The following is a 72,089-nucleotide window of genomic DNA, read 5'->3' on the forward strand; positions in this document are numbered from 1 at the left end:
AGTTAGTCATGATTTGATTAAAAATGAGAGAGATACGAGTATTTTACCAAAATGAATAGTTTTTTTGACCAATTGAGAGTAAAATGTTGATGTCTTTTGATGTGTAAATAATTTTTGATCAAAACTACTTGGATTGGAAAGTGCATTGAACAAGCTTTTTAATGATTCAAACCACGCTCAAATCGGAGTTCGGGAGTGTCCGGGGTAAATCCGAAAAGTTCAACCTGTTATGGAGCTTTACTGCGCCTAGGCGCAAGTTTATGCGCCCGAGGCGCACTTCAATGCGCCCGGGCGCATGCACAACAGGTCGAACTTTGCGAGCTTGCCCCAGACACTTCTGAACTCTGATTTGCGCGTAATTTGAATCATTAGAAAGCTTGTTCAATTTACTTTCTAACCCACCTAGTTTGGGTCCAATAATATTTGTATATTAAATGAAGTGAATATTTTTCCTCAGTGGTTCAAAAAATAATTTATAGACTCCGATTCGTTTATAGACAATGCATGATTTAAGATCTCACGTAGGCTACTCGCTAACAACCTGTTTATAATCATTAAGAAAAGCCCAAAATACATGGCTGATTGTATTTCAAATCCATGTAGAAAGATTGCAGATGAAGATACGGAACGTACACTTCCACATAGTTGAGGTTGAATAATCATCGCAATAGGTTCTTTCTGTGAGTCACAAAACCTTAAGTCGCAATTATCTACATAGAAAATTCTTCACTCGAAACTCTCTTTGTGGAATAAAGTGCTAGCTTTGATTTATGCACAGCAACTGCAGACTATGAATACTTAACCAGATGAGGATGTTATGCGTGACCTCCAATCCTCAATGGCGCGACGCAATGTGTGATTTTGGATAAGCACTTTATGCTGGAGCCTAAGCTTTGTTACCGGCGAAAGACTATGTCGATCAAGCCATGCTTTGATTGCTCTGTGCTCGTATGTAAAACCATCAGCGGCAATGTATGGATCCTCCATTACTTCCTGAATTAGCCATGGATATTACACAGAGAAGATTAGACAATGATCAGATGGAGCAAACATTAGGCTGTGTTTCGATCGGTTAAAATAGGTAACTAGTTTAGTATCTAGAACTAGGAGAGTGTAACTGAGCGTGCGTAGGAGATGCTCATATGGAGTTTCAAGTTTTCACCTTAAGTATCGGGCAGAAGTATTCGTTAGGTGCATGAATACTATTGCTCTGTACCCTTGGAGTAGCATTTGCCATATTAGCAAGTTTCTTCAAAAGCGGCAACACTTCAGTTTCAAGATCTGGCCTATCTCTGCATCTTAGTCTGGAGCATTTCAGGGCCATCTGAGCCAAAACCTCTGCTTCAGCAAGTGGCCAATCCGGTATAGACTTGTCCAGTATATCAAGGAGCGAACCATTGGAAAGAGCATTTTCAAATTTCAACAAAAGCCCATTTGGATGCTGTGCAGCCAGCAATTGGAGGACAATGATTCCAAAAGCATATAGATCAGATTTAGGTCGGACGGTTCCCGTTCTTTGATACTCTGGATCCACATAGTAAAGAGTACCAAATATAGTGGAGTCCCCATATTCTGTAATACTGTCAGGGCCAACATCTGAAACGAGTTTAGCCAATCCCACGTCACCAATTTTGCTAACATAATTTCTGTCTAGAAATATATTCCCTGGTTTTAGATCTCGATGAATTATAGGGTTCGGTTTTGAGTTGTGTAAGAATGCAAGTCCACAAGCTACTTCAAAAGCTATCCGGAATCGAACAAACCAAGGAAGAGGATCCCTGCTGCTTTGGTGGGAAGGAATATCTTCTAGGCTTCCATTCTCCATATATTCGTACGCTAAGCAACCAGTCTCTGGACAAGCTCCAAGCAGTAAAACAATGTGTGGGTGGCGTAACTGGCTAAGAACTTCAACCTGAAAATAATTGACAGATGACAGCAAAAACCATTGCCACCACAGTCGGAACAACTTAAGTGGTTAGGAAATATTTAGCACGGGATAAGTGAAAAAAGTAAACTACCCACAGGATAAGCTAAAGTAAATTCACAAACATCGACATTTTCATGTTTTAAATAAGTAAATTCAGCTAGGACAAGATAAATCTACATTGTGTGGCAAAGGGTGTTTACACAAGCGTGCACAACTGAATCTTTGTTGAATGTTTTGAGTCAATGGGTATCTGCACATTATAAATAGTAGGCATCTGTACACAATTAAAACTTCTCTATTCATATGTTCTAAAACGACTGGGAAGTTAATCAAATGATCATGGTAATAGAGAAAAAAAGAAGCCTCAAGCAGGCATGAGAACTTGAATGAAAAACAGAAGAAGGAAATCAAGTAACAGAAAAACCTGTGACAGAAATTTCTTTTTCTTCTCCGATGCATAAGAATGCAGAACTTTGACAGCTACCGGGGTTTGATTGAGGTCGCATCTGTAAACGTTCCAAAATGATCCTTCACCAATCATCTTAGTCTCAGAAAAGGAATCAGTGGCCATCTCGATTTCGTCCCTTGTGTACGTTTTGTACCTTCTCTCATTCGACAAGTGTGGATCCATAATTTTCTTTTTCTCCATTGATTCCTTGAGATCTTTCATTTCTGCTATGTGCCTTTCATAAGCCTCTTTAGGGAACAGATTTCTTGCCGTCTCAATCTCCTTCATGGCTTCCGAATGCATGCTTTTCTCTTCTGCAGCGATTTTCTTATAAACTTCTTCTCTTTTCAAGGCAGCATTTACTTGTCTTGCTTCTTCAAGGGATTTAGAAGAAAGAAAGGGAACCTGTGCTATGAAGCATCAATAATAGTGGTCTAGTGTACAATATAGAACACGAGAGATTCGTATGCTACATACATGGAGAAGAGACATTCACTCTATGTACAAGGATGTAATCTACTTTCGGATTCAAAGTTTTATCGGACTTGAAAAAAGTAGGAGTAACTATTTTCGAAATCCTAGTAGAATAAGTCAGGCGTATATCAGCAAGGCCAAACTGTATAATGCATCGACATCTAGAACCACATTAAGTACTAATACATCAAATGCTAACCTCATCTTGCCCGTGGACAAGGTCCTCAAGAGCTTGATTGTACATGCCAACAGTGTTCGTAAATTCTAGACCCAGTTGTTCTACATTAGGTTGCACATCCGACTGCAGAAAAATATGCATCCCAAATGTTAGCACAGACTAGTCACCGTCACATAGCAATGTTTACAAAGCAAGCAATCAATATTATTATTGTACCACACAACATACGTAGTAGCAGACGTAAAAACTGGAACAACTCACCTGCTTTGTTTCAGTAGAAGCCACAGAAGAACATTCATTCATTGCCTCAATTGCTATAGAATTCAAGTGATCACTAGGTTCTGACACAAATGAGGCTATGTCATTATCTTCCCAATCCACCAAGGAAGAATAATGGTCGCCATATATCTTATAGTTGGGAAGAGAACTGCTGCCTCTCTGGTCGAAGGACCCGTGTCTAGAGACGTTCTCTAAAAATAGAGGCACAAAAAATATTTACGATAAGGAAAAAGAAACATCTAAGTACATTTGGAGGCTATCAACATTGAAGGGTAAGTGTTTTCAACATACCATGAATTGACAAGGGGGTGGCAGGAGGGTTGAGGAGCTTGTGTATGGGCACAACGTAAATTTTGCAAGATTCAGGAGCATTTTTTTGGACTGCTAATGTCACGGAAGAATCTTTTACCTTCCTGCCATTAAATAAAACAGAAACACAGTGACATGAATTTCAACAGATGAAAGAATCACATGTAAGTCGTAAAAGGTTCACGTAATTAACGGCTAACAGATCAAAATTATTTGAGTGCATGATTCCACTTCAAACAAATGGCCAAAGCATTTGCACGTATAGGACCACGTGATAGGTACAATGGTAAGAGTAATATAAATCCTCCTGAATTCTAGCAATAAAACCTTGTTGTAGAATGCTCCAGGTAAAGACCAAAAATCATATGAACTTGAGGTCGAGAATATCCAACTAGAAAAATGCCGTCAGAAAATCGCCAACTAGGAGGAGGGGAAAGAGTCTGAAATGAACAACTTATTCAGTACTTTTGACATACCTCGTGATAAAACTGGAAGTACAAGAGCCCAACACTAAACTACTAACACCGAAGTCAGTAACATATTTAAGAAGTGCTGATGCAGGATTGTCACCTTCCAGTACCAAAGTTTCAATCTAGAAAAGCAGTATTCGAGATTATACTTCAAGGAAAACTCAGTTTGAGCAGACCATAGCCAAAAGGAAAAAAAATCTTACCCCTTTTCTTTTGCATAGTTTCGTAAATGGTAAAAATATATCCTGAAAAGCAAGTTTTGCGTCCTGCTTATACGTTTCCACCTCATGGGCATCCAGTTGCTCTATAGGGATAGTGTCTCCAGCTGCAGAATATGGCTCGCATGAGGTCAAGATAAGTACATGAAATCAACACAGTTAGCAGTGCTACAAAATGAGAGACCAATTGTTCCCTTGTTGGCATAAAGTTATTTGGTTTAAACACCATGTCCCAAGATGGGGCTATAATTCAGCGGATGGGTATTTTAGGCAGGTTGGCTACAAGGGACAGATTTCAAATTTGGAGGGTTGCTGATTCTGATAGTTGTGTTTTGTGTGATAAAGGATTTGAATCTCATGGGCAGCCTTTCTTCCAATGCATTCTCCTCTCATAATGTTTGGTATTTGATGAAGAACGGCATTGAGCGACACTGTTTCTCTTATGCAACTATTGTATACTATCTGTGGTAGGAAGGGAATGGGATTTTCCAGCATAAGAGTTTTGATGCAAGCCCAGTCATAAGGGCAGTGGCTTCAAGCATTAGACCATATGTTAGCATTCGGAGGAAATTGAGGAAATCAGATGGCAATAGGTTACTATGTCTAGATTGGAATATTTCCTATATAGTATTTGAGGTATCTTCTTAATCCTTGTTGTTTGGTAGTAGCAAGCCTTGTAGGTTAATGATATGGGTTATATTTTCCGGACACGGGGACTGTGTTGTGTAGTGTGTTGCGCACCATCTGGACCGTCTGTCTCAGTAATCAATGGTCCGGATTAAAATGAAACTTTTCCGGGGAAGAGTTAAATTCTTTCCCGGAAAAGTTTTTTAAAATATGGACCATCCAATACTTTTGGACGGTTGAGATAGCACAACACTATGTTGCGCACTAGGTAGTGCGCAGCAAGCCCCCCCGGTCCATATTTTCCTGGGATTAAGTTCTTGATGCACACTTGATTGCTTGTGTGTACGTGGATCAGCATGAAAGACAAATGACAAAGTAGGAATAAGATTATGGTGGACTCTCTCTCTCTCTCAAACTCTAACCACCATCAATATCCTTCTTCTCATTTTCCCTCCCCCCTAGGGTTCACACCTTTAGAAGGTGGTGGGAGGGGAAAGCCTTTACATTTTTTCTTTGATTGGTTTTTTTTCTTCTCTTCAGATTAACGATTTGTTGTTTGATCTATGAGAATTTTGTCTCTCATTTTCTCGAGATTACGAATATTTGTTTACAGATAGGGTTCTTTCAGAGATGATGTTGCTTCACAGTAATATCTGTGTCAATAGTGCTCTTATCCTACATCATGTTTTTGGCGGGGCAACTCGTTAAGGTTTGTTAGATCTATAGTTTTTTGAAAGTTCATTGGTGCGTCCATACTTGGTTAAAATCCATTTGATCGTCTGGGTATTTGTTGTTTTTATCTTTAGCTAGCACTTTCTCTCTTTTGAGACTGTTGATTATAGGTATAAACATACAGTAGATCGTGAGTGCCGCCTTTGTTTGCGTCAGGCGAGTCGGGGTGAACGACATCCTTGTGCTTTTCTTGTTTTACAATAATTAGATGATTAGTTTAGCTTTGTCAAAAATATTTGTAATGAACTCCATTATGTAAGTGCCGCTGGGCAATTATTTTCTCAATTTTTGACAAAAAAGAGAGAGAATATTTTGAAGTCCTCCAAATCTTCACATATTGGGAAAGATTTGATTTGCTTTTATCTTTTAACATGAAATTTCATTTTCAATGCCACTTGTTTTGGCATGTTCTAGAATTCTCTAGGAATCACTTAAGCCTAAGTTGTTTGGCTGAGAGAGAGTGAGAGTACATAAGTCAAATGGCTTATTTTTTCTGTACTTATTCAAATTTTTTTCGCATTTGTTAGTTTTTCGTCAACTTTTTGTGGATTATTGCTTCATCATGACAAGAGAAATCTAAAAAATACAAAATTATTATTGAAACCCAAATTATTTTGAAGAAAGACAAAAAAAATTGGCTTATTTTTGTTTTTATTCAAAAAATTTAGGTTAGATCGTAATTTTTTACTTTTTAGATTCCTCTCGTCAAGAAGAATCAATAATTTACAAAAAGTTGATGAAAAACTAACAAATGCAAAAAAAAAATTGAATAAAGACAAAAAAATAAGTCATTTGACTTATTTAGCCGAACAACTTAAGTACTATTGTTATGTACTTATTTTTGGTAATGATTTTACTTGGTTAGCAGGTACTACCTTTTATTTATTTGTTTCCTAATATGCTTGGGTCCTAATAGCCTATTGTTATCCCAGTAGATCCATTCTTTAACTCTACATGTGTGAGTCTTAAGAGTGCTTGACCATGATCCGCATCGGTCAATTATTACCCTCAAAACTAGTAATGAGGCCGAAAAACCTCTTCACTCATATAGCCTATTGGTCTTAATTTGGAGGCTTTGACAATTCCCTTATTGGAAATTGGGGAAATGCAAAACGTTTACGCTCAAAGTTTTTTTTTTTTTTTGTCAAAAGTGAGAAGATTGTATTGATAAACGCCCAGCGGCACATACAAAACGGAGAACATTACAAAGAACTTGGACAAAGCCAAACTAATCGTCTAACAAATAAAAACGAGTAAATCACAAGGCAATCGATATCTTTCATCCTAACCCAGGTATGACCTGACGGGAAAACGACACTTTTAAATTGCCTAATATCTAATTAGGAGTCTCAACTGAGAAAAAATGCAAAATTAAGGATAAAGATACCAAATATCTAGACGATTAGATGCACTCCAATCAAGAATGAACGCACCAATGAACTCCCAAGAACTAAAGATCTGCTAAGCCGCCACAAGTTGCCCTGCCAAAGACATCGTGTAGGAATAGAACGTTGAAGCACAGATATCGTTGGAAAGCAACCTCGATTGAGAGAACCCAATCTGCAGACAAATTTCGCTCAAAGACGGAACTAACAACTCCCGTAAAACGAGAGACAAAACTCTCATAAAATAAGAGACAAAACTCACATAGATCAGACGACAAGTTGTTGATTTGGAGAGACGGAAGAAAAAAGGGAAAAACAAAGCAAGTGAGTCGGAATAGTACCATGGCCTTCCCCTCCTACCGCCACACACGGGTATGAAACCCACGGGAGGAGGGAAAGGGAGAAAGGAGTTGCGATGGCTAGGGTTGATAGAGAGAACGAGAGAGATAGGGTCGGCGGATATGAATAACTTTTAATTTCTCTTCCATTACGTTTATGTGTGTGTGAGAGAGATCATTACTTTCCACACAAAACATTCATAATTCACTGAATTCAGCATCACGAAAATCCATTTGATTACCCTCAAAGTTCGGAAGTTTTGTTCTCCATTCGAATGATGTGCATTTTAAATGATTTTGGGATTTTGTTTTCAATTTCAGCGAAAATACAAGGGGTTTGACTATAGGCTGCTTGTAAAACTAGAGTGAGGGGTATAAGATCCAAAAAGCCGAGCTCATTTGTGTTGGCGCGCAATTTTATTGACAAAGCACACATTTTCCTGTATCCCATCAGCAAATCTAGAGGCTGCTTGTAAAACTAGAGTGAGGGGTACTGTAAGATCCAAAAAACCGAGTTCATTTGTGTAGGCGATTTTATTGACAAATCGCACATTTTTCCTGTATCCCATCAGGAAATTATATACCTATATGAACTAGGGCTTTTCAGAAGGTGAATTAGAGGTCAAAGATAAGTATAAACATAATTGTACGTAGGTCTGGGAAAGAGTTGCATTTAGATATCCTTACTCCCACAAATGGAGAGGTTGTTTTTGAATCCTTTGATCAAGTCGCGTTTTGATTTTTTTGAATGGCAAAAGTCAATATTGTTAGAATAGTCAGATTAACACATTAAAAGAGGAGTTGAACTCGTAACCTCTTTTTTCTTGACACCTAAATGCATGTCTCTTGGCGTAACCAAGTCACGTTGGGACAACTTTGCCGTCACATCCGGACCGCCATCATTCTGTCACTATAAGCTTGGCAATGCTTTAATGCCAATGATGTCAAAGAACTTCTACTATCAAATATGTAATTCTACCGTAATGAAGTTTCTAATCCTCAATGTCGAAATACATATGTAAGCTAGAAAATGTAAATATCAGCAAAAAGGGTTTTACTAGGAACACAGAAAAAGAAAAGAAGGAAAAATTGATTCATTATTTGGTTTTCGAAAAAAAAGGCAAGAAAATAGCAAATTCAAGTATTGAACTCCTTTTTAATTTATTATTTTCTCTCTTTTCTTCTCTCACTTTCTTCAAGTTCCGAATAATGTTGCATTTTCTGCCCTTGAAGTACACAACAGTGGCAGATGAATGAATTGCACCCAGCAGTGGTCCGAATCACACGTATTTCTGCGTTAATAACAAAAAATATAGTCCATAGTTATATTGTTACTTTCTAGTTCTAGTTCTGAAAAGGAGATGAGATTGTGAGTACATACGTTACCTCCATTCGTATTGTACTCACAACACAACCAAAAGATGGTTGATAATTTGAAATTGTAGGGAGTTTTTTCACATGTATACATGTATTGAAACTTTATGATTTTCACATGTACATATATTGGAACTTTATGATTTTATTTTTCACTCAATAGAATTGCATGGGCTGATTCTATACGACTTTTTCAAATTAAACTCCAAAATTAGTATAATCAGTGGAAGTATTCAAAGTTGAACAGAGCCCGGGCACCCCAACGCCTCCAGTATTTGGAGTTGTACAGGATCCGGGCACCCCAACACCCCCTTCTCTATGCCCGACTATACATACATACACGTTCTCTTCAAGGGAAAAAACAGTACACACACGTCAACCTTCATACACACTTAACACTTTTATATAGTAGTAACAGAAAAGAGGAAAGAAATTACATGGAGTAGGAATTGAAGTACTGATGCGAGGCACGACGTGAATCAGGATGAAACGGTTGGCGTCAGGCATGAGATTTTCCACCGCCCACTGGACAGCCCAACGGCTTCCGCTCTCTCCGAGGCTGCCGCCGCCGCCTTTGATGGCCACCGCCACTGTCATCGTCATCGCCGGCCGGCAAGGTACGGTAGCTGTTAGCTAGCACTCAGGTTGACGTTGAGGTACGCATAAAGTGTGCCTTGTTCCCCAAACTCAAGACAGCTTGAGTTTACACGAAAAAAGCAACATATACTCCTCCGAGAAAGCGTGACTTACAAAGCCGTGGGAATATAATAAGGAGAGAGAAAGGGAGTGTTGTTTGACTTGTTTACATTTTGAAGCTCACCTGTGATCAAGTTTTATTCTTTCTGAATCTTTACAATCAAATAAAATAAAAATATGGTTTCCATCATCCTTGCGGAAGGTCAAAAAAATTTTAATTTTAATTTTAATTTTAATTGCGGACTTTAAAAAAAATCTAAATTTAGTTAGTTGTTAAGCTAAGTTCCGCTAAGGATGTTTTGGGCTTTTTTCGTTTTGTCATTTTTTTTGTGTTTGTTCGTCTTATGACAAATTTTTTACCTCTATTAATTCATCTCGACGAGAGGAATCAGAAAAAGGGTAAATTTTTTGTCGCCAAACCAAAAAACCAGAATTTTTTTAATAAAGACTGAACGAAAAAACCCCAAAAAACCCCCAAAAATTCAGACTGGGTAACTATGAAAATAATGTAGAAAAACTCTAGCAGCATTAATGAAAGTATATTCTTTTTTGACTGTGTCAAATATAGAATAAAAAACTACAAAAAAATGCTTATTGGCATTAATGAACTTGACTCGAGCCCCCAAAATAATAATGAGTAATAAAATACGAATAGTGATTTTGGCCCTCCATTTTTAGTCAATGGCACTTCAATTTTCATTTTGTAATCTTACATGATCAACACACAAGTGTGGAGTGCCAATGATTAAAACAGGAGTGCCAAAATAAAATTTCATAAAATATTATAGTATGTCGTATAATACGAGACCTATAATAAGGTGGTAAATAAAGAATAGAGTCCTGTTGGCCCAATGACATCAAAGATGAATCTATACAATATAGTGCCTGTTTGCGAAAATTTTTTAGAGTATATTATGAGATTCTGACTTCTAAAAAATCTACATTGTGGTGCTTGCTACACATTTTAGAAGCAACTTTTAAAAATCAATAGCTCTTTTACATTTCTTTTTAAGGCCCAAGGTTGATATTTTAGAAACTATGATTTTTAATTTTTTTAAATGATTCTAAGAAGCTATGATTAGTGGAAAGACAAAATATCTACTAATTATCCTTAGGTCAAGGACAAAATAGACCAATTCACAGCAAAAAAATTATTTTGCATATTTTACAGCAAACATTACTCTTTGAGCTTTTGTAACATTTATCTGTGATCCAGAGCCGCAGGAAACACTCTTATAGTTTCTCTAGAATCTAAAAATTTAAAATTTGATGCAGGATCAACAATATAAATCTAAAATCTAAAATCTAAGAGAAAAATCTAGTGAAGGAAGAATATAATCTCAACTTAATTTTCGAACTAAATATAGGGTTAAGTTTAGTTAGTTGCTAGTAAAATTCCGACCGGGTAATAGTGGAATTTTATTTAGAAAAAATTAGTAGCATTAATCAAAATATATTCCGTGGGACCCACAGCGATGAAATGAGACTTCAAGAAAAAGTTAAGTTCAATTAATTTGTTAGTTGAATTTTGATCGCATGAATATAAATACTATTAAAAAAAGAAAAAGCTTACTAGCATTAATAAACTGGGTTGCGCGGCCGCTGGGATCCGCATGAAACAAAAGTGGAGATATAGTTTCCATGTAATTTGCGGACTTAAGAAAAAATCAATTTAGTTTAATTGTTAGTAGAATTTGGGCGTCGTGTATATAAAACTATATTTGATAAGTAACTATTAAAATAAAGTAGATCCTATGAAACTGACACCAATTAATAATAGGCGCTGCTATTCGCAGTCCTTTATTTTCTTCCATAGTCCATTACATTTTGGTAAATGGTTGTTGAAAATCATACATAACATTTCGGTAAATAGCTGTTGAAAACAAGATTATATTTCGGTAACTACATGTTGAAAATATGTTTAACTTTCGGTAAACAACTGACGAACATACATTTTCGGTAAATAGCTGTTGAAAAAAAATTATATTTCGGTAATTGGATGTTGAAAATATATCTCAATTTCGGTAACTAATTATCGAGTATAATTGAAAATTTTTAGCGGGCTATGGAAGAAAATAAAAAGCTGCGAATAGCAGTGCCCTTAATAATGCAATCTTTTACATACATCATCTTCTGCAGACTTCAAAAAAGTTCAATTTTATTTAGGGGAATTTGCACTTACACTGCCTGTACTTTTCTTGATTTGCAGAGACACCCTTGTCTTCTATTTTTAGCCACTTACCTTCGCATGGATGCCGCTAACGGAGGTAATGAATTTGGTTGCGGTTTCTTAAAAAAAGAACTTTTAGAAAAGGAATGTAATTTCAAACTAAAAAATCATGTGTGTACGCAAATAATTTTTCTACCAATATGTATCTTATTTGATAGTAGATCTCATTGAAATATTTTAAATGGTGCAAAAAAAATTGAAATATTACTTTTCATCTTCGTGATATTTGAGTTTAAAATTACATTCTTTTTAAAAAAGAAGGTTTAGAAATAAAGCAGAACAGGGCTGAAAACACTTTAAAACCCTTTCAGTACTATACCCCAACAACCCAGGTTATTGCGAATCCTACATCTCTCTCTACACTTCACAAAACCCTATCTTTCACTCTCTCTCTTCCGATCTCGAAAAAAAATGGAGGTCTCTCTCTCACAATCATCAGCCCTTTGCCAACTTCCTCTTTGTCAAATTCTCCATCCCTGCTACCCCTTTGTTCGTCAAATCCAAGACAATGCCAAAGGAAGGGAATATTCGAAGCCTCAAATTGCCTACCATGATTCTCATCCCGAGCCAGCTCCTCGGAATCCGTATCCGATTCGATTCCAATGATCCCTACTCGAATTTGCACTAGAATTAGCTAAAGAATCACCTAATTCAGAACGACAACAACACTACTTATTCCATTTAGGGACCCAATTCCCTTCCCTAACCCTAGCACCTCATCCCCTAAGATTCACGTCGTCGTCGTCAATCATGGAGTAAGTGAAAAAGGTCACAGGAGCGACGCCACCAAACCCAACACGAGACCCTAACGCTAGACCCTAACGCTTTGGTAGCTCAGTTTGATTTGGAGTTGGCTCAGTTAGATGTTAAAACTGCATTCCTACATGGTGATTTGGAGGAAGAGATTTATATGTCTCAACCTGATGGTTTTCGTGTTGCTGGTAAGGAGAAGTTGGTTTGTCGATTACATAAGTCTCTCTACGGGTTAAAACAGTCGCCGCGTCAGTGGTATAAACGTTTTGATAGCTTCATGTTGAGTCAGAAATACACTCGGAGCCAATTTGATCATTGTGCATATTTCAGAAAGCTTGCGGATAAGTCCTTTATTTATTTGCTTTTATATGTCGATGATATGCTGATTGCATGTAAAAGTCAGGTGGAGATAGACAGGTTGAAGATTCAGCTGAGTCGGGAATTCGAGATGAAGGATCTCGGGGAGGCACGTAAGATTTTGGGGATGGAGATTACTCGGGATAGGGTGAAGGGCACCATTCACCTAACTCAGCAGCAATATTTGAAGAAGGTGTTTGAGCGGTTCGGTGTAGGTGGTAGCTCAAAACCAGTGAGCGTACCACTGGCTCCACATTTTAAGCTTAGTGCTTCGGTATCTCTCACTACAGATGAGGAACGAAAATACATGGCGACCGTTCCTTATGCAAGCTTGGTTGGAAGTCTGATGTACGCCATGGTCTGCACGAGGCCTGATTTGGCACAGGCCGTCAGTATGGTTAGTCGTTACATGCATGATCCTGGTAAGGTGCATTGGCAAGCGGCTAAGTGGATTTTGCGGTATGTTCTGGGGACCGTGAATTTGGGTTTGAAGTTCGAAAGGTGCACATCAGTTTGTGATCTGGTTTCTGATTTTGTGGACTCAGATTATGCGGGTGATTTGGATAAGCGTCGTTCAACAACTGGGTATGTGTTTACCATGGCTGGTGGGCCTGTGAGTTGGCGATGTACTTTGCAGTCGACGGTTGCACTGTCCACTACCGAGGCCGAATATATGGCTGTGACTGAAGCCATAAAGGAGGCGATCTGGTTGCATGGGTTGATGGCTGATTTGGGTGTTGGGCAAGATCACGTCGTTGTTCATTGTGACAGTCAGAGTGCAATTCATCTTGCGAAGAATCAGGTGCATCATGCTCGGACCAAACATATTGATGGCCGCTTTCACTTTGTTCGTGAGATCATTGATGAAGGGGATATTCTGTTGGAGAAGATTGGTACTGCGGACAATCCGGCTGATATGATGACTAAGGTTGTCACTGGGGTCAAGTTCCAGCGTTGTGTGGACTTGATCCATATGCAGCAAATCTGAGCACCTTCGGTTGCATGCGCCGTTGGGCGCTCTGATGGCAGTCAGAGCACGATTCGTTTGGGTATTCTGGGTATCTGGTTTTCTGGTTACTGCATGTCTGGTTTTCTGGTTCGTAGTCCAATATCTTGCCAAGGTGGAGATTTGTAGTTTTTGGCTCGTTTTGGACTTCTCAACCTCCGTGGTCCAGACCAAGGCCTTGGTGGTCCGAACCAGTGCGTATTCTACGTTTTTGGAGCTTGCTGATTTTTTGGTCCGGCCCAGCACACACTTGGTCCGGACCAGGACAAATTAGTATATAAGCATATTTTAGGGTTTTTTGCTTATGGTATTGCATTCACAGCAGCTTTTCTGTGAGAGGCAGAGGGAGGAACTCTGAGAGATCTCATCTGTAGCTCTTTGGGCATCCGATTACTTCCGTATAGTGAAACCCTTGATCGTCTGACTGCTCGTGGAGTAGGTATTCATTACCGAACCACGTATATCTCTGTGTTCTCTGTGATTGCTCTTTCTCTCTTTCTCTCTCTTCTGTGGTTTGTTCAATTACAAAGCAATTAATCATGTCCGTTTATGAGTTTGTTAACGCTTCCGCACAACACGAAGGATCAAATCAATCAACCAATCGCCCCATATCATCTTCTGGCCCATATAAGTGTCGCCGTATCATCATCTTCAATTTTAATAGGGGAAATGACAGCCAAAGACGTGTTTTGATAATTAATACCCTTCAAAGACATTTTCAGCATTTGGCGAGTATTAATTATCAAAACACGTCCTGGGCCGTCATTTTCTCATTTTGATATGGGCGAGCGGGAACTGTATAGTCGTAAAGCCGTAATGGTAGTCTTCTTTGACTAAATACGTATTGTAGTCGGATACGATTTTTGATATAGAAGTAGGATCGATCATCATCTTTTGAATGTGTTTTTGCGTTGTATAATTGAAATATTTGCTTACCAAACGCCATCACAGACATAATCCCGTTCCATTGTTGTCATTCTCGGAGCTCATGATATGTACCATATATACACATACGTCAGTTAGAAAAAGATGGGTTTTGATTCTTTTGGAAACCATAAATCATGGGGATTGGAGATTATCCGGACAATTAATTTTATAAGTAATTTTCCTTTCGCAAAACAACAAACCCCGGAATACGCCCTCCCCCTTTCATAGTTATATTTTTAACGGTGTTTCTATTGTCAGCCCAGTGGGTTGACAATAAGCACACAAGAGAATAAGCAAAACACATATTTCTATATATTTTTTTGGGAAAATAACGGCCCAGGACGTGTTTTGATAATTAATATCCGCCAAGGACATGCTGAGAACATTTGAGTACATTTGTTAATGCTGAAAATGTCCTTGGAGGGTATTATTTATCAAATACGTCCTTAGCCGTCATTTTCCCTATTTTTTTTACACTTTTTAATATACATTCACACTTCTTATTGTCAGCCCAGTGGACTGATTTTAGATTTTTCCTATTTTTAATAATCTACCATGGAACGGGATTATGTCTGTGATGATGTTTGGTAAGTATAAATAATTTAATTACACCAACCAAACGCAAAAATACATTCAAAAGATGACGATCGATCCTACTTTTATATTAAAATTGTAACCGACTATACTACGTATTTAGCATAATTATTTTCTTGGAGCCGGTTATTCGCTGAATATGGAGCATTTTTTCCCGTACGTCCATTGGATCTTAGAAGGCCTCAAGTAATGCCCTTCTCCAACACGCTTTTATGAAAGCGACCATCGATATATACACAGATTCCCACAGGCTAGAGGTGCAAACGAGCCGAGTCGAACCGAATATTGACATGTTTGAGCTTGGCTTGATTAGAATTCGTATGGTTCGAGCTCGGCTCGAGTTCGAATTGAGCCAAAAAATCTGGGCTCGAGCTTGGCTCGCCAAGCATTTACAAAGCTCGAGCTCGGCTCGTTAGTATTCGGTCTGGAATAAATGAGCCGGCTTGGCTCGAGCTCGAATTCGTCAACAACCAACCAAACTTTTGTGTATTTTTTCCATTTCTGTGCCGAGCCGAGCTGAACCTAGATATTTTAAGCCGAGACGAACCTGCTTGCGAACTTGTTTGAGCTGAGCCCTGCTAGGTTCGAGCTCGGCTCGTTTATCAAACAAGCCGCAAAATCGAGCTCGAACTCGCTCATTCATCCTTCGAACTAAGTCGAACTGAGCTGAACTTGCGGACTGCTCAGCTCATTTACTGCCTTACCTTAAGCTCTAGTATTTTCTCTATTGGTCAATTATGTGAATTCGGCCTCACGATCACCTTTTCTTCTTCTAGTTGCCAAGCACAGGATCTTCGGACTGGACAGACTCTTGGGATAGGCCATAAAGTTGGACGACTGTATGAGTTCATCAATCTTCGCATCCCATGATCCCATCCCAGGTGCCCTGAAGTGCTCTGACCATTGTTCCAGCTCCTCCCACTTGTTCTTTGAGTAATTTCCAATGTTCTGTTACCTCAAATCCCTCGACTTCTCTTGGTCTTTGGTATTTCCAGTTAGGTTATACTTCTTTTGGTGGACCGTGTATTTTAATTTCGAGTGGTCATTTAGGATTTGCTGGATGAACATGTTGATTGTCTTTCGTGTCAACTCGCTAAACAAGCAACACTCCCTTTTACCTAAAGGGATTCTCTTCCGCTCTATTTGATTTAGTTCACTGTGATACATCGGGAGCGTGTCACAACACTACAGAGGGAGGATCCAAATACTCCGTTATTTTTGCATACGATTATTCCTGTTTTACATGGCTATATATTGTGCATAATCATCAGAGTTATCAGAGGTTTCTTTTTGTCTTTCCTAAGAAAAAAGTTTTTTTTTCCCCCTTTTGAAGAGGTTTCGATAGATATAAGATAATTCCAATGGCTATAATCTTATCATTAAGTACGATCGAACGGTTATAGATGCATCTATGTTTGTATGTGTAGACAATTTGGTGAAAAACTGCTCTGTTTTATAATATAGACTATCGCAAGATTATTGTGACCGATATATAATCCGAGTTTCACCCAAAAAATCTGCCATTGGTAAACTTACCCGACTCTTTAGCCATTTCCCTGACTAATTGGACACAAGATTATTTACTGGAGAAAAATTGCTAGCAAAATACAGAGCAAATCGACACCTCAAACCCCATTTGTAGTGGGCCAAATCAAAGAAGGCTTTGGTCCAACGGGGAAGGGACTTAGCCTCAACCCATATAGACCGAACCGGGTCACGATAACTGGTATGGGCTTCGAGGCCTGGAAATCATGAGCTTGAACCTAAGGAACAACAGTTGTAAAGCCGGGCGGCTGAACCAGACCGGCACAGGATCGACCTATGGGGATAGCAGCCAGCCTGGTTCCATGTGGGTAAAGTCCCAAACAAGGCTACGATCTTATTTGTAGACAATGCATGATGTAACATCTCACGCCAACTACAGGTCTAATAACTTATTTAAATTTCAAAACATGTCCAAAATGCATAATCTCAAATTACTAGTAGTATCTTAGTATATGGCAAATTATGTTTCCAAGACTAATCATGTACATGTCGATAGGGGACGGAGCGTTATACGTGTAGAAAAATCGTTGATGAAGATACGCAACACACACTTCTGTATAGCTGAGGTTAAATAATCGTACCAACAGGTTCTTCCTCTCAGCTAGAAAACCTTACATCGCATTTGTCTACATAGAAATTCTTCACTTGAAACATGCTTTGTGAAATAAAATGCTAGCTTCGAGTTATACACATCAACTACTGATACTTAACCAGATGAGGATGCTGCTTGTGACCTCCAATCCTCTATGGCAGAACGTAATGTATGGTTTTGAATGAGCACTTTATGCTTCAGCCTAACCTTTGTCACCGGCGAAGAACTGTGTTTCTTAAGCCATGCTTTGATTTCTCTGCGCTCGTATGTAAAACCATCCGCGGCAATGTATGGATCCTCCATTACTACCTGAATTAACCATGGATGATCAAAATATATAAACATATAGATGGATATATTCACTAAACATGAAGTTCATGTAGTCCCCACCCCTCGCTTCCCCCTTCTCCCTTCCCTCACTCTGTCCTCTCTCTTCTTTGATGCAGAAGCATGGTGTTAATGCTTAGTTGACAACTACTTGAAGCCTACGTGAAAACCAAGGGTTATGTTAATTATTTCAAAGTGTCTATTTAGTTTCTAGTAACAAGTCCTTTAGGGGGTGCTCCAGTGAAAGCCGGCCCTAAGCAGGATCCAAACACGTTCAATCTGGATGTGAAAGTGAAGTTGAACCTCTCGACAAGTTGAACCTCTCTGCTAACTCAGGAGTTAGCAATGTATAAGGATGGCTATCCCACGTTTCCAGACACTTCGTACTTCCACTCACGTCGGGGCCCCAAGACGAATCAAAGAAGAGTGGGGAACCTCTCAAAGTGTCTGTCAAGTTTCTAAGTCAAAGTATTCAATTATGTGTTGGTATTAGCCACAGCCTAGTAATTGTAGTTTTTTTTTTTTTGAAAGGCCTAGTAATTGTAGTTTGATAGTTTTGTTTTGGCTATCTAGTAAGTTGTGTCTTTGTTTCAATAGTACTATAGGTATGGGAGGTGCCAATTTTAACCCATATTATTTAACCCATCCAAATCTGTCCACTTATAACCCAACCCAACCCGCCCGTATTATATTATGAGTTGATATGGTTGAACCCATATCAACCCATATTTAGGGGGGTTTAGATGGGTTGAAAATAAGTTTAATATGGGTTAAAATTAAAAGACTCATTCCCTCCACAAGAGTGAACTAGCTTGTGTTTAGCTAGAAAAACAGTTTCGATCTCGGCTCCTGTTATTGTAGATAACCAAATCACTTTCCCGTCTCCATTATTCCTCCTCGTAAAAAAGAAAATCTCTCTCTCAATGACTTCTTACAGAATTCTTCCCATCATTTGTTTCTAATGCAATTTCACATGGAACAGCTGTTCATTCAATTTCAACAATCACTTTCCAATTCAATGAAAGTCATTCTACAAAATAGAACAATTGCACACTCACTTTGCAATTCAATGAATGTCATTCTTTAAATCACCGTTTCTGCTAACGATCAAAATTCAATTTTTTTTTGAATAAAGACAAACATAAGTCAATAAATCAATTTTTTTGTCTTAATTAAAAAAAAAAGGTTTGGATCATAATTTTTTACTTTTTCGATTTCTCTCGTCGAGTCGAACCAATAATCCAAAAAAAATTGACATGAAACTAACTAAAGTTCAAAAGGCAAACCTTTACAAACCACGTAAGTAGAGTGGAGTGCAATTGGTATCACTCTTATAATCTATGCACATGACCAGGGTTTCAACCCGTTTACTATTTGACCTATATTACAAAAAATTATGAGTTTTACCCAAATATTTTTGAATACATCCAAGATAAAGCCAAAAAGCCGGTTGTTGGGATTTATCTTGAATATTACAAAAAAATTAGGGTAAAAGTAAAAAAAATAAATTACTTTTTCGATTCTCTCATTGAGACGAACTAATAGGGATAAAAATTTTGTCGAAAAACAAACAAATACAAAAAAATTTGAATAGAGACAAAAAAAAAAGTCACTTGACTTTTTAATCCAAACCTAAGTGGTGGCTTCGGCAAACGCAACGAAGACTGAAACTATACAATTGGTGCAATCATCGCCTTCTAGACAATTCTCTAATTCGGCCTCTGACTCCTTGTCAAAGTTACGTTACTGTTTGGAAATGGAAAAAAAAAGTAAAAACTTGATTGTTTTAAATTTTTTTAGCCTCTAATTGCTTCATTTTTATTCAAAAAAAATTTGAGTTTTAATCATAAAATTTTACTTTTTTGAATCCCCTTATTGAGACAAATCAGTGGGGGGTGGGGAAGAAGAGCTAGAGGGGAAGGGGGGGAAAAAAAAAAAAACGGGTCGGGTGGGTTTGGGTGGCTTGACCCATATTTGACCCAATCCGTTTCAATCTGTTTACTTTTTACCCATATTCGACCCGCCCATATTTGACCCAAGACCCGTTTCAACCCGCCCAAACCCGCCCGTTTGCCACCTCTAATAGGTACTATTAGAAAGATATTGTCCCAAAATGTTCACTAGTTATTATAGTCTTGAGGATTCCATTTTGTGATCCTTATATATTTGATCTACTGCAATGAGAAGGGAAGTTGAGTTGATTATTGAATTATTTGCAAGTGTGTATTGTTTGGACTTTGGAGTAAGTGATTCCTTCTATAATCAAATGTGTGGAATGGTTACGTTAAGTGGAATCTGCGATTAGTAGAGTTGAGGGGCATTCGCTGCCTTCGGTCGAGTGGCATTCTGAGACTATCCTAACCTATGGGCTATGGCTTGCGTCATTTTTGCTCCTAACAAGCTCTCTAGAGATTGGAGCCTCCTAGCTTGCACACGTTATAAGCTCTCAGGAGCCACTTTAGGAGCTAGGTTGGAGCTGCATTGGATTAAAATGTAGTGCAACTTTGCTATCTACTTTAGTATCTAACACTAGGAGAGCGTAATTGAGAGTGCATTGGAGATGCTCGAGTTTCAACTGTTCACCTGAAGTATTGGGCAGAAGTAGTGGTTAGGTGGATGAATACTATTCCTTTGTACTCTTGAAGTGTCATCTGCCATATCAGCAAGTCTCTTCAAAAGCGGCAACACTTCGTTTTCAAGATCCGGCCTATCTCTGCATCGAAGTCTGGAGCATTTCAGGGCCATGTGAGCCAGCTCCTCCACTTCGGCAGGTGGCCAATCCAATATAGATTTGTCGAGTATATCAGAGAGCAAACCATTAGAAAGAGCAGCTTCAAATTTCAACAAAAGCCCATCTGGATGTTGAGCGGCCAACAATTGGAGGACAATGATTCCAAAAGCATATAGATCAGATTTAGGTCGGACAGTTCCGGTTCTGTGATACTCTGGATCCACATAGTAAAGAGAACCAAATATTATAGAGTCACTATATGCTGTGATATTGTCAGGCGCAACATTTGAAACAAGTTTAGCCAATCCCACATCACCAATTTTGCTCACATAATTTCTGTCCAGAAATATATTTCCTGGTTTTAGATCTCGATGGATAATGGGATCTGGTTTTGTGTTGTGCAAAAATGCAAGTCCACAAGCTACTTCAAATGCTATCCGAAATCGAACAAACCAAGGAAGAGGATGCTTGCTGCTTTTTTCAGAAAGGAAATCTTCTAGGCTTCCGTTTTCCATATATTCAAATACCAAGCAACCAATCTCTGGACAAGCTCCAAGCAGTAAAACAATGTGGGGGTGGCGTAGCTTGCAAAGTACTTCAATCTGAAAAACCATTGCCACTAGTCAGAATAACTAGAGTGGTAAAGAGATATTTAGTACGGGATAAGCGAAAAAGTAAACAATCTAAATGTTAAGTTTAAGAAAGTTCACGAATATTGGAATATTTATGTTTTACGTAAGTATGTTCAGCAAGGACAAGAATCAACATTCTGTGGCCAACGATGTTACATAAGCGTGCACAACCAAATAGTTAATAGGATCTGCACATTATAAAAAGTAAACACTGTTAATGAAAACGAGATTGATTTTCACACTCCCTTTTTACAATTCATACCCCTTTTTTTTGTCTTTACCCACATGAATTTACTATCTTGCCTTTTTTCAACACTTTTTCCCACATCCAAGAGCAACGGATATGTAAGCAGGCATGGGAACTTGAATGAAAACAGAAGAAAAGTATGGAGAAAACCTCTGTCAGAAATTCCTTTTTCTTCTCCGATGCATCAGAACAATGCAGAACTTTGACAGCTACCGGGGTTTTATCGAGAAAGCATCGGTAAACTTTGCCGTATGATCCTTCACCAATCAGCCTGGCCTCAGAGAAGGAATCAGTAGCTTTCTCTATTTCATCCCTTGTGTACCTTTTGTACCTTCTGTCATTTGACAAGAGTGCATCCATGATTTTCTTTTTCTCCAAAGATTCTTGGGCAGCTTTCCTTTCTGCTATTTTCTTTTCATAAGCCTCTTTAGCAAGCAACTTGCTTGCCTCCTCAATCTCCTTCATGGCTTCCAAATGCTTCCTTTTCTCATCTGCCGCAATTTTCTTGTAAACTTCTTCTCTTCGCAAGGCGGCATTTACTTGTCTTTCTTCTTCAAGGCATTCGGAAGAAAGAAAGTGAACCTGTGCAACGGAGAATAATAGTGGTCTAGTGTAATATAGAACACGAGACGACCTATGTTTTATCGGTTGTCTCGTTGTTCAAGGTTAATATAGTGTTCATATACTACCTACATGAGGAGATAGTCATATTCTTCCTAGATAAAGGAGAGACATTCACTATATTGAAGTCTACATGAGGAAAGGATAATATAACAAATCGCTAACCTCATTTTGGGCGTGGACAAAGTCCTCAAAAGCTCGATTGTACAGGCCAACAGTGTTCATTAATTCTTTACGCAGTTGTTCTACCTCAGCATGCGTTTCCGTCTATAGAAAAATATGCATCCCAAATGTTAGTATATATACACTGGTCACCGTCACATAGCAATGTGTACAAAGCAAGTAACTAATACTGTGTACCACAGAACATATGTAACAGCAGACGGGAAAACTGAAACAATCACCTCAGCCATAGAAGGACATTCATCTTCTTGCTCAACTCCTAGGATAGTATTTCCCGAGTTTCGATGATTTCTTTCTTGGAGTGAACTGATGTGGTTGGGATACCTTTTTTCTGCCGTAGCTTTAGAATTCAAGTAACTAAGATCTGACGAAGAAGTCACTGTGTCATTAACTTCGTGATCCACTGTGGAAGAATAACGGCCACTATTTAATTCTAGACCCAGTTCTTCTGCGTCAGCCTGCAAATCCGACTGCCAAAATTATGCATCCCAAATGTTAGCACAGACTAGTCAACCGTCACGTAGCAATGTGTAAAATGCAACTAATGAACATAATTGTACCACACAACTTATGTAAAAGCAGGCAGAAAAATCGAAAGAATTCACCTGCTTTGTTTCTGTTGAAGCCACAGAACGACATTCATTTACTGAGTCAATTTCTAGGATACTATTTCCCAAGCTTTGATGATTTATTTCTGGGGGTGAACCAGAATGGTTGGGATGCGTCAGTTGTCCGATTGCCATAGAATTCAAGTGACTAAGATCTGATTCAGAGGACACCGCCGAGAAAGCATAAATGCTACTACCTAAATCAGAGTTGCGAAGAGAACTTCTCTCTCTGTGGGTGGAGCTCCCGCCTCTAGAGCTGCTCTCTGAAAGATGTAGGCAGAAAAAAAAAAATGTTATGGCAAGGCAAAAGAAACACTTAAGTGACATGGAGGTTAAGTGTTTTCAACATACCACCAGTTGACAAGGACGAGCCAGGATTGTTGAGGAGCTTGCCTTTTGACACAACATAAATTTTGCAAGTTTCAGGAGCATTTTTTAGGACTGCCCGCGGCACAGTAGAATCTTTTATCTTCCTGATTGTTTAGATTAAACAAGAAGATAGCACCATGAAGTTCAACAGATGATAAAGAACCACCTTGCGTAAGTCGTAAAAGGTTCACGTAAAGCTAACATACCGAAATTATGGGAGTGTAAGATGCCACATCGATCAAACGAATGGCCAAACGATTTGCATTTATTAATAGGGGTGTCAAATGGGCCGGTTTGGGTCAAATTGGGTAAGTTGTAAGTGTGTTAAATCTTCAATGGGTCATCGACCCATTTAGACTCATTAATTATGAGTTCAATTACCCATACACAACCCGACCCATTTATTTAAAATCAAACCCGACTCGCCCATCAACCCAAATACATACTATGTACTAAAATTTAAAATAACTAAAATACCAATGTATACTAAAATGATGATATTACCCCTATAAATCTAAATGATTAAAATACCCTGTACAATTACTGTACTTTCCTTCCACAAAATGACCAAAAAAGTATTTTGGTGCATTTTTCCATTTTCTGGTTCTTTCAACTACTTGTTGACAGACAATTTTTCTTTTCTTTTTTTCTTCTTTTTTGTTTATCTTAGATAAAAATATAAAATTCAGATATACCAATAGTATTTTTATAAAGCACACGAAAAAAATTTCATTCTTATTTTCACTGGACATTAGAAAGTGTCCAAATTCCTATCTTTAAATGTGAACCCTATGTGTGCAGAAACTTCATGGATTGTGATTTTGATCCATTAAGTTAAAAAAAAAAAAAACAGGGGGAGATCCAAGAGTGGTCAAATATTGTATCCAGCTGAAAAAAAATACCAAAGAATTCGCAGTGGTTAGCAAAATCGTGATACTCTTCGGATAACAAAGCACATAATTTTGTTGATATTCTCTTCCTCGCAAACGACTTCGTCGAGGTCCCCTCCCCGGAAAAAAATCTAGTAACCGGACTAGTGTGTTGAGAAAATAGGTGAAAAGATCGTGTCGGAGTCCCTTCCGATCTTCTTACTTGAGTGAATTGTCTCGAGCGAGAGAAGTCGTAAAAGCGTAATTTTTTTTATCGAAACTAATATGTGCTGAGCATAATTTACTTGAGTGTACATATATTACCACAGCCAAAGACAACTCTCACTCTCCTCTTTCTATGTGCTAAGCTTTTGCATGGCTTATTTGGTCGTTTTAGTTGACCCAATTAATATCCAATTAATAAATGAATTAGAAGGGTTGGACCCATTCTGATCCAACTAATAAATATGTTAGGTTGGGTCTTTTTTTAGTGGATGAGTTTGAGTTGATTAATGGGTTTGGGTTTAATTTGCCACTCCTACATTTATACCACCATGCGATAGATACAATAGTAAGGATAGTTTAAAAACCCCTGAATTCTAGCAATAAAAACTTAACAGTAGTATCCTCCAGGAAAAGAACCAGATCATATGAAATGAACAACTCATTCAATACTTTTGACTAAAGGTGGCAAACAGGCGGGTTTGGACAGGTTTAAACGGGTTGCGAGTCAAATATGGGTCAAAAAATAAACGGGTTTAAACGGGTCGGATTGAATATGGGTCAAGCCAAACCCGACCCGACCCGTTTTCCTTAAAAAAAAACCTAATTCCCTTGTATCGAAATTCAGACTTGCTAAACAAAAATACCACATCCATGAACCTTTCAGAATCAATAAGAAAAAAAAACCCTAAGTCATGCCTTAAAAAAAATCCTAAGAGATATCTGCAATCAATTCCGAATCTTCTGCATCATAATCTACTTCCCAAAAGTATGAATCCACTTCTGAGTTCAAGAATAACAGTTCCTTGAGCAGATCTTCTTGCTGATGTTATTACTGATTCTTGCTCTGAGGAATGAAGTTCTACCTCTCGGTCGAAGGAATGGCGGATTGAAGACTTCTCATCGCCTAGTTACAGGAAGACTACGGCTTGATCCCATTTATCGAGCTAGCTCTTTGCCTGTAGCTCTTTGCCTGTAATCTTATGTATGAGTTTACATATGTCAATTGGGGGAAATTCCAATCTTTTACTGAACATGCCGTTTTCTTGGGTTTTGGAGAGAGAGAGAGAGAGAGAGAGACTCAATTTGGCACTCAACAGCCATGAGTCTATAAATTCCAGAAAATGACGGGAATTGGGAGAAGCTGAGAAACCGTGGTTTGGAAATTGGAGTACACGTGAAGCACTTGGGTTGGGTCTTTTAACTCTTAACCCATATTGAACCCATTTCTAACCCACCTAAACCCATGTAAATATGGGTTGAAATGCGTTCAACCCATATTAACCCATTATACAATATAGGCGGATTGGGTTGGGTTAAAAATGGGCGGATATGGACAGATTAAAAAATATTGGTTGAGATTGCCACCTCTACTTTTGACATACCTCGGGATGAAATTGGTAGTGCGAATGCCCAACACTAAACTGCTTATGCCAGAGGCAGAAACATATTGAAGAAGAGCTGATGCAGTATTGTCGCATTCCAGCACCGCAGTTTCAATCTAGAAAAAGCAGCATTCGAGGTTACACTTCAAGGAAAACTCAAATTTCAGCAGAGCATAGCCGAAAGGAAGAAAAAGCCTTAACCTTTTTTCTTCTGCATAGTTTCTTAAATGGTACAAATATCTCCTGACAAGCACGTTTTTGGTCCTGCATATACATGTTCACCGTATGGGCATCCACTTGCTCGATGGGGATAGCGTCTCCGGCTGCATAATATGGCGATGCCCACACGAGGTCATGATCAGTAAATGAAAGTAACATAGTTGGCAGTGCTGAAAATTGAGATACAAATCGTTGCCTTGTTTTGCACAAAGTTGTTTGGTTTAAACATGACTCAAGATGGGCTATAAATTCAGTAGATGAGCATTTTAGGCAGGCTGTCTACAAGGGACAGATTACACAGGTGGGGGTTACTTTTGACCTCCTTTCTCCCGGCCCTGAGTACACTCCTATGCCGTTAGGCCAAAGACCTCTTGACGGACAACCTTACCATCACGTCCAGAAGGCCCTCATTCTGTAACTACAAGCTTCGCAGTCCTTTAATGCCAAGGATGTCAAATAACTTCTATCAAATACAGATGTTCATTCTACTGTAATGAAGTTTCTAAACCTCAATGTCGAAATACATACGTAAGCTAGAAAATGTAAATGTGACTGAAAAGGGGTTTATTTGAAACTGTAGTAGGCCGAACCTGACGACTCGAATCCACGTTCGGGAAAAACGAACTAAGGTTGGAAGCAAAAGGGGTGGCCGTACTCAATCATGAGTTCGGTTGCGACCAAGATTTAATTGTGGGCGATGATGTGCTCACCTGACTATCAGCTCTTGGAGGGAACCTTCGGGCTCAGCCACCTTGAAGACGGGCTGCTCATCGAGCCACTCTTCCTGCAATTCACTTGCTTTCAAGCTCGGCCTGAGGGCGAGGCTCGGCCAATCGTGACGCCACGTGCTCCCCACATGCTGAAGCGGTTACGCCAAAGGATAATGATGAGAGCACATGGAGGTGCCAGCTCGCGTCAAAACAGTTACCAGATCTTATCGGTGACGTCACAATGACAGTAGCTGACCCGTACAAGGCACATGCCCGTACTTGGAGAGCAAGTCCAGCGGACTCTATAAATATCAAAGGATCACAACCCTAAAAGGTACACACACATCCCTATACAAAAACCTAGTCTCTTTCCGTTCTCTCTGCAAATACTCATCCTCTCGCCGGAGGGCCTTGTCGGGCAACCCCGGCCAGGTCTTAGTCGTGCGTTCAATGTGCAGGTTAGGGTGAGAAGGCTAGGCAATCCTTGAACCAGCGGAGGAAGGATTCGGATCAAGAAGGATCACGGGCCACACAGAAACTTAGGAAAAGAAAAGAAAAGAAAAGAAAAGAAGGGAATTCATTGTTTGGTTTAGAAAGAAAGAGGCGAGAAAATAGCAAATTCACTCGCTTCAAGTTCTGAACACCGTATTAATGTTGCATTTCTTGACCTGTATTCTCTATTCTTAGTGCACGAGCAACAAGTATACTATTACAACCACTCTCACCAACTCTGCCCAGGGAAGTACTTACGGAAGGACAGGGAAAGCACGTGGAAAAGCCCAGGCAACCACTTGCCCGAGCAAAAATTACCCAAACATCCCGGCAACAAACAGAGACTCGGGCATTTTTCGGGCTCACGGCCAACAATATAGCGATGGACAAGCCATCCTCGAAAACTCGTCCAATTCTCTTATTATATACTTCGTATGGATATACATCACTACGAATAAGTAGAGTCTTTTGTACATAACATAAGAGATGAGAAGAAATTACATGGAGTGGGAATTGAATTGATCGTAGGCACGACGTAAACAAGGACGAAACGCGTGGCTTTATCCATGAGATTCTCCACCGCCCACTTGACAGCTCCGCGGCTTCCGTCTTCCCCGAGGGTGCCGCCGCCGCTTTTGACGGCCACTGCCACAGTCGCCATCTCTGGCAAAGAAAGCTTGCTGTCAGTCCCCTCGAAATGACAAAAACTGTATAAATTGTTTTTTAGATCGTTCTGCAAAGCGTTTTTAACGATTTAAAACCAAATCAAAATACCGTCATTTTGAAATTTCATTGGATTTTAGTGTAATTAATGTATTATATGAATAATACTTTTTCAATCAAAGAGATCTTTCAATGATTCCCATGTTTGTATTTTGAACGTTGAGATACGCGCAAGATGTTTTGGGCTTTCAAAATTAAGACAGGAGGATATATATCCAAAAGAATACAGAATATACCTCCAGGAAGCTTGACATTCGAAAGACCAAAATATTGTTTCCATTGTTCTAGGGGGGTAAAAGAAGTCACTAAAATTTTATTTTGGACATGAATAGATTTAATTGGTTGTTATAGTAAAACTCATAACGCGTAAACATAAAAATAATATCCAAACGCGTAAACACAAAAAATAATATTAAGAAAAATCCAGTACTTTTTAAGGAAGGATATTCCGAGGAATCCACAACGTTGAATAATGCAACATTACGTCACTAATGATCTGGACTCTGCCCCATTGGGCCCTCCATTAGTGAATGATAAGCTATTAGATATCGTATCACCAGATTGAGAGTTATACGGTATATAATAATCATTTAAGAACTGGAGTCCTATGGGCCAACGGCATCAGAATATGAAGTTATATACATAAAATAAAGCGAGAATATTGTTTCATCGTAATAAGAAAAGTAAAATTGGAAATTGTCAGCAGAATTCCAATCGCGTAAATATAAAACAAGATTTGAAGATCTGAGCCTTGTAGTATTAATGAAGTATAGGTAGCGTACGACCAATAATCATTTAAGAACTAGAGTCCTATGGGCCAACGACATCAGAATATGATGTTGTACATAAAATAAAGCAAGAATATTGTTTCATCGTAATTGACGAAGTTAAGAAAAGTAAATTTTAAAATTGTCAGTAGAATTCCAACCGCGTAAATATAAATCAAGATTTGAAGATCTGATCGAGCCTTGTAGTATTAATAAAGTATAGGTAACGTAGGACCAACGACAACAATCAAAAATGGAATATAACATGCATATTCTTTTGTGAACTGTAAAAAAAAATGTTCTGTTTTTTTATTTTTTTGGGTAAGTAAAAAAAAAAAAAAGTTTTAAGTTTAACCAAGTGTCAGCTGGATTTTAACCGCGTGAATGTAAAAGTACGATTAAAAAGCCTAGTAGTGTTAACGAATCGGGCTCCGTGGCCTGTGGGATCCGCATGAATACAAAAGCGGGAATACAGTTTCCATCGTAATTTGCAGAATATACTACTTGCACTTGCACTGACGATCAAAAGGGCCCCGTGGCTCGTGGGATTCACAATAACGAATAATGCAATACCTTATTGTCCTATAATAGTGTGTTGCCTGTGTGATTCACGGGAACTCGGGGCTGCTGTAGAGCACCCTCCGCAGTACACGTATAGTGCGACCGATTCAGCCATCTATTTCGATAATGGACGGCTTGGATTAAATCTGAGCCGTTTATACCGAGATGGACGGTTGGGTCAACTGCACTATTCAGACCAGGGGGTGCTGTAGTGCACCCCCCGCACTACACGGCCGATCCGGCCTTCCATCTTGACAAAGGACTGCTCGGATTGGGATTCGAACAATCAACGGCTCAGATTAGTAGGAGCTTGGATTAAGTCCGAGCCGTCTATACCGAGATGGACGGTCAGATCGGGGGCAACTGCACTACAGCACCTCCCAATTCCTCCCAATTTGATTCATGCATGGGACAATAGGAAAAATACTACTATTTTTTTCCCCTGTGAACCCTTGCAAGTTTACTTCAACCTATTTTGTTTTTATTGCCCTTAAGGGTAAAATAGTCATTTTGTAGGTTTTAGGTTTAAAATGTACTTAGCATTGGGATTTTTATGAGGTTCAATCATGACTGGAACTTGTTAGGGTTTAAAATGTAGATTAAACAAGTTCCACGGATGATAAGAAGAAAGTTTCTGGTGTATGTTTCATCTCCCACATCTCTATGGCGACAAGTGTTCGGTTCGGTTGAGCTCCATGACGGCTCAATCTGACAGTGGTGACCTTGGTCCGACCCATCTCTCCTCCTTGTCCTCTTCAGATACGGCGTGCGATGAATAGCGACGAGGTTAATAAGGAATGACATTTGGGTTATATAGAGTTTTTTTTTGTTTTCTCTCTCGGTTCTCCTGTCCGGTGTTTGACCCGGTGTGGTTTCCCCAGATCCGGTGGGCGATGGTGGTGGGTGAATAATTTTTTCGATTTTTCAGTTGCTTGTTTGTCCTTGAGTTGGTATCTGTCATCGTGGTCGCGAGGTTTGTCAGTTCAAGTTGGTATCCAAAACTGCGATTCGATGTGGATTTTCCCTCCAAACCAAATCGACAACACCTCTAATTTTGATCACGCTAATCGAATGTTATTAGGGCCGTTAAATGAACCAAGCTACTTGAGTTTGAGGTTGTGTTCGTTCGTTAAAAGTTTGTTCAAGATTCAAGATTCGTTTGTTCGATAAACAAACAAAGCTTGAACATATTTTTAAAGCTCATTAATTTTTCAAGCTAAGCTTGAACAAGCTAGTACTCAGCTTGTTTAGCTTATTATGTATAAAAAATTAAATTTACTTGATATCGGCTCGTGTTTGGCTTGATTAAAGCTCGTTGGAGATCGACTCGTCTAAAAAATAAGCTAAGCTCGAACATATTTTTGAAGCTCATTAAGTTATTAAACCAAGCTTGATCAATTACCTGCGCTTAGCTCGTGTTACCCCATTCTACTACGCACTAAAAGTACTTTTAGGACTTTTTTTATTTTTGCCCTTATTTGAAATTTTTTCTCGTTTGTTAGTTTTTTGCCAAATTTTCTTGACTTTTTGATTCGTCTCGACAAGAAGAATCGAAAAAGTAATTTTTTTTTTACTTTTACCCAAATATTTTCTGTACCCGAATTGGACTCGGGCCGGGGCCGGGTATGTCATTGGCCACCCCGAACCAGATATGATATATTTAGTTTTTCTATTTAGTATTAAAGACATGATATATTTAGTTTTTCTATTTAGTATCAATAATAGTTAAATATGAGACCATAAAGGAGTATAACAATCCAAGGGGGTAAGCCTCAATATTTGTATTTACAATACAAACTATAAGAGTATCCATACAACAACCCGAGGGAGTATTCGTATATTTAGTTTGGCAAATGCTAACTAACCGATGCAATGAAGCACCTCTTATGTGGGCATGTAGGTAATGATAACCGACTCCCGGTTGAAGAATTGAAATTTTAAAGTCAAATTACAAATTTAACCTTTTTATTTTTTTCCTCTCCTGATCCGTGCATGGTTCAAAACTTTGTTAGTAACTAACAATATGTACCGTATATTAGTACATTTCACCTATTTATATTGGCTGTTGATTTTGTCACTCCTTTTTTTTATTAATGCTACTTCCCTACAAGTGTATTTTTGGTGTAAAAATACACTTGCAGGAGAGTGGCGTTAACAAAAAAAGGGAGTGGCAAAATTATTTTCCTTTATATTTCTTTCAAATACTATATCAATACTCTGTATTTTATCTACTCTATATTATTATTCAAATTCTATATCAATACTCTGTATTTTATCTACTCTATATTATTATTGGGAAATGATAATACCAAAATTATTTTTGTCAGTGCCAAAATTCTAGTACACAAAAGGCTTGTACCATATTAGGGGAGGAAATTTCCGGCACGACACGAACACGACGCGAAATTAGAGGCTTTGGGTCGATTATTTTTTGACATGAACACGAATATGACACGACCCACGAACACGATGATTAAATGGGTCAAACACGGATTTGACTCGCGTAACTCGATAAGGACAAGGATAACCGTTTAATTTTTCGGATCGACACGTTAACCTGAAACAACACGACTCAAACACGACACGGCACGATTAGTTTTGATTCTTTTGAATTTCCTAATTAGTTGGAGATTTGATTTTTTAAAATCATGTTTAGTTAACATGTATATAGGGCTGCAATGAATTGAGCCGCTCGTGAGCAGCTCGCAGTTCGGCTCGTTAGTGGCTTGTTCAAGCTCGGCTCGAAAGTTAAACGAACGAGCTCGAGCCAATTTTTTCAGCTTGTTTTGTAAATGAGCCGAGCTCGAGGTAGGATAAGCTCGGCTCGAGTCGGCTCGTGAGCCGGGGTATATATATTTAAGTTTAGGATTTTTATTGTTATTTCATAATTTGTTCTTTTCGTTTTCACTTTCTAGTCAACCAAGGAAGGCGAGAGCACACGCACACCAATACACCCCCGCTCCATAGGAAAATGAAAGATATATACATTCACAATCAAAATGTTTTTGGTTGTATTAAGCCCATGCGAGGATATATATACATTTTTCGTTGGTCTGTTGAGGCTTGTGAACAAGTTCGAACTCGAGTCCAGCCAAGACCCGCTTGGCTCGAGCTCGACTGTTAAGTTTTCACTGAGCTCGAGCTTGAGCTCGGGTTCGTTAAAAACTTAATAAACAAGCTTGAACACTGTAAAGCTCGGCTGGTTTGCAGCCCTACATGTATAGAAACATATCAATATAACTATGGAAAGACAAAACATGTATACTATTAGGACTCATAAAATATTTTTTTAAAATCAAAACCAATGGAATATCTAATTTCCTAATCACTCATTCACTTGAGTTTTCATGCTAAAGAATCCAAAAATTAATTACATTTATTTAGACTTATTGGAATTGTTTTTTTCATTATTTAAGCCAAGTTTTTTAGTTTAAAATTTGTATAGACTTAATCCATAATTGTAGGTGCTTTTTTATTATTAGCTGAAAATCGTACAAAATTATATAATTTTGAGACCTATGTATAGTTGTGGCTTCAGACATTTTTTAATGTCATGATTTGGTCGGTTTTATCATTTCTATGACTATAATGATATTGAAAATGTCTTCAGTTTTTGTTATTGCATTAAATAAGTAATTCGTTCAAAACATTGGAAATTATATAATTTCATAGTAGTATTAACTACTCCATTAAAAGAGCATTTCAATCCAATCTCTCTCTTCACCTCTCTTTTTTAGAGCATCAATATCAGGCTCATTAAAATTTGAGTTAAATTAATCTCAAAAGTCCACTTTATACTTTAGCTACTCATTTTTTCAATTTTACACATATCCGGGCTCTTTATTCTCACTCTCTGGTCAATTAAATATTGATACTTTTGTATTTCCTTTATTTATCCCCTCGTTTCTCTCACCCTAATTGTCTGAAAAATTAAGTGTTTTAATTTTCAATCCGTTTGAACGAGTGTGAAAATCTTATTTTTTGATCATTTTATTCTAAAGGGTTATAATTAATTTTTAGCTCCAGGGCTCCCACATGAGATCCTAAGAGAGCCAGAGACCTAAATACAAAGCATACACTTAGTTATAAGAGCCCTAAAGACGAATATTAATTATGACCCTTTAGAATAAAATGATAAAAAAATAAAATTTTCTCATAGGTTCAAACGATTGAAAATTGGAGCACTTAAAACCATATTTTCGCACCAGTTCAAACGGATTGAAAATTGGAGTACTTATTTTTTTGAAATTGCTTATATACTAAAAAATATGATTAATGTCAAAGAGAGGAAAACTAACGTTATAATAATATAGAGTAAGTAAAATAGAGAGTATTGATATAAAATTAAAAGAGATATGGATAGAAAATTTTAATTTATGAACTATTCATTAACATTTTTTGCTTTGTGCCTTCGTGGAAATGGATCAGGCAAAATAAACCACCCAAAAAAAGAAAACCAAGCAGTCCAAAGAAAGAGAGAAAGGGCATTGAACAATTATAGTTTTGACAGGAGAAAAAAGCTGCTCTTCAATGCTAAATGTAGTAAATGAATGGACATAAAGTATTATAATATTACTCTATTTACGAGGTTAAGGGGTGCAACAATGCAATATGCACCCATTAGTAGGACCGATTTAGTTTTTCTATTTAGTATTCTATTTTGGGACTAAATTCATGTAGAGTTAAGCATACCACAACTTCTCATCAACGAAACGTCTCCCTACAAACTATTTTACATTATAACAAACTTGTTCACCATGATTTTTTTCTTCCACATCCACCTAGGCCACTACATTGCTAACATTTTCTTACCAAACAAATCAAGATAGTTAAACCGTGATCACTGATTCATAAAGTTCAACAATGCAACTTTAAAGCTATACTCCAAGTCAAATTGAATTTTCCTTCCTAATCGAGTTTTGGAAATGCCGTATCTAAATTTATGTTCGACTGTGGATACCTATTTAACAAATCAACTTGATGGTTGAGATCACTTGGATTTCACCTCTGCAGTCCAAGTCAGTCCAAACTTGGACTGCAGACAAGCCATATCTTTAATATATATACTAGTAACAAATTCAATCTCTTTAAAATTGATTCTTGAACACAATCAATCTCATAGATTCTGCCATCTCACTTTCCATATATAGGAAAAAACGCAAATCGATAAGGAACTACCGAATTTTTCAAACCTCCAAAAGAAAAAGTTGTCACAAACCCTTCCCAAGCTTTCTTTTGCACTAAGCTTGAAGAGAGTCCACCCAATTTTGGAAAGAGAAAATAGTATGCAAGCCATTATGTGAGTTTGGTAGACACATTACGTGCATGAAAGATCAAGGAACCGGAAACCCGATGAAATTGATCAAATTATAAAGGGTTATTTACCTAGACATGGTCTCTACGTTTATCCGTTTTTCACGGTCACCCCCTCTACAAATTTTCGCTATGGTGAGACCCCCTTATTAAAAGTTTCCATTTGAAAGACCTAACTTTGTTGGATGGAAAGAATGAAAAGACTATTTTTCCCTCACGTATATATTCCCAATAGACCAGCTCATTCCACACACCTCTCTCTCCAAAATTTTGCCCCAAATCCCTAACTCTCCCTTGACGATCATCATCACGCCGCCGAGCACCACCTCTCTCTATCTCTCTCTTTCTCTCTCTCTCTCTCTCTCTCTCTCTCTCTCTCTCTTTCACACACACACAGTGCCGGCTTTTGAGAAAGGCAAGGGAAGCACGGGCTTCGGGCCCCTAAAAAAGGAAAAAAATGAGGGCTCCTAAAATTGTTGGACTCCCATACATACATACATACATATATATATATATATGTGTGTGTGTGTGTGTGTGTGTGTGTGTGTGTGTGTGTGTTTGTATAGATGGCCCAAAAAACTTTTTGCACTAAGTCTCCTTTACACAAAATAGGTCCAATTGAAATTTAGAAGTCACAAAATAGGCCTAACGGTGGAATTACTAATTACTGTTGAAACGCTGATTATCAACTCTCATGACTCATTATGGCATTACACTGAGAAACACTAGAGTCAATCAAAAAAAAAAAAAAAATGCTTGACGTCTGACAACTCAAAGGGAAAGGACACAACGTCCGACAACCATGGACAGAAATAGCATACCTTGAGGGGGATTGGATCCGGTCAATTTGGCTGATGGCTCAGATTTAAAGTGGTGTTTTTGTTTCATTTCTTTTTAAAAAACACCTCTTTAAATCAGAGTCATCCAAAATATTTTTGGACGGCTCAGATGCACTAAATGGACCAAACTGGTCCAAGGCAAATTGAGGGGATCTGGTCCCACCTTGAGGCCCCTCTTTTTCCATCTCCAACTTTCCACCTCTATCATGTAAGTTTTTTTATTAAATGGATTGACTATATATATATTGAGAAGGAATTGGTGAAGCAGATTGACTATGGAGACCTAATTAGTACGTTTGCAGCAAAAAATGCGAGAAGACTAATTTTCAAATGATAGATTTTGCGATATTGTAATGGTTGCATTTTGTGGGATAACTATATGCATATATTCTGTAAGGGTAAATCTTTTGTAATGCTTTTTATTTTTTATTTTTTTATGAAACTCTTTGTAAACCAACTTTTGTATAGAAAATATAGAGATGTCGCATTCAAGAGGTTCGCTTCCGGCCTTTAACACTTATGAGCCGGCCCTGCTCACACACACACATATCACACACACACAGTCACGTACACAAGAACACCAGCCAGGGAAAGCACGTGGAAAAGCCATACATCAAGCAACCACTTGCCCGAGCAAAAATTACCCAAACATCCCCGCAACAAACAGAGACTCAGGGGCATTTATCGGGCACACGGGCAGTGCTGGTCCCGACATTTGGGTTGCCCAAGCCCGACCTTCCATTTGGTTGCCCACTAGTGTTAAGTATAAAAAAAAAAGAAGAAAAAGAAGAAATACAAGCAAAAAAAAAAAAGAAGAACAAAAACAAGATTATATTGTCCATTTAGCTTGAATTACATTATCCGGGTATAGTGCTTTATGATTTACATGATCCTATTTAAAGAAAATAACTTCTCCTTGCATTTTTTGAAGCAAATTCTTCAATTATTAGATCGTTATACTTTAACTTATCCAAGTACTTATTTTCAATTGATATCATAGCCAATCCACTTAATCTCTTCTGTGACATGATAGTCTGAAGATAAGTTTTTATTAACTTCAACTTCGAAAATCTCCTCTCAGCCGAAGCAACTATGATCAAATTAGTCAACAAAATCTGATATGCAACCCAAACCATTTGGAAACCGCCATCTTTCCAATAAGACCTTATAAAATCAAGAATGTCGATCGATTTTGTTACTTCTCTCGTCAATATTGTTTTCAAATGTCTAAGTTCTTGGAATAACTCATTCCCGTGAATATCAACATGTTGATTGTATTCCAAGAAACTTTATAGTTTAGTGCAATGCTCCATCAATTGCTCTTCAGCAACACTCTTGAATTTCATGTTAAACAAAAATCCAACGATTGCTTCATAAAGTTCAAATTGCTCACACCAGTCCTTAAGTGATGCAAGAGCTTGATTTATGATGTGGAGGAAATAAGAAAATTTTAAACGATCTTCCAATGATAGACTTTTATTGGCATCATCTCCCACATTCTCATCAAATTGCTTCTTTCTTTGAACAACTCTTTTTTTTTTTTGCAAATACCGGTTCAAAACAAAGTATGGTGCAAGTATGAAATGAATCAGATTTTATACTTATTTTTTCTTATGAATTTATTATGCTCCACTTTAGTCCACTACCACCAACTACACTAATTTTTATGCTCTACTACTACCACCAACTAAACTAATTTATTATGCTCCACTAATCAAATAAAGAAAATAAGAAGTTCACTTACCGAGAAAGAGAAACAAAAAGTCTAGTCTTGAAAGACTAGAGAGTTGAGAGAGAACCTTGGGCTTGAATCTGCTCTAGAGTCTTGATCGAAACAAAGAAAACAGATTCGCACAATCCGGCGTTGGCATTCGTCATTGTTCTTAACTTCTTCACAGAATCAGAGTAAGGGTTTACTGTAAAATCCTGACCTTTTCTTTAAAAAAAAAAAAGTTTAGTCACGTGGTCCGAATAGGAACTCGACACACTGTATGAGTTACGCAATGTTGGGATTTCACCGTAAAAATCCGACATAGCCACGATGACCCTTAAATTATTATTAGTTTGTGTTGAATTTTTGAGAATTTTCGGAGACCGAAATTTGAACGCGTACGGACAAAATGTGTGACAACCGGACACGGGGTGCCACGTGTCGCGCTATAGTACCACAGAGTTACAGGTGTCATTCTTTCACCTGTTTCATCTCAAACCCACCGAAGTATATATACATAGACATAAAGGGAATTAAGATATTAAACTACATAAGTAAATTAACTTGCTTAAACTTCTACGACTGTAACCATCTATCTGAACTCACCGCTCGCTGTTCTGACCAATTCTCAAGGGAAAATTCTACTGCCTCTTTTGGTAATCTCTCGTTTACTAACTAATTTACTTACAAACGTGTATTAGAATATGTATAATTAATGAATTGATTTGGGGCAAAAATTACTTACAACTCTCTTTCCACGCACTCGCCATACTTGAACATTTCTGTAATTTCTTCACTAGTGGAACCCCTTCCGGCAAAGAGTTTTGTTTCAGAACTCGCCCCCGTAAATTGATTTAAGTAAAATTATTCGTTGATTATTTGCTGACTGTTATAAGCCTCCATGAGATTGACTTTGCTAATGCTAATTCCAACGTATATATCTACCCTAGCAACTGTAGGAATTCTAAACCAATTTGTGTATGTTAAGTATATTATCCTGCTAATTTAAAACCATAAAGAAAGACCTGTCCTGCTAATTCGATAACCTGAATTGGAAATTAGTTTACCCCTAAGTTCAACTGTAACAAATGGTAATTTGTGGTACGTTTTGTATAGGTACCAGTGCCTTGGGCTAGTTCGGTGCCATGCCAAGTTAGACACATCCTTTTTGGTGAGTTGCGCATACCTTGGTTACATGTATTTTTCTGAATTTTGGAATAAAATGCCATTGCTTGTTTTTGCTGAAAAATGTGGAATTCGATCCGCTTACTTGGTTTAATTGGTGACGGTGAATAAAATACATGTGATGGCCTGTTTATTAAATCTTTTGTGTTGTAGTTAATCTAGACCATGGCAATATGCTTTGGGAGCTTGAATTTTACTTCTTGTTAGTACATGCCTGTGATAATACGAATCATTCGAACGGTGTCTCGAGCACTAGGGGACATATAAAGAAACTAGTGGCATGAAGTAATAAGGTAAGAGATGCAGCCAGGCATCACCCGGTAACGATATCTTACCACTCTTCAATGGGGTCGCTCCCCAACCGACTGGCAAAAATACCGTTGAATGTTATTATCGCTCGAATGTGCAAAAGTGAAAGGGAAGAAGAAAAGTGTCCATCTCTTGGACCAAAAAATTGAATTTATGGATCGAAATGTTATTGGAAAATTTGATGAGAATACTTGAAATATTGCTTGGTTCTTGAATTGTTTTATTAAGTAAGGTATTTCCATGGTCAAACTTGTAATTTTGGTATACGTTTCTCACCCGAGCTTCGGCTTATGAAAACCTTTTCTAATTTTTCAGGTTATTGTAGATAGCAAGTTGAGGGCTGGCTGTGTTTTTTTTTGGTAGCTCTTGTAAATAACACGTCTGTAAAAAGGAGTAAGAACGTTGTGTAGTTTTGAGACAAGTGGTATTGTAAATTAAGCTTAGCTATGTTGTATAGACACTCTGGAGTTGTGTGAATAGTCGCTTCCGCTGTTTTTCTTTTTATGTTATTTAGTGTGCTCTGAATGGGAAAAGTGTTGGAGGCCTTGGTGATTCCATCACCGGCCGGTCACGTGACCCGTATTGGAGTTGGGACGTGACAGAGGTGGTATCAGAGCATGGTTTGAGATTAGGGTAAAACTCCAGAGTATAGGGGACATATGATATATTGGTATACAACAAATATATTAAATATAGAGCCAATAGGAACAAATAAGTTACTTAATGTGGTTTCTTTCTCTTTTTGATTTGTAGGGATGGCAAATTATAACTTCCACCAGGGAAGGGACGAATGGGGTCGTTATAAGGTGGTTTCACGGGGACCGAGAGTGTACTCACTTTTGTTGTAATATAAACATGTTTAGTTATGGATGAAAGAATGTGTTGCCCTTATTTTATTTCAATTGTTATGACTAAATCTAGATTGTGATTATGTTTAATTTGTTTTGTTACTTAGACTTAACCATGGTATGACATCGCACTCAAGCAGAAATTGAGTCGCAAACGAGATTTGAACGCTTAGAAAGGACAATAGCAAACCTAACCACTCTTGTCCAAAATCTACAACAAAACCAACCACCCCCTCCTCCACCACGAGGACAACCACCACCCCGAGAACAATCACCTCATGAGCCACCCCCACAACGACAACCTGTAATACCCGAACAAAATGAGAATCAAAATCAACCTCAACCAGCAGCAGGACTTGATCTTAAAGAGTTCCTGAAATTAAAGCCTCCCACATTTGAAGGTGGAATAAATCCTACTGTTGCATATGAATGGCTGGCTGAAATCAAAAAGATCTTTAAGGTAATTACGTGTACAGAAACTCAAAAGGTGAGGTTGGCAAGTTACAAGTTGAAAGGAGAAGCACACCGTTGGTGGAATTTGAAAGATAAGGCAGAACCGGGTATGGAATGGAGGCGTTTTGTGGTAGTATTTAAAGAAAAGTACGTCCCTCAGGCGATCAGAGATGCAAAATGTTCCGAGTTTTTGGATTTGAAACAAAAAGGGGGAAAGACTGTTGCTGACTATGAAGCTGAATTTACTAATTTGGCAAAATTTGGGTCCCACACCATCGATACTGATAATAGGAAGGCGCGTAAATTTGAAGATGGGTTAATACCAGGAATTAGAAATGTTGTTAAACCACTACGCTTGCCTACATATGCGGATGTTCTCGACCGTGCTCTCATAGTGGAACAAGGACGCGAGGATGTCAGAAAAATCTCTGAATTTAACAAGAGGAAGAATGTGAATGTTGGGAGAAATACCGGTTATGACAACCCAAAGAGACAGAATACTGGGAAGGTAGATCAAAGAGGGACTCTTCCTACTTGTGCAACATGTGGGAAGAACCATTCTGGAGTATGTTGGAAGATCAGTCAAGGGAATCAAGGATCGAGTATCCCGGCTTGTATTACGTGTGGTAAAAATCATTCAGGAGTATGTTGGAAAACTACAACTAAATGTTTCAACTGTGGTCAGAATGGCCATATTCAGAGGGACTGCCCAAAGAGGTTAACTGGAGCCAATGCGGTGCCAATGGGGAACAACATCAAAAATCCTACCGGACAGAAGACGGGGACAAATCAAAAACAAGGAAAGGCTTTCGCGCTAACTCCTGGAGATCCGCGGAATACAGAATCAGTTGTTGCAGGTACTATACTCATCTGCTCCACTCCTGCCTATGTACTTTTTGATTCGGGATCAACACATTCCTTTATTGCTAGCCAGTTTGCGTTCACTACAAGAAAATGCGGATTTGGCAACACAACGAAGTACATTGGCAAAAGTGTATATGGGTTGGCAAAGGTTTTTGCCGATGAAAAATTTTGTGTCGGCAAGCTGTCGGCGTTGATATGTCGGGAAAGGGTTTCGCCGACGTGAATTGTCCTTCATCGGCAAAAGTATAGTTACAGCGACGCGGGTTTGCATCGGCAATTTCTATCGGCAAATAGTATTGCGTCGGTAAAAAGGGGTATTAAAATCAAAGAGAAAAACACTTTTGCCGATGAGATTTTTGCATCGCCGAAAGTTAATTTTAAAAAAAAAAGTTACTTCTTCCGTTATATTTCCGCCTACCCCATGTTTCGAACAGTGGACGTGAAGTCTCCGTGTCCTAGATCTATCTACCAACGGCACCAACATACTCTTCATTACTAATTTTGCAATATTTATTATATATCACTTACATACGCAGTACATATACAATTTTACACTAGTATAACATACTCTTATATATAGTGTTACTAGTGCTTTGCCCGTGCCTACGGCACTACGCATCCTGGTAGTGCTCGTGCGTAATGCTGTAGGCACGAGCATTTTTGTAATATATTTTATTTTTTTATGTCAATGCCAGAAGCCGAGCAGTGGGTAAAAAGAACCGATTGCATTTTTGTAATATATTTGTAAGAGTGTAGGTGTTTTTTTAAAAGAGTTTGAGAGCACACATCAACCCTTGGATCAAATGAATCTCAGCTTTTCTTTCAACTTGTGTTTGTATGGTCTCCACACTCTTATGTTTTATTAGGTAAATATAAGTACTTTATATATATTTATAAAAATATATTGCATATACATACAAATAACACAAACACATATACAGAGACGGAACTACTATGGGTTACGGGGGCCTTGGTTCGGGATTTTTTTTTTCCAAATTTCAATATTAATATTAGTTATTTTTTGATTTGCTAGGAACACTTGGATATTGTATTTTTTATTGGATGTTATTTGACATTTAAATGAATGTTTTTAGGCACTTGGATATTAATATTAGTTTTTTTTTTTTTGTATTGGATGTTATTAGACATTTCGTATTGTATATACTCTCTCTGTCCCACAAAGTTTTTTTTGTCCACAAATTTAGAACCTAAAAAAAATAATTCAAACTCTCTTTTCGTATTGTATATACTCTCTCTGTCCCATGAAGTTTTTTTTCCCACAAACTTAGAACCTAAAAAAACAATTCAAACTCTCTTTTCGTATTGTATATACTCTCTCTGTGCCACAAAATTTTCTTTGTCCACAAACTTAGAACCTAAAAAAATAATTCAAACTCTCTTTTTGCAAATTACTAGAAATCCATGTGTTCTTTAAATTTTTGCAAAAAGTGAAAATTTAACTTTTGCCGACACAAAAATGTCATCGCCGAAAGATTTATCTTTTGGCGATGCACATTCTATAGCTAAAATTTCCCCTTAGGACAATCACCGACACAAAAATGTCGTCGCCAAAATGCTGAACTTTTGCCGATGCACATTTCGTCGCTAGAAAACAAATTTCGTTGGCAAATATTTTGCGGGAGAATATTTCCCGCCAACCTTACTTTTGCCAACAACATTGCCGATGCACTTACTTTCATCGCCAAAACATCTACATTTACCGACACGAACTAGTTTTGCATCGGCAAAAGCTTACTTTTGCCGACAAAAAATGCATTGCGTCGGCAATCGGGTCGCCTTTGGTGCATTTTCTTGTAGTGGTTGAAGTTGTCTAAAAGCCCCGAACCACTCGCATATGAATTATTAGTGTCTACACCTTTGAATAGTAGCACAATATGTAAATTGATATATAGGGAGTGCGATGTGAAGTTTGGGGGTAAAAAGTTGATAGCAGACCTAATATCTATGCTTATAGATCACTTTGATGCAATTCTAGGAATGGACTGGTTATCTAACAATAGTGTTACTATAGATTGTAAGAATAAGTCCATTGTCTTTCGAAGCCCTGGGCTGGATGAGTTTCGGTTTATTGGAGAAAGTGTGTTCTCACCTCCATATTGCATTTCGGCAACTCGTGCCCAACGACTTTTAAAGAAGGGCTGTGAAGGGTACTATTGCAGTATAGTGTCGAGTGAGACCAAAAAAGAAACGTTGGAAAGTATCCCTGTGGTTCAAGATTTTTTGGAGGTTTTTCCAGAAGATTTTCCTGGTACGCCAGTGGACAGGGAAATAGAGTTCTCAATTGACTTGGCACCCGATATACAACCTATTTCTAAAGCACCTTATCGAATGGCACCAGCAGAGCTTAAAGAACTGAAAGTGCAACTACAGGAATTACTGGAGAAAGGTTTTATACGACCTAGTTCATCACCATAGGGAGCACCGGTGTTGTTTGTAAAAAAGAAAGATGGGACTATGCGGCTATGTATTGATTATCGGGAATTAAACAAAGTGACGATCAAGAATAAATACCCACTACCCAGAATAGATGATCTGTTTGATCAATTGCAAGGGAGTCAGATATTTTCTAAGATTGATTTGCGTTCAGGATACCACCAATTAAAAGTGAAAAGAGAGGATATTGAGAAGACAGCTTTTCGTACTCGGTATGGTCATTATGAGTTTATTGTGATGCCATTTGGAGTGACGAATGCCCCCGCTGCCTTTATGGATTTGATGAATCGGGTATTCAAGCGTTATTTGGATGATTTTGTGATCGTGTTCATTGATGACATTTTGATATACTCGAAGAATGAGGAACAGCATGCAGAGCACTTGCCAATTGTGTTGCAAACCCTGAAAGAACAGAAGTTGTATGCAAAATTTAAAAAGTGTGAATTCTGGCTGAAGGAAGTGGCATTTTTGGGGCACGTTATAAATGGTGAAGGAATTTCTGTGGATTCCCAAAAGATTGAAGCAATTGTGAATTGGCCAAGGCCGACAACTTTAACCGAAGTTCGAAGTTTTATGGGTTTGGCCGGTTATTATAGGAAGTTTGTGCAAGACTTCTCTAAGATTGCAGTACCCTTGACTGAGCTAACTAAGAAAGAAGAGCCATTTATTTGGACAGAGAAACGGGAGCAGAGCTTTCAAGAGCTAAAGCAACGACTCACTACAGCTCCAATTCTTGTACTTCTTGATGGAACTGAAGGATTTGCTATTTACAGCGATGCCTCACGACAAGGATTGGGTTGTGTATTGATGCAACGTGAGAGAGTTGTAGCGTATGCTTCTCGGCAGTTGAAGCCTCATGAAAAGAATTACCCAACACATGACCTTGAATTAGCTGCTGTCATTTTTGCACTGAAAATTTGGCGTCACTATCTTTATGGAGTGTCTTGTGAGATTTATACTGATCACCAGAGTCTGAAGTATATTTTTACTCAGAAGGAATTAAATTTGAGGCAACGACATTGGTTAGAACTGATGAAAGATTATGATTTTACGATTCACTATCATCCGGGTAAGGCAAATGTGGTAGCCGATGCACTGAGCCGAAAGACGGTGGGAAAGTTGAATCATCTTATTACCCAGCAACAAGCCTTACAGGAAGAGATGGAAAAGCTAAACCTAGAAATTGTTGCTAAAACGTCGAACGTTAAGTGTTATGTGATCACAGCACAACCGGCGTTGATTGAGGAAGTAAAGACTCGACAAATGGAGGATTCTAAATTGAAGAAAATATACGATCAGGTGAAGGAAAAACCCCACGTTGATTTTTCAATTGATGGACAAGTGATGAAGTTTAGGGATCGGCTGTGTGTTCCTAACATTCCCCAGCTTAAGCAACAAATTTTAGATGAGCACCATACGTCAAAGCTTGCATGTCACCCCGGAGTAACAAAAATGTATCAAAGTCTGAGGCAACAGTATTGGTGGATGGGTATGAAAAAAGAAGTGGTGGATTATGTGAGTAGACGTTTGTCATGTCAACAGGTCAAAGCAGAACGACGAAAACCCGCTGGGATATTGCAACCACTACCTATACCTGAAGGAAAGTGGGAGAACTTAACAATGGATTTTGTAGTAGGACTACCTCGCACGTAGAAAGGAAACAATTCAATATGGGTAATTGTGGATCGATTAACCAAGACTGCTCACTTCCTATCAGTGAAGAATACGCATACGATGGATCAGTTGGCTGCTATTTATGTTCGGGAAGTGGTGCGTTTGCATGGAGTTCCAGTAGCTATTATTTCAGATCGAGATTCGAGATTCGTTTCTAGATTCTAGAAAAGTTTTCAGAAAGCAATGGGGACCAAACTCAATTTTAGCACGGCATTTCATCCTCAGACCGATGGTCAGTCCGAACGAACAATTCAGACATTGGAGGATATGTTACGAGCTTGCTCACTAGATTTGCAAGGCAGTTGGGAGGAGCATTTATCTTTGGCAGAATTTGCTTACAACAATGGCTATCAAGCAAGCATTGGAATGGCACCGTTTGAAGCATTATATGGTAAGTCATGCAGGTCTCCGTTATGTTGGACCGATGTGGGAAAGGATCAAATTACTGGGCCAGACATTGTGCAAGGAACTGCAGAGAAAATTCAATTGGTTCAAGACAGACTGAAAGCGGCTCAGGATCGACAAAAGAGTTATGCAGATGCTAACAGAAGGGAATTGGAATTTCAGGAAGGTGATTGGGTTTTTCTTAAAATTTCTCCAATGAAGGGAGTATTGCGGTTTGGGAAGAAAGGGAAGCTGAATCCACGGTATGTCGGACCATTCGAAATAATTGAAAGGGTTGGGCCAGTGGCGTATCGTTTAGCTTTGACGCCTGAACTTGCAAGGATTCATGATGTGTTTCATGTGTCAATGCTAAGGAAGTATATATCAGACCCATCACATGTTCTCACACAACTACCAGTGGAGTTAGAAGAGGATTTACGATATGAGGAACGACCCGTCAGAATTATGGATCGAAAAGACAAACAACTTCGAAGTAAAGTCATTCCGTTGGTAAACGTTTGGTGGGAAAAACATTCTGGGGATGAGGCGACGTGGGAAAGAGAGGATGATATGCGACGACAATATCCGGAGTTATTTGAGGAAGGTACGACTGATTTACCCATTTTATCTTGAACCCCAATCTAACTTGAAGTTTAGACAATTTGGAGGACCAAATTTCCTAAGGTGGGGAGAAATATAAAATCCCGACCTTTTCTTTAAAAAAAAAGAAGTTTAGTCACGTGGTCCGAATAGGAACTCGACACACTGTATGAGTTACGCAATGTTGAGATTTCACCGTAAAAATCTGACACCGCCACGATGACCCTTAAATTATTATTAGTTTGTGTTGAATTTTTGAGAATTTTCGGAGACCGAAATTTGAACGCGTACGGACAAAATGTGTGACAACCGGACACGGGGTGCCACGTGTCGCGCTATAGTACCACAGAGTTACAGGTGTCATTCTTTCACCTGTTTCATCTCAAACCCACCGAAGTATATATACATAGACATAAAGGGAATTAAGATATTAAACTACATAAGTAAATTAACTTGCTTAAACTTCTACGCCTGTAACCATCTATCTGAACTCACCGCTCGCTGTTCTGACCAATTCTCAAGGGAAAATTCTACTGCCTCTTTTGGTAATCTCTCGTTTACTAACTAATTTACTTACAAATGTGTATTAGAATATGTATAATTAATGAATTGATTTGGGGCAAAAATTACTTACAACTCTCTTTCCACGCACTCGCCATACTTGAACATTTCTGTAATTTCTTCACTAGTGGAACCCCTTCCGGCAAAGAGTTTTGTTTCAGAACTCGCCCCCGTAAATTGATTTAAGTAAAATTATTCGTTGATTATTTGCTGACTGTTATAAGCCTCCATGAGATTGACTTTGCTAATGCTAATTCCAACGTATATATCTACCCTAGCAACTGTAGGAATTCTAAACCAATTTGTGTATGTTAAGTATATTATCCTGCTAATTTAAAACCATAAAGAAAGACCTGTCTTGCTAATTCGATAACCTGAATTGGAAATTAGTTTACCCCTAAGTTCAACTGTAACAAATGGTAATTTGTGGTACGTTTTGTATAGGTACCAGTGCCTTGGGCTAGTTCGGTGCCATGCCAAGTTAGACACATCCTTTTTGGTGAGTTGCGCATACCTTGGTTACATGTATTTTTTTGAATTTTGGAATAAAATGCCATTGCTTGTTTTTGCTGAAAAATGTGGAATTCGATCCGCTTACTTGGTTTAATTGGTGACGGTGAATAAAATACATGTGATGGTCTGTTTATTAAATCTTTTGTGTTGTAGTTAATCTAGACCATGGCAATATGCTTTGGGAGCTTGAATTTTACTTCTTGTTAGTACATGCCTGTGATAATACGAATCATTCGAACGGTGTCTCGAGCGCTAGGGGACATATAAAGAAACTAGTGGCATGAAGTAATAAGGTAGGAGATGCAGCCAGGCATCACCGGGTAACAATATCTTACCACTCTTCAATGGGGTCGCTCCCCAACCGACTGGCAAAAATACCGTTGAATGTTATTATCGCTCGAATGTGCAAAAGTGAAAGGGAAGAAGAAAAGTGTCCATCTTTTGGACCAAAAATTGAATTTATGGATCGAAATGCTTGTTATTAGAAAATTTGATGAGAATACTTGAAATATTGCTTGGTTCTTGAATTGTTTTATTAAGTAAGGTATTTCCATGGTCAAACTTGTAATTTTGGTATACGTTTCTCACCCGAGCTTCGGCTTATGAAAACCTTTTCTAATTTTCCAGGTTATTGTAGATAGCAAGTTGAGGGCTGGCTGCGTTTTTTTTTGGTAGCTCTTGTAAATAGCACGTCTGTAAAAAGGAGTAGGAATGTTGTGTAGTTTTGAGACAAGTGGTATTGTAAATTAAGCTTAGCTATGTTGTATAGATACTCTGGAGTTGTGTGAATAGTCGCTTCCGTTGTTTTTCTTTTTATGTTATTTAGTGTGCTCTGAATGGGAAAAGTGTTGGAGGCCTTGGTGATTCCATCACCGGCCGATCACGTGACCCGTATTGGAGTTGGGACGTGACAGGTTTACACCAGGTAAATTTAGGGGCCAAAGCAGAGTAAGGGTTTTGCACAATCCCGTCCTTTCTCGTTTTGGCTATAGTGTCCCTTTTCTTTTTTTCTTCTTATCTGATAGTCCTCCTAATTTTCTCTCTTAATAATTTGTCTTCCTAATTTTTTTTATCTGTTATTTACCCTAGGTATAGTAAACCTCTCTTTGTCCTCCTAATTTTCTCAAGTATCATAATTTTTTAAAGTGGGTGGAAACCATACATATTTACTTTTTTAAAATTTTGGATGATGCTTCTAAATATATTTTTTGCTAGATTTCTAATTTTTTTTTGTATACATACAGTTTTTTTTTTTGGTTGCCCCTCTCCGGGGGGTTGCCCGAGCCGGCCGGCTTGCGGGGCTTACCCCTGGCCGGGTGAGTCACGGCCAACAATATATCGATGGACAAGCCATCCTCAAAAACTCGTCCAATTCTCTTATTATATACTTCGTATGGATTTACATCACTACAAATAAGTACAGTCTTATGTAAATAACATAAGAGATGAGAAGAAATTACATGGAGTGGGAATTGAATTGATCGTAGGCACGACGTGAACAAGGACGAAACGAGTGGCTTTATCCATGAGATTCTCCACTGCCCACTTGACAGCTCCGCGGCTTCCGTCTTCCCCGAGGGTGCCCCGAGGGTGCCGCCGCCGCTTTTGACGGCCACTGCCACAGTCGCCATCTCTGGCAAAGTAAGCTTGCTGTCAGTCGTCTCGAAATGACAAAAACTGTATCAATTGTTTCTTAGATTGTTCTGCAAAGCATTTTTAACGATTTAAAACCAAATCAAAATAGCATAGACATTTTGAAATTTCATTGGATTATAGTGTAATTAATGTATTATATGAATTATACTTTTTCGATCAAAGGAATATTTCAATGATTCCCATGTTTGTATTTTGAACGTTGAGGTACGCGCAAGATGTTCCGGTCTTTCAAAATTAAGACAGGAGGATAGATCTAAAAGAATACAGAATATACCTCCAAGAAGCTTGACATTCGAAAGACCAAAATATTGTTTCCATCGTCCTATATCGGGGGGGGGGGGGGGGGGGGGGGGGGGGTGTAAAAGAAGTGACTAAAATTTTATTTTGGACATCACAGAGAATAAATTTAATTGGTTGTTATAGTAAAACTCATAACGCGTAAACACAAAAAATAATATTAAGAAAAATCCAGTACTTTTTGAGGAAGGATATTCCGAGGAATCCACAACGTTGAATAATGCAACATTACGTCACTAATGAACTGGACTCCGCTCCATTGGGCCCTCCATTAGTGAATGATAAGATATTAGATATCGTATCACCAGATTGAGAGTTATAAGGTATATAATAATCATTTAAGAACTAGAGTTCTATGGGCCAACGTCGTCATAATATGAAGTTATACATAAAATAAAGCGAGAATATTGTTTCATCATAATTGGCGAACTTAAGAAAAGTAAATTTGGACATTGTCAGCAGAATTTCAATCGCATAAATATAAAACAAGATTTGAAGATTTGAGCCTTGTAGTATTAATGAAGTATAGGTAACGTAGGACCAATAATCATTTAAGAACTAGAGTCCTATGGGCCAACGACATCAGAATATGATGTTATACATAAAATAAAGCGAGAATATTGTTTCATCGTAATTGGCGAACTTAAGAAAAGTAAATTTGGAAATTGTTAGCAGATATCCAATCGCGTATATATAAAACAAGATTTGATCGAAGATCTGAGCCTTGTAGTATATTAATGAAGTATAGGTAACGTAGGACCAATAATCATACATCAGAATATGAAGTTATACATAAAATAAGGGAGAATAGTGTTTCATCGTAATTGACGAAGTTAAGAAAAGTAAATTTAAAAATTGTCAGTAGAATTTTAACCGCGTAAATATAATACAAGATTTGAAGATCTGATCCAGCCTTGTAGTATTAATAAAGTATAGGTAACGTAGGACCAACGACAACAATCGAAAATGGAATATTACATGCATATTCTTTGGTGAACTGTAAAAAAAATGTTTTTTTTATTTTTATTTTTTTGGGTAAGTAAAAAAAGAAGAATAGGTTTTCAGTTTAACCAAGTGTTAGCTGAATTTTAACCGCGTGAATGTAAGTACGATTAAAAAGCCTAGTAGTATTAACGAATCGGGCTCCGTGGCCTGTGGGATCCGCGTGAATATAAAAGCGGGAATATAGTTTCCATCGTAATTTGCAGAATATACTACTGTACTTGCACTGACGATCAAAAGGGCCCCGTGGCTCGTGGGATTCACAATAACGAATAATGCAATACCTGTCCTACTAGTTTGTTGCCTTTGTGATTCACGGGGACTCGGGGCTGGTGTAGAGCACCCTTCGCACTACATGTGTAACGCGATTGATTCGACCGTCTATTTCGGCAATAACGGTTCGGATTAAATTTGAGTCGTCTATACCGAGATGGATGGTTGGGGCAATTGCACTACAGCCCCTCCCAATCGGATCCGGGGGTGTTGTAGTGCACCCACCGCACTACACGTGTAGTGTCGATCCGGCCTTCCATCTCGGCAATGGACGGCTTGGATTGGGATTCAAATAATTAACGGCTCGGATTAGTAGGAGCTCGGATTAAATCCAATTCTTTTATACCGATATGGACAGTCAGATCGGGGGCAACCGCACTACAACACCTCCCAATTCGATTCATGGGACAATAGGAAAAATACTAGTATGTTTTTTTCCCTGTGAACCCTTGCAAGTTTACTTCAACCTATTTAGTTTTTATTGCCCTTAAGGGCAAAATAGTCATTTTGTAGGTTTCAGGTTTAAAATGTAGATTAAACAAGTTCCACGGGATGATAAGAAGAAAGTTTTCTCTAGTGTAAAAACTTGTAGTTTTGATTCTTACGAACATTTCTAGGGTATGTTTCATCTCCCACATCTCTATGGCGACAAGTGCTCGGTTCGGTTGAGCTCCATGACGGCTCAATCTGACGGTGGTGACCTCGGTCTGACCCGTCTCTCCTCCTTGTCCTCTTCAGATACGGCGTGCGATGAATAGCGGCGAGGTTAATAAGGAATGACATTTGGGTTATATAGATTTTTTTTTTTTGTTTTCTCTCCCGGCTCTGCTGTCCGGTGTTTAACCCGGTGTGGTTTTCCCAGATTCGGTGGGTGATAGTGGTGGACGAATAATTTTTTTTGATTTTTCAGTTGCTTGTTTGTCCTTGAGTTGGTATCTGACTATCTGTCACCGTGGTCGTGAGGTTTGTCAGTTTAAGTTGGTATCCAAAAACCGTGATTCGATGAGGATTTTCCTTCCAAACTAGGCCGACAACACCCCTAATTTTGATCACACTAATCAAATGTCATTAGGGCTGTTAAATAAACCAAGCTACTCGAGTCCGAGGTTGTGTTCGTTTGTTAAAAGCTTGTTCAAGATTCGTTGGTTACATAAACAAACAAAGCTTGAACATATTTTTAAAGCTCATTAATATTTCAAGCCAAGCTTAAACAAACTAGTACTCGGCTTGTTCAGCTTATATGTATAAAAAATTCAATCTATTTGATATCGGCTCGTGTTTGGCTTGATTAAAGTTCGTTGGAGATCGGCTCGTCTAAAAAATAAGCTAAGCTCAAACATATTTTTGAAATTCGTTAAATTATCAAACCAAGCTTGATCAATTACCTGCGCTTAGCTCGGTTATCACCCATAAACGTCATGTTACACCATTCCACTAGGCACTAAAAGTACGTTTAGGACTTTATTTTTATTTTTGCTCTTATTTAAAATTTTTTCTCGTTTGTTAGTTTTGTACCAAATTTTCTTGACTTTTTAATTCGTCTCGACAAGAAAAATCAAAAGTAGATATTTTTTTACTTTTATCCAAATATTTTCAGTACCCGAATTGGATTCGGGACGGGGCTGGGTATGTCAATGGCCACCCCGAACCAGACATGATATATTAGTTTTTCTATTTAGTATCAATAATGAGTAGTAGTTAAATATGAGACCATAAAGGAGTAAAACAATCCAAGGGTGTAAGCCTCAATATATTTACATGCTAGTCTATAAGAGTATCCATACAACAACCCAAGGGAGTATCCGTATATTTAGTTTTGCAAATGCTAACCGGTGCAATGAAGCACCTCTTATGTGGGCCCGTAGGTGATTGATAACTGACCCCCTGAAGCTTGCTGGTTGAAGAATTGAAATTTTAAAATCAAATTACAAATTTAACCTTTTTACTTTTTCCCTCTTTGGATCCGTACATGGTGCAAAACTTTGTTAGTAATGAACAATATATATTCGTACATTTCACCTATTTATATTTCTTTCAAATACTATATCAATACTCTCTATTTTATCTACTCTATATTATTATTGGGAAATGATAATACCAAAATTATTTTTGTTAGTATCAAAATTCTAGTGCACAAAAGGTTTGTACCATATTAGGGGTGGGAATTTTGGACACGCCTCATTAACATGACACAAAATTAGAGGGTTTGGGTCGATTATTTTTTGACACGAACACGAATATGACACGACCCACGAACACGATAATTAAATAGGTCAAACACGGATTTGACTCGCATAACTCGATAAGGACACGGATAACCGTTTAATTTTTCGGGTCGATACGTTAACCTGAAACGACACGACTCGAACACAACACGACACAATTAGTTTTGATTCTTTTGAATTTCCTAATTAGTTGGAGATTTGATTCTTTTAAATCATGTTTGGTTAACATGTATAGAAACATACCAATATAACTATGGAAAGACAAAAAATGTATACTATTAGGACTCATAAAAGATTTTTTTAACATCAAAACCAATTGAATATCTAATTTCCTAATCACTTATTCACTTGAGTTTTCATGCTAAAGAATCCAAAATTAATTAAATTTATTGAGACTTATTGGAATTGTTTTTTATTATTATTTAGGCCTAGTTTTTTAATTTTTAATTTAAAATTTGTATAGACTTAATCCATAATTGTTGGTGCTGTTTTAATATTAGCTGAAAATTTTAAAAAATTATGTAATTTTGAGACCTATGTAAGTTGTGGCTTCAGACATTTTTTAATGTCATGATTTGGTCGGTTTTATCATTTCTATGACTATAATGGTACTGAAAATGTCTTCAGTTTTTGTTATTGCATTAAATAAGTAATTCGTTAAAAACATTGGAAATTATATAATTTCTGCTTGACTGATTTCCTAGACCTAAAATAATGGGTTGCCCCAAGCGTAGGGCGGAGACCGACGTAGCACAATATCCGATAAGACCGGAGTCGAATCCACTAAGGACGGTGAAGTGTGTGCTGTGGAAACTCGGGTTGTAGTATTAAAATTAGCTCTTAGGTAGCCACCCCTTGTCGATTTGATTAATTAACTACAACTAACAGATAACTTGCTCAAATAATTAAAAAGAGAGGCACGGTCGTAGGGAATCCGGCGCTCGCTACCCAATCAGAATCTGCTTGCTTTTCAAGGTTCTAAAAACGGTTAAATTTAGAGAGAATTGGAAATTCCGAATGATGCGAATCCTAAGGTTGCCAGTCCCGTACACAGCGGCGAATAGGTTTTGGTCCCCTGTTCTCGCTCACATGAGCCCTGACAATGCCTCCGATCGTCCAACGAACGTAGTTTTCACCAACTAAATTTATTTAATTAAATTAATGTGCAGAAAATTGCGAGACGAATCCTAATTGGGTCGCGGCGCGCCTTTACCCAGCGACCAAACCTCATATAAACTACTCACTCATTATTAAAAATAAAAGAAATAAAACCTTAGAATTAATCATGCTTCTATTGCGGAGAAAGAAAATAAACGGAAGATAACAACTAATTGAATATCAATAAACAACTTTAATTAAGAACAAAAATTAAATCGAGTTACCAGAGTGCAAGTAATTGAACAAAACTTGAAAACTAAACACTATTAAATCTCGCGGCATGCTCCTGTTTCGTCCGAAACCTTGTTCCCACGGCAGCCCCCTTTCTGAAGTCAGTACCACTGACTTATATAGGAGTAGGTTTTTTTAATTCCCTAATAACATAAAAGCCCCTTGAACTTTATATAATAAGATATTAGCCATTCAACTTCGAAGGACTTTGCATTTTGATCCAGAACTTCTATAAATTCTTCTTTTTACTCAAATTATTGGAAACCGAGCTCGAGTAACCTATAAACATAAAAACACATCAAAAAAAAATCCGTTAACAAAAATAAAAGACTAATAAATGTAGATTGGAGGGCCAAAATATGTATATTTTGGCACTTATCACGCCCCCCAACTTACATTTTGCTAGTCCTCGAGCAAAGAAAATAAAAATAAATAAATAAAACAACTGACTAGGGATAGATCTTTTAAACCCCCGGGTGGCCCCGGTTGGACGAGTGAAGTCTCGTGAGGGTTTTTAGCAATGATTACCCACAAAACACCGTGACTCCTGTCCAAATAGAACCAAAAAACTGCAATGCAACTCATTGATACACCAATGCCAAGAATATAGCATACGCAACAGTAGTTCTAGATGCTATCAAAACATAGAAATTAATCATGGCATCCAAACTTAGCGTGAGTGAGTAAAGACCTTGACCACAAGTGAATCGCAACCAAGTACTCTTTCCGGACTGAGTCTCGACTTCAATTCTCACCATGTCATGCACTCAACAAAAGAAAACGCTCGAAACAAGGTGCATTTAATAAACTCTCAAAGTGTGCGGGCGAAAGTCAATTATGTAATAAAAAATCAAAGTACCCCGCACACTTTAGACACGAAGAGAAAGCTTTTTAAGGTAGACACATGATCTCATGAAATGAATGTCAAGCATTAAAGACTATCTATCCATCGAACCACAACCCATTGCCCCTAAGATCAAATAGGTCTTTTATTCGGTTATATCGGTAGGCAAGGAAAATTGCTTCAAAGGTTATGATAAATTATAGGCAAGTGTCCGAAACTAGGCCAAGATAACATAGGGCAAGTATAACAATGGTCGCCTTCTTTCAACCCTTTTCATCTCCGCCATATCCCTCATATTCTTCACCTTTCACACAATTCTAAGACGAAACAACTTATTTCATTCTTGCAACAAGTATATTGGTGTCTTCCCTTTTTTTCTGATCTTTTTTCAAGTTCAACCTCTTTTTTTTTTTGCATGGGGAAGAACACCGCAACTCGAGTACAACATTCTCGAAACACTTACCATATTCTCTTCAAAATAACTTTCACATGATTAGCTCGCCATTCTCAAGACATAATTTGGTTGGTGAAGCTTAATAAGAAAAAGGCTCATGCAAGAGGCTCAATGTGGTTCGCAAGGATAAATATTTAAGAAAAAGAAACGAACCGGCTCAATTAGCAAAGATGACCTATTATCCTCTCCTAGGGGCAATAAAATCAAGTAACGGTCCAATCCAAAAGAATAACATAACAGGCATGTATTAAGTCTCAATACTTGACGACAAAAGATAATGAGATCAACAACAATTAATCCTTTTTTTTTTTTTATGACAAACGAAGAATTTATGTGACACCACTCCAAAGAAAGGTAAGGCACTAAAGCTCACATGGGTATAAGTCTCCACTAATCTAGCCATTGAAAGCGCTCAAGTCACAACTCACAAACAGTCAAGGTCCAAGAAACGTGCAGTGCAAAGATGCTAATTAAGAATGTATGCCAAAATAAATTTCTATCGCCAAGTTAGCAAAAAGAACTACCATGCAATATCATATTCAAGTAATGCCCAACAATTCTCAACACTAGCAACCAACATGTAGATATTGCAATCTCCAAGACTCAAGCAAACTGGATCCAAGAAGTATTTTTTTTAATTTTCAAATTTTTTTTTGCTAACAAGATAAAGAACAAAGTTTTTTTTTTTTTTTTGCTAACAAGATAAAGAACAAAGTGATCCTTCCCCCTAACTTGAACTATTCAATGTCCACATTGAAAGCATGAAAAATAACGATATAACATAAACGTATAAGAGAAGAGAGATATCACCTCGAAAAGGAGGGGCTAAGCAAAGTAAACAATAGAGAGAGGGAGACCCCCCAACTTGGATCGAATAACCTGCAAAAAGTTAGCCTCCAAGATAGCCAAATATATATATATATATATATATATATATATATATATATATATATATATATATATAATAACTAAAAGAAATAAATAAGATAAGAAATAAAATGAAAGACAAAAAATCATCCACTTTCTTCACGCGAAAGACACGAGTACTTCTTTTCTCCCCATTTCTCAAGCGAGAAACGGGTGGCTATACCAAACAAAAAAAAAATAAAAAATGTACAAGCAGCCAAACGTGGATACCGAACATTTATCATGCCAATGAAAGCTAAGACAATGAACATAGGGCTCCATTCTACACCTTTTATCAAGAATTGAACCCGACCATGCCACAAGATAAGATACTTCGAGTAGCACATTTGCCGAATTCGTTTTAGACATTTAAATTCCAACAAGTGTATAGCCAAAACTAGATCAATTTTCAAATTGTTGACAAAATCCACAAGATATGGATGATAAACTAAATTAAATTCGTCAACACCAAGAAAATCAATTAGCTCCACATTTAAAAACTCTTGCGAAAGTTTAGATTCAGTAGCAGGGGTGGCACAATCTAGAGCTGAGAGTACTTGATTATTCAGTGCAACTATAAGCAATGACTCCTCAAAAGGCATATAGCCTTCACTAATGACAAGCAGCTCTATTTCCTCTTTTTCTCTCGCATCAGAATCCTTAGGAAGTGGCTCTATTTCCTATTTTTCTCTAGCATCAGAATTGGTATCCTCGGGAAGCAGCTCTATTTCCTCTTTTCCTTTATCATCAAAATTGGTACCCTCAGAACTTTCAGTCAATTCACAAAATTGGAGTTTTTTGGTTAATTCATCTAAGTAATCCCAAGCCTCTTCAAGATTTTTATCCAAAAATTCGTCAATAGACCTAAAATCCACTTGGCATGGCTTAAGATTTAAATTACGGCAAAAGATAACCAAAAGACTGCCAAGCTCACAATTAAAACTCGACCAAGAGAATTCGACAAATTTAAATCGCTCCTAACACTGTGACAAAGACTCATCATCTTGTTGAGAGAAATCTGATAGTTCTTGTAAAAGTATATGAGTCTCATATGAGGGATTGAAAGTTTTGAAAAACTGTATTACAATCTCACTCCATGTCAATCTTGGACTCAAATAATTAAACCAATCTAGAGCACTATCACGCAAAGATGCTGAAAATACATGTAAAAGAGCCACTTCATCGCTAGCAAAAGCTTCCTCAAGGTCATGAATATGTGAAAAAGAATTTTCTGAGGCCAAACCATAAAATATAGGAATTGACAAAGAACAATCAAATTGTCTTGCATAACCTCCATACCTCCCCGCAAAATGGGCCATTTTTTTTTCTTTTCAACGATAAAAAAAATAAAAAAATAAAAACCTAAAAAGAAAACAAATAAAAAAATAACTACCCGAATTCTTAACACACGTTACCGTCCCCGGCAACGGCGCCAAAAATGCTTTACCGATTTCCTAAACCTAAAATAATGGGTTGCCCCAAGCGTAGGGCGGAGACCGACGTAGCACAATATCTGGTAAGACCGGAGTCGAATCCACTAAGGACGGTGAAGCGTGTGCTGTGGAAACTCGGGTTGTAGTATTAAAATTAGCTCTTAGGTAGCCACCCCTTGTTGATTTGATTAATTAACTACAACTAACAGATAACTTGCTCAAATAATTAAAAAGAGAGGCACGGTCGTAGGGAATCCGGCGCTCGCTACCCAATCAGAATCCGCTCGCTTTTCAAGGTTCTAAAAACGGTTAAATTTAGGGAGAATTGGAAATTCCGAATGATGCGAATCCTAAGGTTGCCGGTCCCGTACATAGCGGCGAATAAGTTTTGGTCCCCTGTTCTCGTTCACATGAGCCCTGACAATGCCTTGGATTAGTTTTCACCAACTAAATTTATTTAATTAAATTAATGTGCAGAAAATTGCGAGACGAATCCTAATTGGGTCGCGGCGCGCCTTTACCCAGCGACCAAACCTCAGATAAACTACTCACTCATTATTAAAAATAAAAGAAATAAAACCCTAGAATTAATCATGCTTCTATTGCGGAGAAAGAAAATAAACGGAAGATAACAACTAATTGAATATTAATAAACAACTTTAATTAAGAACAGAAATTAAATCGAGTTACCAGAGTGCAAGTAATTGAACAAAACTTAAAAACTAAACACTATTGAATCTCGCGGCGTGCTCCTGTTTCGTCCGAAACCTTTTTCCCACGGCAGCCCCCTTTCTGAAGTCAGTACCACTGACTTATATAGGAGTAGGTTTTTTTAATCTCCTAATAACATAAAAGCCCCTTGGACTTCATATAATAAGATATTAGCCATTCAACTTCGAAGGACTTTGCATTTTGATCCAGAACTTCTATAAATTCTTCTTTTTACTCAAATTATTGGAAACCGAGCTCGAGCAACCTATAAACATAAAAACACATCATAAAAAATCCGTTAAAAAAAATAAAGGACTAATAAATGTAGATTGGAGGGCCAAAATATGTATATTTTTGCACTTATCAATTTCATAGTAGTATTAAACTACTCCATTAAAAGAGCATTTCAATCCAATCTCTCTTTTCACCTCTCTTTTTCTAGAGCATCAATATCAGGCTCATTAAAATTTGAGTTAAATTAATCTCATATTCGGGCTCTTTATTCTCACTCTCTATTCAATTAAATATTGATACTTTTGTATTTCCTTTTTTTATCCCCTTGTTTCTCTTGCCCTAATTGTCAGAAAAATTAAGTGTTTCAATTTTCAATCTGTTTGAACGGATGTGAAGATCTTATTTTTTGATCATTTTATTTTAAAGGGTTATAATTAATTTTTAGCTTCAGGGCTCTCACATGAGATCCTAAAAGAACCAGAGAACTAAAATACAAAGCATACACTTACTTATAAGAGCCCTAGAGATGAATATTAATTATGATTCTTTAGAATAAAATGATCAAAAGATAAAATTTTCTCATAGGTTCAAACGATTGAAAATTGGAGCACTTAAAATCATATTTTCACACTAGTTCAAACGGATTGAAAATTAGAGCATCTAATTTTTTTGAAATTGTTTATATACTAAAAAATATGATTAATGTCAAAGAGAGAGGAAAACTAACTTTATAATAATATAGAGTAAGTAAAATAGAGAATATTGATATAATATTAAAAGAGATATGGATAGAAAAATCTAATTTATGTACTGTTCGTTAACAATTTTCGCTTTGTGCCTTTGTAGAAACGGATTAGGCAAGGTAAACCGCCCAGAAAAAGAAAACCAAGCAGTCCAAAGAAAGAGAGAAAGGGTAAAAATGTCAAATAAATAATTACAGAGCAACATTGAGCGAATATAATTCTGACAGGGGTAAAAAGCTGCTCAATGTGGTACATGAATGGACATAAAGTATTATAATATTACTCTACTTACGAGGTTAAGGGGTGTAACAATGCACTAGGGGTGAGTATGGTCCGAATTGGTTTGATTTTATAATAAACCAATAACCAAATTAATATATACGGATTATGAATTTGAAAAACCAAACCAACCCACAAAAAATAGAGAACCAAACTAATCCAAACCATTAAAATATAGTTCGATTTCGATTTTAAACTACGATTTGCTTTGAACTATGCTATCATCTTCAAAAAATATTTAAAGTACTTAAAATTAGTAAGATAAATTCAAAAAAACTTTTATTAAAACCAATTCCATACAAATTACCAAAAATACACTAACATCAACCAACTAATTAATTATTACGGTGAATTTATAGAATTTTAGTTTAAATTATCTTGGCATAGAAGGAAAACTAAATATTGTTGCGGTGGATTTAATACGAACAATAAATTATAAAAGTTGTTGACTAAGGCTCCCTTATTTATTTGGTGAATCATAATTAAATTATATATATAACTCAAAATATATATATATATATATATATATATGTATTGTACGGTTCGGATCGGTTTGGAATCATAACCGTGAACGTGAATCCACAAACTAAGCCATATAACGCGGTTTCTAATTTTTTTAAATCATGACCCAACCATACTATTAAAAAACCAAACAAAACTTTTTGATTTGGATTGAATTCGCAGTTTGACGGATTTTTTCTCATGCAACCATTAGCAGGACCGATTTAGTTTTTCTACCTCTTTTGCCCGTCTGATCCTCGGCCGCCGCGCCTTCTCTGAGACCAAAACCCTAGGCCTCCTTATCCTCTCCAGCGTCGTCGTGGTCTTCCTCACCAGCGTCCGATCCATACTGAGCTCCGCTCTCATGGTCGGAATCACTATAATTTGCACTCACGGTGCTTTTAGGGCCCCCCAGGACCGGTTTCTCGACCAGCCGGAAGGTGCTCCTGCTGCCGACTTCCACCACCTCTCTCCGTAACCATGTTTGCGGCTACGCAACTGACTCCAAATACATCTGTCACATTACTTAATTGATCAAGGGCAGGATTGCACTCCGTCGACTAGTCCTCACTTGCTGAATTCTCCTCATTGGTCTCTTAGTTCAGTAGTTCTGATGTATGGGGCTTGAATCCATTTGCTAGATATAGCCAGCCAGGAAGAGAGAAGTTTGTAGGCATGGTTGAGTCTGAAATGGACTTGTTGAATTTCCAATGATTTCTCTTCCTCTCTTGTTTGTGAAAAGGTTTACATGACATGCTCCCTCCGTCCTCTTTTATTCGTATCGTGTCATTTCGGATGTTTAATTTTTAAACAGGACATGCATGGTAACTATTATGAGTTGGAGACCTGAAGTCTTGAGCCCAAGCCCATGGAAGTGCGGTTTCAAAGCCTGGCGGCCAAACCAGACCGGTACTGGATCGACCAAAAGGGATAGTAGGCAGCATGGCTTGACGTAGGTAATGTTTAAATCCTTTTATGGGCTCCGAATGCATGACATAACATCTCATGTAGACTACTAGTCCTAAATCCTAATAACTTGTTAAAACCAAAAATTATGCCCAAAATCCTTAATCTCAACTCACTAGTGGTGTCCTACATGGTGGTTTCAATCCGAAACCACTCATGTAGACTCTGATAAGGAACTGGGCGTTATGCAGTTGAAAGATTGCAGATGAAGATACACAGACATACACTCCCATATAACTAGTCGTAACAATAGGTTCTTCCTGTGAGTTATCTTATGTCGCAATTATTTACATAGAAAGTTCTTCACTTGACACTTTGGTATGTGGAATAAAATGCTAGCTTCAATTTATACACAGCAACTACGAATACTTAACCGGACGAGGATGTTATGTGTGACCTCCAAATCTCCAATCCTCTATGGCGGAACGTAATGTATTGTTTTGAATAATCACTTTATGCTCCAGCCTAAGCTTTGTTACCGGAGATAAACTGTGTCTCGCAAGCCATGCTTTGATTGCTCTGTGCTCGTATGTAAAACCATCAGCGGCAACGTATGGATCCTCCATTACTTCCTGAATTAGCCATAACATAATACAAAGAGAAATTTAGACAATGAGATGCAGCCAACATAAGGCTGTGTTTGGATTGCTTTTGTGAAGGGAAAGTATAAGGCAAACAAACAAGAAAATTATAAGTAAAATTTAGTGAAAGTTAGCTAACTAGTTTAGCATCTAACACTATAGGAGAGCCCAATTGAGAGTGCATTGGAGAAACCAAGTTATCACCTGAAGTATTGGGCAGAAAAAGTGGTTAGGTGCATGAATAATATTCCTCTGTACCCTTGAAGCAACATCTGCCATATCAGCAAGTTTCTTCAAAAGCGGCAAAACTTCAGTTTCAAGATCTGGCCTATCTCTGCACCGAAGGCTGGAGCATCTCAGGGCCATCTGTGCTAGTTCCTCAGCTTCGGTAAAAGGCCAATCTGGTATAGATATGTCCAGTATGTCAGACAGCAAACCATTGGAAAGAGCAGTTTCAAAGTTTAACAAAAGCCCATCTGGGTGTTGTGCAGCCAGCAATTGGAGGACAATGATCCCAAAAGCATATAGATCAGACTTAGGTCGGACAGTTCCGGTTCTGTGATACTCTGGATCCACATAGTGAAGAGTACCAAATACAGTGGAATCCCTATACTGTGTAATATTGTCAGGCGTAACATCTGAAACGAGTTTAGCCAATCCCACATCACCAATTTTGCTCACATAATTTCTGTCCAAAAATATATTTCCCGGTTTTAGATCTCGATGAATAATAGGGTGTGGTTTCGAGTTGTGTAAAAATGCAAGCCCACAAGCTACTTCAAATGCTATCCGAAATCGAACAAACCAAGGAAGAGGATCCCTGCTGCTTTGATCAGAAACGAAATCTTCTAGGCTTCCGTTTTCCATATATTCAAATACTAAGCAACCAATCTCTGGACAGGCTCCAAGCAGTAAAACCATGTGTGGGTGGCGTAACTGGCTAAGAACTTCAATCTGAAAGTAATTGACAGAGGACAGCGCAAACCAGTACCACCGCAGTCAGAACAACTATAGTGATCATGGAAATATTCAACATATGATGGGCGAAAAAGTGAACAAGCCTAAGCTCAAGTGAGTTCACGAATATTTCGTGAATATTTTGGGTTAATAGGCATCTGCACATTATAAACAGTCAATTAAGAATTTCATTTGTTTCTGACCCAGCGTTGACAAAATTAGGTTAGGTGCACAATTAAACTTCTAAAAAGACTTAGATGTTAAACAAATGATCATGCTAATAGAAAAGAAAAGCCTCAAGCAGGCATGTGAACTTGAATGAATAGCGAAGAAAGAAATTGAGTAAAGAAAAAACCTCTGTCAGAAATTCCTTTTTCTTCTCCGTTGCATCAGAACAATGCAGAACTTTGACAGCTACCGGGGTTTTATCGAGTTCACATCTGTAAACTTTGCCGTATGATCCTTCACCAATCATCTTAGCCTCAGAGAAGGAATCAGTAGCTCTCTCTATGTCATTCCTTGTGTACCTTCTGTACCTTCTGTCATTTGACAAGAGTGCATCCATGATTTTCTTCTTCTCCAAAGATTCTCTCTCAGCTATCCTTTCGGCTATTTTCTTTTCATAAGCCTCTTTACCAAGCAATTTTTTTGCCATCTCAATCACCTCTACGGCTTCCAAATGCTTCCTTTTATCTTCTGCAGCAATTTTCTTATAAGCTCTTTCTCTTTTCAAGGCAGCATCTACTTGTCTTTCTTCTTCAAGGCATTTAGAAAAAAGATAGTGAACCTGCGCGATGGAGCATCAATAATAGTGGTCCACTTTTTAATCTACCTTGAAAACTCTCCATAAGGTAAGGAAGCAAGAAACTTAGACCCTAGTTGCTCGACTCGACTACTATCAAGGGATATCTAATCTTGCGAGGTGATTAATATCACATGTTTTGCCTTGTATAGAATGTTACATCAAACGGAGTGGATATATATTTGTACGAGACTTTCCTAATCGTTGGTTGGATATATATTTCAATCCGTTGCTGTCATCTAGACAAACATACAGGATGTAGTCTCCTTAGTGGAAAACTTTTTTAAAATTGTAGGTGAATAAGTTTGCGAATATAACCAAGGCCAAATGAAAGATGAATATAAAATCTAGAATCTCATTAATTACGGATATATCATGTGCAAACCTCCTTTTGGGTATGGATAAGGTCCTCACGAGCTCGATAGTACATGCCACGAGTGTTCATGAATTCTAAACGCATTTTTTCTACCTCTGCCTGCACATCCGACTGCAGAAAAATATGCATCGCAAATGTTAGCACAGACTAGCCATCATTGTCGCATAAAACAGTGTGTACAAACTACAAAGCAAGTAATTAGTACAATGGTACAACATGACATAATGTGACAGCAGGCAGAAAAACATAAACAAATTCACCTGCTTTGTGTCATTAGAAGCCACGGAAGAACGTTCATTGAATGCCTCAATGTCTATGGTACTATTCCCCGAGTTTTGATGATTTCCTTCTGGGAGTGGACCAGAATGGTTGGGATATCTCACTGAATTAAAGTGACTAAGATCCAACACAGATGACGCTATCTCATTAACTTCACAATCCACTGGGGAAGAATAATGGCCAGCAACTAATGCCTCAATTTCTCGGCTACTATTTCCCCAGTTCCGATGATTTCTTTCTTGGAATGGGCCAGAATGATTGGGGTACCCCTGTGACGAGCGACTAATATCGGACACTAATGACACTGTGTCAGTAACTCCACAATCCACTGTGGAAGAACGGTGGCCACCATTTAACTTGTAGATGCGTAGAGAACTGAGGTCTCTACAGGTAAACCACCACTGTCTAGAGCTGTTCTCTGCAAAATAGAGGTCGAAAAATTTGTTTTGACAAGGCAAAAGGAAAAACTAAGTACATGGAGGCCATCGATATTGAAGAGTAAGAGTTCTCAACATACCACCCCTTGACAAGGGGGTGACAGAATTTGTGATGAGCCTTTGTCTTGACACAATATAAATACTGCAAGCTTTAGGAGCCTTTTTTAGGACTGCTGATGGCACGAGAGAATCTTCTAGCTTCCTGACCATGAAACTAAATAAAAAGATAGTGACATCAGGTTCAACAGATCAAAGAACCACATGTAAGTCATAAAAGGTGTGAACGTAAAGGCTAACAGATCCATATTATCGGAGTGTAAGCTGCCAGTCAAACGAATGGCCAAACCATTTTCATGTATAGGACCACGTGATAGATAAAATGGCAAGGATAATATAAATCCCCTGAATTCTACCAATAAAACCTTACCATAGTACCCTCAAGGAAAAAAACTAAAATTAGATGAACTAGAGATCTAGAACACGCAACTGAAAAAATGCTATCAGAAATTAGCCAACTAAAAGGAGGAGAAAGAACTGTGCAATGAACAACTTATTCAATACTTCTGACATACCTTGTGAGAAAACAAGAAGTGCAGGAGCCCAACACTAAACTACTTACACCAGAGTCGGTAACATATTTAAGAAGTACTGATGCAGGATTGTCACCTTCCAGCACCAAAGTTTCAATCTAGAAAAGCGGTATTCAGAATTATACTTCAATGAAAACTAAATTTGAGCAGAACATAGCCAAAAGGGAAAAAGAAAAACCTACCTTTTTTCTTTTGCATAGTTTCTTAAATGGTAAAAATATCTTCTGAAACTCTTCTTTTGCGTCCTTCATATACATTTCCACCACATGGGTATCCAGTTGCTCAATGGGGATATTGGCTCCAGCTGCAGAATATGGCAACGCCCGCATGTGGTCATCACCAGTAAATGAAAGTAACACAGCAGTGCTGAAAATGTGAAACCTTGATGGAATTTGAACATGTTAAGTTTTAGATTAGGGGGACAAACTACAAGACCAAACTTAAAGGGGTACTTGCGGTCATTTTGGATAACTTCATATCAATTATCCGGTCTAGTCCTAGCAGCTCAGTTGTTTAGATTAGTTGGCAGTCAACTGGTTTTGGGCAAGACACCCTATTTCCTTTCTCAATGGTTCCCTCTTGTTGGTGCCAAAAAGTGCACCTTGTTCGATTGTCTTCCCAATAATGCATTATTTACCTGTACACGTGTGAGTCTGGAGTCCCAAATTGTTGGATTAGAGGTCAAAGAGGCATATAAGCACAATAGAAAGGCTAGAGTGGGAGGTGGATTAGAGGTCAAAGAGGCATATAATCACAATAGAAAGGCTAACCAGTCCACGAGCTTCCCACGATTGCAGGGTCAAGGTAAGAGTGGGATGTAGCGCAGCCTAAATCCCACAAATGGAGAGACAGTTCCCAAACCCATGACCAAGTCACATTGAGGTTACCTTACCATTGCGTCCGGACTGGCCTACAGATATATAATCACAATCCTTCTACAAATACAATTAGCTTTGCAATCCTTTGATTCCAAAGATTTCAAATCACTTCTATCAAAAAGTTAATTCTACCGTCATGAAGTTGCTATATCCAAAACATCATAGAATAAAAATGTCAAAATCCCTTTCTGAGAAATCTACATCTACCAAAAAGCTCTAATCTACATCTACCAAAAAGATTTAGGCCCCCAATTGTGTTGAGCCGGACTTGGTTAAAGGAGTAGGTGCTAGTAAAAACACCATGAGCCAACCCCAAGGGGTAGCTCAAGTGGCAATAGGAATGAGTTGAGCTATAAACTCAAACATCCTGATTTCAAAACTTGGCCACTAACCAAGCCACCTCTTTGAGCCGGCGGCAAGAGAGAAATCTCTTGTGAATCCTCTAGTCAAGATGTGGATGGTCTGCCTTTCACTGGATCGGGAAGGAGAATAGTTAAGGTGCGCATAAATGATAAGTGCCAAAATATACATATTTTAGCCCTCCAAACTACATTTGTTAGTCATTTATTTTTGTTAATTGATTTTTATTTTGTTCTTTTGTTGTTTATAGGTTGTTCGAGCCCGTTGTCCGAGACTTTGAATAAAAAGAAGATTTTAAAGAAGTTTGGGGTTAAAATGCGAAATGATCCAAAATCGGATGGTTCATTTATTATTTCCTGAAGTTCAAGGGCCTTTGTGTGATTAAGGTTTTCAATTTCTATATAAACACTTTACCAACCAATTGACTTTAGGGCTCCCTGTCGGCAGCCCGTGGAAAGAAAAGAAAAAAAAAAAAACGGCAGCAGCTTTTGGAAAAAGGTCGGCAGCAGCTTTTGAAAAAAAGGGGGGCGGCTGTCAGCGGAAAAAAAATATAAAAAGAGGAGAACGGAGGGTTGTCAGAGAAAAACACAAGCAGCGATCGAGGGTTAAAGAAAGAACAGGGCTGCAATTTCTCCCACTGTATTTTCAGTACACACTCCGACCTTTATTTTACAGTATTGATTTCTTCGAAGCTTTGTTTTTCTCTTTTAAGTTTTGTTTAGATCTCCGCACACCGGTAACTCGTATTGATTTCTGTTCTTTATTAAAGTTATTCATTGGTATTTAATTAATTGTTTTTTTTTGTTTATTTTTCATCTTGCGTAATAGAATCATGTTTCAATTTAGGGTTTCTTTTGTTTATCACATAATGATTAGTGAGTAGTGATATAGGTAGGGTCGCGGGGTGATTAGCACGCTGTGATCAGTTCGGGTACTGCTCTTTTTATCAAACAATGTAAAAATGATTTAAGATTGGAAAAATACTTCCCGCGGACGAATCTGGGCATTGTCGGAGCCCTTGTGAACGGGGGAATGGGGGTCCAAAACCCATTCTCCGCTGCGCATGGGTATACGGCGACCCTAAGGTTTCGCATCTTGCGGGGTATCTTTTCAATCCAAAATTGAACATTTTTAAGAATACCAAATTGAGCAGGTTGATCTGGACTGGTTACGAGTGCTATGAACCCTACGACTGTACCTCTTTTTAATTATTTGAAAAGAAAAGTTATTTTTCTTAAGTTTTAGTTAATCTCAAACAAAACAACAAGGGGTAGCTACCTAAGAGCTAATTTTAATTCTACAGCCCGAATTTTTAGTCAGCACACATCACCGTCTCTGTGGATTCGACTCCGGACTTACCGGATATTATGCTGCGTCGATCTCCGCCCTACGCTTGGGGCAACCCATTAATTTAGGACTAGGAAATCGGTCAAGCAATAAACTGACCTGAACACCCAAACCATCGAACTAGAAAACAACATTGCGAGGTTATAGTTAAAAACTTTTGTAAACTGAACTCTCATTTCACATTTTAACAAATCAATGATTTCTGAATTCTGAATACAATAAAAGAAAGCCCTAGCTCTACTTTATATGCAGAGATCAGTGGTTGTTAATCCTCAACTAACTGCACGATTATACTAACAGAAACCTCAACTAATTGCACGATTACAGTAACAGAAAATCACTAACAGAAATCCTAGCTGGCACACAAGTCTGAGGTCAGCTGACATCATCTGTAGTGGAAGCCACAGTATCACTTAATAATAGTGTCTTTTGAAGTATAACTGAAACTGAAAGGAAGAGGATTACATAGAGTAGGAACTGAAGTGATTCTAGGCACGACGTGGATGAGGACGAAACGATCGGCCTTGGGCATGAGGTTCTCCACCGCCCACCGGACAGCCCGACAGCTTCCGTTTCCCCCGCGGCCGCCGCCGTTGCCTTTGACGGCCACTGCCACAGTCGTCTTTGCCGGCAAATTGCGGCCGCCGCAGACGAGCATGTTTCGTTCCATGCACTCCAACGGAAGCTTGACTTCGATTCTTTCGAAGCTCTAGAGAATCCGTACAAATAACTAACAAAAGCGGGAGTGACGGTGCCGTTATATGCGGAATCCGAAAAAACGTTAATTTAAGTAATTATTAGGTAAAATTACACGGAGGCCCCCTCATCTATACATTTTAAACACAAACCCCCCTAATCTTTAAAAATACCCAAAAGTACCCCCTCATTTATAACCGTTAACCAATCAACACCCTTTTGTTTTAAAAGACCGTTAAGATGAATGAGTCAGAGTGGACAAATTTTTATAGATGTGGGAGTCAATGTAGGCGAGTTTTAAGGGATAAATTCGTCATTTTCTCTCATTATGTTAATAGAGTTAGCCAATTTTTTAATTTCATATAGATGAGAATCATGAGAGGGCCTGAATGGTTTTAAATATTATGAGGTTTCTGTGTCTAAAACATATAGATGAGGGGTTTTCTGTGTAATTTCACCTAATTATTAATAGAATTTGGATGGCTGTAATAAGAGATAGTACCATATAGAAATACTACTACGTATATAATAGTTATAAAAAAAATAGATCTCGTGCGACCTACAGTAATAAATAATACAAGAGTCCGTACATCATCGATCCTTTGTTGATATCAAAAACGTTAAAATTCAATTAGTTATTAGTTGAATTCTGACCGCGTAAATGTAAAATATATTGAAAATATTACCTTCATCAATTAGCCTAAGTCACGAGTCGCATGATGACATCACAACGAGTAGAATATGATAGTATGTGAGTTATGCACTTAGTACTGGTCCCGCTTGGTTAATCCCAAGCCTGTCAAATGAAAAAGAATAATAAAACCTTTTTGTTAACGCATATTCTTTGTTTTGTGCTTCGTAATTGGTTTTGGAGAAGCTATCCATTGTATCCAATGAAGGTAAAAGTGTAAAACTCAATATACTAGAAGTAGCATTCTTGTCAAAATTTAGGAATTCTCGTTTTCTTTTGTTGTTGGGCGGAGGCGAAAGTGGACCAAGTTTCAAATATCCTTTTTTGCAATTAGGCTTTTAATTTTTGCAATTAGGCTTTTAATTTTGGCACTTCACTATTTGTCTTTTTCTTATTTGAAATTACGACAATACCCGCCAACGTGTGAGAAAGTGGATGAACATAACCAACTAAAGGGTAATTTGGAAATTTCACATAGGATAAAGACAAAAGGTGGAGTGACAATAGCTAAATGTGGAGTGCCAAAATCACATGCATCATGCTGCGGGCAAAAAGAATAAATGATACAATATGTAGATTACATTGCACAATGGAGTAGCTTTTTAGCAATGTCCTGGATGGCGTATATAATAGTGTTAAGATTAAGAATTGAATCACTGTTTCAATATACTAGATAATTCAATGATCAAGATGCAACTCTAGGCTATATTTGAAACTTAAGGAAAGGAAAGAAAAAAAAATTCCCTTCTATTATTTGGTTGGAAGAGAAAAAGAGAAGAAGAAGAAGAAGTTTCAAGCCTAGTGAATAGTAAATTTTTCCTCTCATTTCCGTCAATTTTCTTTTCTTTTCTTTTCTTTTACTTAGGTTCCAAATAGAGCCAAGACATTTATTGAAATAAATTACATTGTCACCATTAGTCCTACTTTACTCTCTCTCTCTCTCTCTCTCTCCAAAAAGAGCCAAGACATATATTGAAATAAATTACGTACATTGTAACCATTAGTCCTAATTTTTACTCTCTCTCTCTCTCTCTCCAACACTTCGGCTGGGTTTGGCTTTGAGTAGATTAGTATGACTTTTTTTTTTTTTTTCTATTCAATTTTTTTTTTCAGATTTATTAGTTTTACATCAAACTTTTATGATTTATTGATTCGTTTTGACAAAAGAAATCAAAAAAGTATAAAATTTTGAATGAAACTCATATTCCCTCCGTTCTATAATGTTTGTCCGGTCCGTAGAACGAGAACGTAAAAATAACACAATTTTTATAAGAAAAATTCAAATTTTTTTCAATAATTCACTAAATATCGATGAGTTCTTTTAATTTATGAAAAAAGTTTTAATTTTTTCTTGAAAGAAGTGTATTATTTTTGAGTCATTGATTTGCGGACCGGAACAAACATTTTGGGACGGAGGTAGTAATTTTTTTGAAAAAGAATAAAAGGTAAAAAAAAAAAAAAAAAAAAAGAGACAGCTTTTTCCCTTCAAGCCAAACCCACCCACCATTTCACAACTTCAAATTACTACTTCAATTTCTCTCTTTCCTTAACTATCGGCCAACTTCCAATCAAGATATAAACATGCAACCAGAGGGGTAGTGCAGTTGGTGATCGGTCAGGACGAAGGGGTTTATTACCCTGAAGTCTTCGGTTTCATTCTCTTGCACTGCGAAAAAACCCTTAGGGCTACCTATGCGTAAAAACTCTTTGGGTTAGCAAAGGCTGGTGGACCGTAGAGATTTGGTCTCGTGGTGCATGCAAACTTTACCTCTGCGTTACCCAAAAAAGAAAGATATAATTAAGCACACAACTTTTACATATAAAAACACGATATTTGTAACTTGTAACATTCGAGTAATGCTTGTACATATGATTTTTATAGACCAGTTCATCAAGAAAATGCTCCTCAATCCTCACATTCAATTTAGAGACTCATACGAATTCTCCCCACATCAGATAATTTTCTGAATCTCAATAATCTGCGAATTCCTTGTCGATGGTAGCAAGAGCGGTCTCTTCGTCCTGAACAACAAAATACTCATTTTTCTCCCGAGGCCGAAACAGATAAAACATTCCAATGTAACATCCAAGGGTCACAGTCTCTACAACGATAACAAATAACCACTCTAAACTACAGTCATCATCCCTGATTTCACGGACAGAAACCCACGCCCACTTACATACCCAGAACGTTAACACACATCCATTGAAGTATCCCAGAAGTCTCATCTTCTCCAGATCCTGCGCAGCGGTTCCATCTGTCTTTGCGGCTTCCTTGAGTGTCTTGATGGACGAAAAAACCGGAACAAAAACTATCGCAAAGCCCACGTAATCGAACAGCAATAACGCCAGAGACAAATAAAAGTAGTTGCTATTGGACGGGCCAGTTTCATCGGTATAAACATGGGCTATGTTTGCGAAAACCTGAATTGTTATGCCCACCGCCAAGATTTTCTTGTCGTTGGCATGTAAACGTGGTTTTAAGATTGTCCAACCAGTCCCAATCAACATGATTACGGTTAGCAAAAGCAGAGCTCGAAGGCATTGGAATAAATAAAACCATATGTCCCATCCATGAGGGGTTCCAGTGACCTTGATGTAGTGTTTGTCCTCTGCCTCGAAAAATAGATTCAACGATTTCATTACGACCAATATGGCCATTAGAATGTGTATCTTGCGAACGAACGACCTGTTCTTGTGGCATAGATATAACCAGAAGGCCAGAAACGGCAAGTAAAGGACCGAAAAAATGAAGTAGATCATTGGCAATTGAGTTCTACCGGCTTCAAGATAGTCCTTGCCATTTCGGTCTAGGTTATAGGTTTCTACGTGAACCTGCATTGAGACAGAGGTATTATGCTCACAGTTTGAAAAAAAGATACCGAGATGGTCTGGTGAAGGGATGGGGAGGGTTTTGTTCTTCAACACAAAAGCCGGGATAGGGAGGGTTTTGCTAATGGAAGATTGAGGAGGAGGTGAGAGTTCTGCAAATGTGGCTATGGGTGGGAAGGCTTCTGGGATTTGATTGGGGGTCTCAAGAATGCATGTTTTTGCTTCCTCGGGACATATGAGAAGGTTATAGGTTTTGATGGCGAGTCGATCCCCAAAGAAGAAACCTATACGCGAGGAGTTTATTGGGGCGGTAGAGGTGGTCTTGATTGAGACATTGGAGACTTTGAGAGAGAGATGACCTGTGAGATCGAAACAGAAATCTTCAAAAAGGATGGTGGGGCGAGTGTCTGAGGAGATCTCTATTGTTTTGATGTCCCCAATTGCTATGGGAAGTTGGACAATGAGGAAGAAGAAGAGGGCGAGGAAACAGAGATGGGTGTCAGGAAAGGTAATTTGA

General features: G+C 38.0%; 4 protein-coding genes across 5 annotated transcripts in view; all 4 read right to left on the minus strand.

The window, feature by feature from the left end:
* Positions 1–554: 554 nt before the first annotated feature.
* On the minus strand, positions 555–9,453 carry LOC131325390 (U-box domain-containing protein 34-like). Its single transcript, XM_058357637.1, has 9 exons — positions 9,197–9,453; positions 4,289–4,410; positions 4,092–4,207; positions 3,598–3,719; positions 3,289–3,497; positions 3,049–3,150; positions 2,352–2,780; positions 1,163–1,912; positions 555–993 (listed from the first exon to the last, which is right to left on the minus strand). The coding sequence occupies exons 1-9, from the start codon at positions 9,360–9,362 to the stop codon at positions 799–801; spliced, it is 2,211 nt and encodes a 736-aa protein (XP_058213620.1). The 5' UTR covers positions 9,363–9,453; the 3' UTR covers positions 555–798.
* Positions 9,454–17,398: 7,945 nt separating this feature from the next.
* Positions 17,399–48,493, minus strand: LOC131325385 (U-box domain-containing protein 34-like). 2 transcript variants are annotated; one of them, XM_058357630.1, is made up of 10 exons: positions 48,294–48,493; positions 25,855–25,976; positions 25,654–25,769; positions 23,160–23,281; positions 22,806–23,071; positions 22,422–22,670; positions 22,183–22,284; positions 21,547–21,978; positions 20,370–21,119; positions 17,399–17,768 (listed from the first exon to the last, which is right to left on the minus strand). In XM_058357630.1, the coding sequence occupies exons 1-10, from the start codon at positions 48,358–48,360 to the stop codon at positions 17,574–17,576; spliced, it is 2,421 nt and encodes an 806-aa protein (XP_058213613.1). In that variant the 5' UTR covers positions 48,361–48,493; the 3' UTR covers positions 17,399–17,573. The 2 variants fall into 2 exon arrangements, with proteins under 2 accessions (XP_058213613.1, XP_058213612.1); XM_058357629.1 differs by lacking the exon at positions 48,294–48,493 and adding an exon at positions 27,576–27,979.
* A 12,491-nt stretch (positions 48,494–60,984) lies between these two features.
* On the minus strand, positions 60,985–68,089 carry LOC131325386 (U-box domain-containing protein 34-like). The gene is made up of 9 exons (XM_058357631.1): positions 67,819–68,089; positions 64,951–65,072; positions 64,751–64,866; positions 64,259–64,392; positions 63,723–64,159; positions 63,472–63,573; positions 62,640–63,071; positions 61,532–62,281; positions 60,985–61,318 (listed from the first exon to the last, which is right to left on the minus strand). The coding sequence occupies exons 1-9, from the start codon at positions 68,021–68,023 to the stop codon at positions 61,133–61,135; spliced, it is 2,484 nt and encodes an 827-aa protein (XP_058213614.1). The 5' UTR covers positions 68,024–68,089; the 3' UTR covers positions 60,985–61,132.
* Positions 68,090–70,711: 2,622 nt separating this feature from the next.
* LOC131326835 (protein CANDIDATE G-PROTEIN COUPLED RECEPTOR 7-like) overlaps positions 70,712–72,089 on the minus strand; it is a 1,383-nt gene continuing 5 nt past the window's right edge. The window contains exon 1 of the mRNA XM_058359721.1: positions 70,712–72,089. This exon is cut by the window's right edge and continues 5 nt beyond it. Coding sequence (XP_058215704.1) covers positions 70,712–72,089 — 1,378 coding nt within the window.

Source organism: Rhododendron vialii, chromosome 5a, assembly GCF_030253575.1.
Source record: "Rhododendron vialii isolate Sample 1 chromosome 5a, ASM3025357v1".
Classification (NCBI taxonomy): domain Eukaryota; kingdom Viridiplantae; phylum Streptophyta; class Magnoliopsida; order Ericales; family Ericaceae; genus Rhododendron; species Rhododendron vialii.

Bases quoted from the DNA above. Each gene is read 5' to 3' on its own strand.
- LOC131325390 (XM_058357637.1), bottom strand. From the start codon at position 9,362: ATGACGATGACAGTGGCGGTGGCCATCAAAGGCGGCGGCGGCAGCCTC. The intron at 3,151-3,288 runs GTGAGTTGTTCC...ATTTTTCTGCAG, and splicing joins CTTCTACTGAAACAAAGCAG to TCGGATGTGCAACCTAATGT. The intron at 2,781-3,048 runs GTTAGCATTTGA...TTCATAGCACAG, and splicing joins TTGTCCACGGGCAAGATGAG to GTTCCCTTTCTTTCTTCTAA.
- LOC131325385 (XM_058357629.1), bottom strand. From the start codon at position 27,735: ATGGCGACTGTGGCAGTGGCCGTCAAAAGCGGCGGCGGCACCCTCGGG. The intron at 25,977-27,575 runs GTAATTTCTTCT...CATATTATGCAG, and splicing joins CAATTCAATTCCCACTCCAT to CCGGAGACGCTATCCCCATC. The intron at 21,979-22,182 runs GTTAGCGATTTG...TCCGTTGCACAG, and splicing joins TTGTCCACGCCCAAAATGAG to GTTCACTTTCTTTCTTCCGA.
- LOC131325386 (XM_058357631.1), bottom strand. From the start codon at position 68,023: ATGGAACGAAACATGCTCGTCTGCGGCGGCCGCAATTTGCCGGCAAAG. The intron at 65,073-67,818 runs GTAATCCTCTTC...CATATTCTGCAG, and splicing joins CACTTCAGTTCCTACTCTAT to CTGGAGCCAATATCCCCATT. The intron at 64,160-64,258 runs GTATGTTGAGAA...TCTATTTTGCAG, and splicing joins CACCCCCTTGTCAAGGGGTG to AGAACAGCTCTAGACAGTGG.